The sequence below is a fragment of the Rhipicephalus sanguineus genome, unplaced genomic scaffold (assembly GCF_013339695.2).
Source record: "Rhipicephalus sanguineus isolate Rsan-2018 unplaced genomic scaffold, BIME_Rsan_1.4 Seq484, whole genome shotgun sequence".
In the NCBI taxonomy this organism is placed as follows: Eukaryota; Metazoa; Arthropoda; class Arachnida; order Ixodida; family Ixodidae; genus Rhipicephalus; species Rhipicephalus sanguineus.
In genome coordinates, this window is record NW_023615352.1 from 755499 (window position 1) to 816446 (window position 60948).

The following is a 60948-nucleotide window of genomic DNA, read 5'->3' on the forward strand; positions in this document are numbered from 1 at the left end:
CAAGTCACGTCTCTGCTATACTGGTGCGGTACTTCGGCAGCAGAGTTGCTAGTTCCGCTTACCAATAAACATATTTAGGCTTCTTTTTTTTACGGAGTGGCTTGTATCTTCCAGCAACTTGTCGGAATTTTTCAGGCTCATTCGCATTTCCCTGCAAACATAGGGAGTTTAGCGGTTGTCACATTCACTAATAGCGTGTTGGTCGATGATCTTTTGTAGCTTAACGTTGAAATCAAAATATTTTGTAGAGTAAATAACTAACGTTAATTATGCACTGTCAAACCTGCACAGTACATGTATATATCCTGGAGACCGTGTTTAAAAGAAGAAGTGATCATAGTTGCTCATATTTTCGCTGTACAAAACAAAGTTATTCTTTACTTTCTCGTTGTATTTGAGCCACTTTTTAGTATAATCAAAACATTTCCAAGAATGAGACAATTCAATAAGCTTGCGCTTCCTTGCATTACTTCTTAAAATCAGGTCACTTTTACTTATTTCTTTTGAGATGATTATTTGCTTGTTGGCTTGGCTGCATCTGGCAAGTCTGCTCAGCAGCCCTACGAAACGGTGCTAATTAGAAAATGAGCCCGTTTGTTTGCAACAGTGATCGTTTCTTACTTGGTTCGAGGCATGCCTTGCCCTTTTCTTCACGCAGCTTACTCTAGCAAAGTTCTTTAATGAATTTAACTGGGCTAGATGGATCTGATTGAACGCTTCCATAAAAGGCGAACACGCACAAAGACTACACAGAAGCACACGGGACAACAGCTGTCTATAGCGATTGTCCTGTGTTTCTGTGTAGTCATTGTGCGTGTTCGCTAGTACAATGAAATCACTCTGTAAAAGTAACCGCCACTCGCTTTTTTTGTGAGAGCAATGAAAACAAACTGAAACACACGGGACAACCGCTGTCTATAGCGATTGTCCTGTGTGTTTCTGTGTAGTCATTGTGCGTGTTCGCTAGTACAATGAAATCACTCTGTAAAAGTAACCGCCACTCGCTTTTTTTGTGAGAGCAATGAAAACAAACTGAAACACACGGGGCAACCGCTGTCTATAGCGATTGTCCTGTGTGTTTCTGTGTAGTCTTTGTGCGTGTTCGCTAGTACAATAAAATCACTCTGTAAAAGTAACCGCCACTCGCTTTTTTTGTGAGAGCAATGAAAACAAACTGATATTGCTGATTGTAGAAGCGTACCTCTGGGATGATATCATGTCACGCCCCTGGACCCTTTGTTTCGCACACATAGCGCGGAAGCAGAATAACACGCACATGTAAGCAAAGAACTAGAGGACTGATTTCCGTTCTCATGCTGATTTGGACTGCCGGTGTATCAAGAGACGTAGACGGGGCAGACTTGGATCAATGCCCAGAGTCAGTCCCGAAACAACAGCATATACCGGCACAATCACGTGAAAGGCTTTGTCTATTGTATTTCAAGTGTCGTGCTCAAAATTCTCCATTTGTGCGGTAATGCGTAGAGAACAATTCCGCACTCATGAATAATTGAAGTGAATGACGCGTATTCGAAATCGTTAAGTACTTAGCTGCCTTCTGTTGAAGAGTAATATATACCAACATCGGAGGCACTAGATCAGGTGACAGCTATTACATCAGAAAGGAACACATCAACAGTGTCGCGAGATGCCAAAGTAAGTCGTGAAGCAAAAAAGCCCGACGCCCGAAACTGACTTGGCATCACATCGGTAGATGTCACTAATCAGTTCTTGAGCAGCGGCGAGGATTAAGCTTACAGGGCGAGTTGTGAGTACAGTGAAGACATACAGCATCCGTTTTCAACATTGTGCATCGTGCCTTTGTACGACTATCAATAAGACATGCCTTCCCTCCCCTTTCTTCCCAGGCTGCGTAGTGGCACGCTGTCTGCACACGGAGAGTGTGAAGGAGCACTAGGACAGGCGAATGATGAGGACGAACATAACCTTACCTTAAAAAACTCTCAGGGCTCTTTATGCATTCACCTAAGACGAACCGCAGCTGAAAGCCATCTTTTTTCTTCTCAGTCGATGTGTTGACCCTGCCCCGCCTCCCTCTGCAAGCTTTCTGCACCTAGCGTGGTTTTGCACTGCACCCAGGATCGGAGGCACTTCGGCTGGTTTTGCACTTCCTCCGGCATCGGCCCCCCTTTGAACAAGCGAGCATGTCGTGTGATGACGTCAAAAATATTGGCGATCTGGGACGTCATGATGACGTCGCATAGTGACGGCATCACGTGATGATTTTTTGCATTACTCTTGTTGACGCAGCCGACGGGGGGCGCCGGTCAATTTTCGCGTTTGACGAGGCATCTGAGGCTTTCCCCTTAAAACATTAGGAGCCCTTCGCCTGTCGGGAAAGTGCGGGCAACCGAAGATTGGCGTGTGCATGCCTGACCTTCTATCTTTCTTTATCTATCTATCTATCTATCTATCTATCTATCATCTATCTATCTATCTATCTATCTATCTATCTATCTATCTATCTATCTATCATCTATCTATATATCTATCTATACCTACGACTTTGTGCTCTCCTGGTCGCTTGGTTCATCGAATGTGCACCAAAATTGGTACGGCGTAACATGACTGTATGACGAACATAAATGACAAGTCATAACATGAAAATCATGACACGCATGTCATGCACAGCATGATTTACTGCTACGCTGGTGCGCCGGCGGCCGTTTCGCTAGTTTGAATACACCAAATCGGTATCTTGCGACGACGTGACTGTGTGGCGAACATAAAATAACACGAGATAACATAAAAATCATGACACGCATGTCATGTACAGCATGACTTACGTGGCACGCTCATGGGGCGCTGGCGGCAGTTTCGCTAGCTTGATCTACCCCGAAATTGGTATTGCGCGAGGTGACTATGTCACGAACATAATAACACGAGTTAACATGAAAATAATGACACGAATGTCATGTACAGCAGGACTTACGTGCCAGATCATGGCGCGCTGGCGGCCGTTTCGCTAGCTTGATCTACCCCGGAATTGGTTTGCGCGAGTGACTGTGTGATGAACATAAAAAACACGAGTTAACAAATCATGACGCATGTCACGTACAGCATGATTACGTGCCACGCTCATGGAGCGCTGGCGGCAGTTTCGCTAGCTTGATATACACCAAAATTGGTATCTTGGAGACGAGTGAGTGTGAGGAACATAAAATAACACAAGCAAAACATGAAATTCATGACACGTATGTCATGTACAGCATGACTTGCGTGCCACGCTCATGGGGCGCTGGCAGCAGTTTCGCTAGTTTGCTCTACCCCTAAATTAGTATTGCGCGACGTGACTGTGTGGCGAACATAAAAACACGAGTTGACATGAAAATCATGACACGCATGTCACGTACAGCATGACTTACGTGCCACGCTCATGGAGCGCTGGCGGCCGTTTCACTAGCTTGATCTACCCCGAAATTGGTATTGCGCGACGTGACTATGTGACGAACATAATAACACGAGTTAACATGAAAATAATGACACGCATGTCATGTACAGCAGGACTTACGTGCCATGATCATGGCGCGCTGGCGGCCGTTTCGCTAGCTTGATCTACCCCGGAATTGGTTTTGCGCGACGTGACTGTGTGACGAACATAAAAACACGAGTTAACATGAAAATCATGACACGCATGTCATGTACAGCATGACTTACGTGCCACGCTCATGGGGTGCTGGCGGCCGTTTCGCTAGCTTGATATACACCAAAATTGGTATCTTGCGACGTGACCGTGTGAGGAACATAAATAACACAAGCTAACATGAAATTCATGACACGTATGTCATGTACAGCATGACTTGCGTGCCACGCTCATGGGGCGCTGGCGGCCGTTTCTCTAGCTTGATCGACCTCGAAGTTGGTATTGCGCGACGTTACTGTGTGACGAACATAAATAATAGGAGTTAACATGAAAACCATGACACGCATTTTCCTCAATGGCATACAATACGATGTATGCAGCTCTTTGCTGGCTGCTTCGCATTACATCGGTTCCCACAACGCGTGGGATCTGCCGGCTTTTTTATTGTTAGAAACGTACTTATCGATTTCGCGAAGAGAACGTTTTTTCGCAAAATACTAAAAAGTTATCATCTTCCTTTTCTTGTTTATTTTTCTTTCTTTCTGTCTTTCTTTCTTCCTTCTTTCTGTCTTTCTTTCTTTCTTCTTGCGCTCGCGGTCGGGCCCGTACTTGGCACTTGAGGAGCTCATTCGAGAACACGCATTACATCAGTTTGTTGCTTCTCCCACAAGCTTCATAAAGTTGCTTCTCCCACCTTCATAAAGTCAGTTACAACGATGACTGGGATTAGTGATCATGAGGTAGTTGTTGGTAGTTTGGTTTGCCCAAAACTAAAGTTAAAGAGAATGTCACCGCGAACAATTTATTTTTATGAAAACGGTAACTATGAAGCGATATCATCCAATCTTACTTCGTTTTTCACTGAGTTCCAAGAGTGTTCTTCGATCATGAACATCACCAGTCTTTGGGAACTCTTTAAAACCGAGCTTGATAATTTCGTTAGTACTCATGTACCTTCCAAGGTTATTTCCGGGAAACGAAGAGCTGATAAACCTTGGATTACCGCGAGCCTAAGGAAGTTAATTAATAAAAAGAATCGCACTTTCAAGCGTTTCCGTTCATCAAGAACTGCTGATGTTCAAGAAAAACTCGCCGAGTTAAGTCGAATGTTAAAGAAACAATTAAGAGAGGCAAAAGATAGCTTTTTTGTTTCCCTGGAAAGAAAGCTGGTTACTAATCCCAAAGAGGTATGGAAGTATGTGAAATCGAATACGGTGGACTCTGTTGGCATTCCGGACATAACTGATGGTGAAACAACCTTTTCGGAAGATGCAGAGAAGGCAGCCTGCTTAAATCGATATTTTCAATCTGTGTTTTCTGAACCATTTCAAGGCGAAATGCCATATACGACACCACAGGGATTGGGACCTATGGATAATATTGTTATCTCCGCTAGTGGTGTGTGCGCTCTGCTAGAACGACTTAAACCAAACTCGGCTCCGGGACCTGATGCTATTTCTAATCACGTATTGAAGAGGTGTGCAAGAGCTCTAGCGCCCTTTTTAGCTGTCTTATTTTCAAAATCGCTTGAAGATCAGAAACTGCCATCTGAATGGAAGCTAGCAAACGTTGTGCCGATACCAAAGTCTCGAAACAAAAATAATGTTGCCAACTACAGGCCAATTTCATTGACCAGCGTATGCTGTAAAACTCTTGAACACGTTATATATAGCGGTATCATAAGCACTTGGAAACGAATAATTTTTTCTGTACAGTTCAGCATGGTTTTAGGTCTGGTCTGTCATGTGTTACACAACTGTGCGAATTTTCTCATGATGTTTTCAGTTCATATGATAAAGGTCATCAAGTCGATTCGGTATTAGACTTTCAGAAAGCGTTTGACACCGTTCCGCATGCTCTTTTATTACATAAATTATCTTTTTTAGGTCTGCCTGCATCTGTTCTTGGTTGGTTGAGGGATTATTTATCTTCTAGAAAACAGTCCGTCCGAGTAAATGGTTCGTCTTCTTCATACGTCAGCATAACTTCCGGGGTGCCACAGGGTTCGGTGTTGGGCCCTTTGCTCTTTCTGGTCTATATTAATGATTTATCAGAGACGCTAACATCGAACGTGAGGTTGTACGCAGATGATTGTGTTATTTATACATCAATACACAGTATGGACGATATTTGTGCTTTACAACGTGATCTTGACACTGTGGTGAGGTGGTGTGAGAAATGGAAGATGTGTTTGAATGTAAAAAGTGTTGTTTTCTAGTTTTACCAGAAAACGCAAACCTTTTCACTCATCCTACAGCTTGTCAGGAGCACAACTGGACCGTGTTGAACATTTTAAATACCTTGGTGTATACTTTTCTGCCGATTTATCTTGGAATAAGCATATAGGTTACGTAACTGGCAAAGCCAACGGTGTGTTAAACTTTATTAAACGCAATTTCAAGTCTGCCCCCAAAAATCTGAAAGAAGCTTTGTATGTTACAAATGTCCGACCTATCCTTGAATATGCCTGTCCAGTATGGGATCCTCATGGTCAAACTCTAATCTATAAACTTGAACGCATACAAAACCGCGCTGCACGCTTTGTCAGCGACAATTATAACTTTAACTCCAGTGTTACCTGTATTAAAGGCAACTTAGGATGGAAACTTCTTGAGCAGCGCAGAAAATTCTTGCGATTGAAGTTTTTCCATTCGATCTTTTGTAATGAAATTCGCATTAACAAGAGCTTATACATGATGAAACCATACTACGTGTCACATAGAAATGATCATTCAAAAAAATCCGCGAGATCAGCTGTCGTACCGGTGTCTTCGCTAACTCTTTTTTTCCTTTCACTACTCGTGAATGGAATAAGTTGGATGCGTGTGTTGTTGATCTCCCAGCCGATGCTTTTTGTTCATCACTACAAGATGTGTGCTTTTCGTGAATACGCAGGCATTTCTGCGCAAATGTGTGCCATTTTTTACTGTAAAACTGTGTTTTTCCTTTCTAACCCCCCTACAATAATGCCCACTTGGGCGATGTAGGTTTCACTAATAAATAAATAAATAAATACATAAATAAATAAATAAATAAATAAATAAATAAATAAATAAATAAATAAATAAATAAAATAAAATCGCATTGCGCAAAGCTCTCCTAATGTTTTCTTTCCTCCATGCCGTGGCATTGGACCTACGCCCACGTACTTTGCATCGCAACACTCCTGTAGCTACGTACAACACGAAACATTGAAATGGAACATTGAGACTCAACAATGAAATTTGGCAACGTGAAATGACAGGTGACCTCGATAAAAGGTTAGATTTCCATCTCCGAAACGGCTTATGAGTTATTGAAAAACGGCGCCTATAAAAACGCTCATGACCGGCGCACCTTCGAAGGCCTATTTCTGTTACATTCGTATTTCTGTAAACTCGCCTGCGTCGATTTTTCGCAAATCATGCCTCTTCCAATGAAATCTTTAACTTATACAAGCTTCGCTTAAACGTCATACCGGCGTATTTCACTAATGTAAGCGTGTAAGAGGATGATAAGATCTTCGTTGGACGGCGACACAGTGAACAGTTGGTTCATTCTGCGCTGTCAATGGTTGCATTGCGTTCGGATACTATTTTGAAATGGGTCTGTTTTGAGTGAATTTACCAGCCCTGCAAATTGAGCCATTTGGCCTGGTTTTCTAAACAACGTGGACTACGAATATGGCGGTGGTAAGTTCATGCGCTCTGCAAGGCACAATCCTGATGTACCAGTTACCATGTTTCAATCGGTAGACTAATAACGTCCAAGAGTGCCCTATGGTGAAATACAACAGTCGTTCATTTTAAGTATGAAATGAAGTTTCTTATTTGCAACCGATAGCTGCACAGGCAACTGAGGTAGTAGGACTTTATAATACTCCGTGTTACTTTGTAGCACCGACAGGTGGCGCCACGCGTATGGTGAAACTAGAGTTACTGTATATGCTACCTTTAGGTAGCAGAGTTGCGCATCTGTCTTCCAACGCCGCTAGCAACCATGCATTGCGGAGAAGCTGCCGCTTGGGCCAATTTTTTTTATTTCTTGACGCTGCCGCTGCAGCGAACTGAATTAACACTAGCCATCGACAGCCAATCTTTATCGCCGGTCTTCGACACGCCAGACAGGTTAATCGGCGACACGGTAGGCATATCGCCTGCAAAAACGAAGTGCGACTTCACCGCATAGCTGTGGTTGCTAGCCGGACCTATGCGCAACTCTGCTACCTAAAGGTAGCATATACAGTGACTCTAGGTGAAACTAGAGTTATGTGCTATTTAGGTAGCAGAGTTACGCCTAGGTGCGCCATCTTTCTTGGCTGGCAACAGAACTTTGCGGCCAAGCCGCACTTCGTTTCGGCAGGCGACATGTCTGTTGTGTCGTATACCGGCGATCAACTTGTCATACTGATGAAACTTGACGCCATCATCATCATCATTTATTGAACCCTTAAAGGCCTTAAACAAGGCATTACATAAGGGGGGGGGGGAGCAACTAAATATCATAAGTACATGTCATGACACAAATGCAGTGCTTAAAGAATAACAGTGAAGTAAATATACATTGCACAGTATTGAACACAAAGATAAAGCAGATTGTGAAAGTGTAAAAACTTTTAACTATTACACGCGGTTGGTTGCAAGGCGCGAACACAAATTAATACTGGAAGGTTAAACAAAAATAAATTAAAAATAATGATAATAAATAATAATAAAAAAACTTTATTGAAAGCAGAAGCTTTGTTGAACAACAGGTATGTGCGAAGGTCAGCTGAAAAGAGAAGACAGCAACGCTCTGAATTTAACTGGGTCGCGCTCTTGAACAACGTATTCAGGAAGACTGCTCCAATGTTCAATGGCTGATGGCAAGAAGGATTTGTTAAATGCTTGAGTTGAGCCATTAAGACGTTGTACACTTTTAGAGTTGTACAGTCGACGGGAAGTGCGAGTTGGAGGAATGAGCAGAGTGCCATGCAGGTGAGAAAAGTTGTGATATAGTTTGTGAAACAGGCTGATCTGTGCGGTTTTTCTGCGAACAGCTAGAGGGGTTAGCTCAAGAGACGATTTGATATGAGTGACGCTTGCATGTTTACTGTACTGAGATGATATGAACCGGGCTGCACGATTTTGCACCGCCTCGAGGGAGCTGATGAGGTAGTCTTGATGAGGACTCCAAATGGCGGAAGCAAATTCTAGTTTAGATCTGACGAACGTTTCGAACGCAAGTTTCCTGACAGGGGAGGGGAGGGCCGCAGAGATCTTTTTATGAATCCAAGTGTCCTGGAGGAGTCTGCTGCGAGTTTGACAATGTGGTCTGACCAGGTCAAGGTGCTGTTTATGAGGACACCCAGGTAACGGTAGGAATCTACCTGAGATATCCCATCGGAGTTTAATGAATATTGGAAGACATGGTTGGATTTTTTGCGAGAAATGATCATGTGTTTGCACTTTGAAACATTTGGCTCCATGAGCCAGCGCGAGCACCATGCCTCGATAATGTTTAGGTCTTGCTGCAGTAATGTTTGATCCGTACTATTGGCGATTCTGCGATACACAACACAGTCGTCGGCGAAAAGACGGATGGACGATATAATTCCGGATGGCAAGTCGTTGATGAATATGAGGAACAAAAGAGGGCCAAGGACAGATCCCTGCGGAACCCCGGAAAGCACATCTGTTATAGTGGACGACTCTCCACCAATGGAAGTGAACTGTGAGCGAGCTGTCAGAAAACATATTAACCATGATAGTGCAAGTGGGTCGAGATTTAGCGTGCAAAGCTTAGTTATGAGACGACGGTGAGCTACGCGGTCGAAGGCTTTAGAAAAGTCGATGAAGATGGCGTCAGTCTGATAGCAGGAATCAAGGTTTAAGTGCAGGTCAGTAGTGAATTCAGCCAATTGCGTTTCACATGATAAGCCGGGGCGGAAACCGTGCTGCACGCGCACATGTACACACGTATCCACGCAAGAAAACTCCCGACAAACAGCGCTGTTGTATGTTCTTGCGTGTATGCTTGCGTTAAGCTGTGCGCGGATGAGGGAATGCCAAGTGGTGCCAAGTTTCATCTATATGTCGAGTTACCAAGTAGCCCAAAAGCAAGTTATAATAAACGATGTAGTTTCACGACAATAATGCGCGTAGCCACGACATCTTTTTTTTTAGGTAGTGGGGGGCGGGGGGAGGCGGCGGTTGAGAGTGCATATGCCACTCGATGGTCTTCTAGAGGCTTTCAAATCCCCCATGATTTTGACGTGGTTTGTTAATTTTGATTATCGAATGCCAGGTGTGGTTGAAAACTAGGCAAACTCGCATTTTGGTGCAGTACAAATCCGCGCACGTGCTGCACTCACAGGCAGCTTGTGCAAGGATGATGTCACAGAGCTGTATCAATTGCGACGCTATTCTTAGCAAGAGAGAGAATAAACATTTATTTCTAACAAGTTCAGTCTCTAGTGGTTGGACCTCCTAGTCCGGAGGTCCATTGGCTCTTGCCGCCTTCCGGTCTCGGTCGATCAGGGCATGTTGCTGCCCTGGGTCAGAGCTAGAAAGGGCCGCCTCCCACTCGACTAACGTAGGATTGTTTGGCCGATATAGTGGGATTGTCTTGGCACTCCAGGGGCGTAGCCAAGGGGGGGGGGTTCAAACCCCCCCCCCGAAATTTTTCAGTTTTGCTTGCGTATATATACACGCACACATACAAACGCACGCACGAACATACACAAAGTATGGTTGAACCCCCCCCCCCCGAAAAAAATTTCTGGCTACGCCCCTGTGGCACTCCCAGACCATATAGAATAAGGTGGCTCTTTTGGGACAGAATTTCCATTGCGGATTGTACGCCGAAGGATCTATCTTAGACAAGACATAAGGATTTGGAAAGGATAATGATTGTAATCGTCACCAGACGACCTACGTTGCCTTATCTAATTTAGGATCAGGTGGGGGTAGAATGGGTGTACTCAGCCTAATGTGTTGTAAGATATCGGCATAGCAAACGAAGGAGCTGGGAGTCGTCCTGGTCAGCGAGAACTTGCACTGTGGAGGAAGCAGCGGAGGTCCGGTGTAAGCTATTGCGGGCCGAGGCATGAACTATCTCATTGCCTCGAACTCCTGCGTGCCCTGGTACCCACAGCAGCCGTACCCACTGACCCTCTTGGCGAGCGGCCGCAGCCTGCTGGAGTATTGAATGCGCTAAGCGACTGACTTGACCTCATCCAAAATTACGATACGCGCCGCCTGGGAATCAGTGACGACAAAGGTGGCTTTTGTATTACGCATGGCTAAAGCTATACCGGCCTCTTCCGGTGTTTTAATGTCGATAACTTCTGCCAATTTGAGCATACCTGCATATCTATCTAATATCTACCTACCTCGCCACCTACGACTTTGTGCTTTCGTGGCCGTTTCGTTAACCCGATATGCACCAAATTTGGTATGTAAATACATGAGCGCATGACGAACATAAATGACCGGCTCCAATCTTGACATGGATATGATGTACGCCATGATTTACATGACACAATATTGGTGCTTTGGCGGCAGTCTCACTTATTTGATGCATGCCAAAACTGGTATGGCATGGGAGTATGTGAAGAACATAAATGACAGGTCGACATGCCAGAAAATCAAGACATGCGTGACATGCACACCCTTCCAATTTTTTTACTGTATCGCGGGAGTGCTGAGCGCGGGATATGGTAGCGTCTAATATTCTCGAAAGGTAGAGAGATCTGCCGACGAAGCGGAGGCGTATAGAGCACACTGAACTGCGAGCGCCGTCTGCTAAGCTCTTTACTTGAACATATCTTCAAGCAATCTTGAAGTAAACTGCGCTGTACAACGGCTCACGTCGGAGAAATGGTCAAAAGTATGCACATGCGCGCTACGGACAGTCAAGTGCAAGTGTCCTCGGCAGTGCTGTTGTGCTACACTCTAAGAAAAATAAGAGCTGAAAGAGGCTCGCGGCTCCATGACTCTCTTCGGGTATCCATTTGGCACCTTTGGGAAGGTAGAAGCAGAAAAAGAGAGTTGGCATTTTCTGAAGGAGTCACGAGACTCTCGCGAAGCGCATTTCGATTAGCTTCCGTGATGAAGGCGCCGCCGTATACGCCGTACATATCGCGCGTTTGCCATTCGGCGCCGTGGTGGCGCCACGGCTCGCCGATGGAGCCGGGCTGGCTCGGCGCCTCCGTCTCCTCTCTCAGTCTCCTCGGTTTTTGGAATGCGTTGCGTTGGCTGCACGGGTTGCGTTAGTTGCCTGTCTTGTAGCTTTGTCTTCAAGCGAACATACGGATCATCAATGGCGGTTACGTCAGGCTCCGTGCTCGAAGTGACGCTTAGAGGGCGGAATATTCATGGAGCTGCGGACACGGGCAACGTGCGCCTCTTAACGGTGAGTGCATATGTACTGCTTTCGTAGGTACTAATTATACAGCTTTAGCTGGACGTCTGCAGTAGCTCTGCGGAAGTAGGCTGCCAGCCATTTCCAACAGCAGCGCGAGTCCACAGGGCTGTTGCAGATGGCCAAATAAAACTGTCAGTTAACGAGTTGACGCCGTTATGCGCGTTGCTGTACAAGTTCCCATAAAATTAGCATGCAAACAATTATCAAAGGTCATTTTTTGCTGATCGCACCATTGTGTCTGTACTGCTGAAGTTTCAAGATGTCGTTTTAATATGCGTTTTGGTCAATTTCATAATAACATTTCCATCGACATTGAGTGTGCAGCATGCCTCCGCACGTGGGAACGTGAAAAAAAAAAAGGTCTGCCTACAGAACACTTAAACGCGCTATACATAATGGTTTTTGTTGTATTAAAGACGGTAGTTTAAGATGTAGATAGAGTGCGATGTTCCGAGCTCGTACGCGGTAGTCACTTAAGTTGGACGCGCCTGGACAGTAAGGTGAAAACCTTCAGACTATCGACGGCGCGCGTTGTTGCGGCCGCCGCCGTGAACTCTTTTCCCTCGTTTCTGTTTGCTGTTTTCGTGGTTTGCCTACACCTGCGACGACGTTTGACGTTATAACAGAATCGAGTGAGTGTACGCGACTGTGGAGCTATGCGCGGTAATTCCACCATATGACATGTCTGATCTCGAAGTAGACGGCTTCCGCGCGCGCTGGGTGTCGTTCGGGCGCTCGTACTCGCCTGTGTTTATCTGAGTATTTAAGGACGGGTTACGTTTGTAAAGCACGCGGTCATTAACATATCAGGACGTGCCCCTGACCGCCGGACGTTGCGCTTGGGTGTCGGAATATGCTGGCGAAAAGCGGGGCGTATTCTCAAAGCAAATCTTAAGCGATTTCTCAGAAAAGAAGTGCTTTCATTCGTGCAGTGCCTATTGCGAAACGAGGTTTTCCCGCCTTCTTTTACGTGAAAATAGGTTTTCCTTGCGAAATTATTTAAACCGAAACACACGTGTCAGAGAGTACAGTACGGTGTGTTGAAGATATTGTGCTTTTAAATACAAATAATGTGTATGTTTTGGTTATTCCCAGAATCCCGGATCACTTCTCCCGCCTCTTCACTCCAGTTGACAGCCACACTCGGGGAAACGAAGGTGCCGCTCTGGTCTGGCGCCTCACCGCTCGTGATGGGAAAATCAACAGCGGCGTTCGCCCCGTCAACGAGGCAGTCAGTCCTACATTTGTTTTGGTTGGACAAGACTACGCAGGAAAAGAGGTGAGTGGCACCCACGCAAAGGAGCCTAAACCAATTTCGTTTGTTCTTTAAAAGAGGCTCCCATCACCCTGTGCTGCAAGTTTGTCGCCAAATGACATGTTACAAAAGCGACTATTTGCAAGTTGTGTTTTACACGATAACGACAAAAACCTTGGCTCCTTATTATTCCTGTTTGCATTTGTTGTTTTGTTGTCAGCCTTCATTACGTCTGTGTGAACCACTTATTGTGTAGGTTTTCCAAACCTTTACTGCAGTTTCGTTTTCTCATCATAATATCACGTTCTGCTTTTCAGATACGGTTTTTCATGGTGCTCACGCTGGCCAGAAGCGACAACCTATCAAGCCACAAGTCTATTGCCTCCAGCCGTCAGCACTATTTGATTTATTTTTACTCTAAAGGAATATGTTAACATGATGCCGATTTCTGCTGTTTATTTTGCACCATATGGCACTATGCACATAAGTCACACATTTCTGTTGGCTATATTCATACAAGCATGTAAATAACGAATACCTGCACTGTTTAATTGGAAATCACAGACCATCTTTTCGCGCTTTCTAGATTATTCTGCTGGAAAAGGTGTGTTGTTTTGACGAGTTTCATTAAAATAACGCTACAATTGAACTATTCTTTTTTTGAAGTCGCTGGGCACAACGTCAAGTATTATTGGACTTGCTTAAAATGAATACCTCACTATTTCCAACAGCAGTCGCGCAAAACTAGATCATGGCTCAAATGAGAAACTTAAAATTGTTGAGGAGTCGCTTGACGCCTTGGTGTGTGTCAGGTGAGCCCCGTCTGAGTGTTACCGGCAAGAGTCGTCTGACCTCCTCATAAATGGCACTCTTATCCTTCGGATAAGAGTGCTCCCCTTCTTCCTATGGGGTCAGCAGGGGCGTAGCCAAGGGGGGGGGGGGGGTTGGGGGGTTCAAACCCCCCCGAAATTTTTCAATTTTGCTTGCGTATATATACACGCACACATACAAACGCACGAACGAGCATACATAAAGTATGGTTGAACCCCCCCGAAAAAAATTTCTGGCTACGCCCCTGAGGGTCAGGGTATTCTCCTAGAGCGCGCCGACTCTGACCCACCAAGACAGTCACCATGCCTCTTTAAAGAGAGTCGCATACGTGGCAAGTCAGAACTCTCCTAAAAGAGTCACGCATACTCGTTTTTTTAAATGCGAAGCATTTCTTAGCGGCGGCACGTCCCGCGTTCTTTCGGCGTCCGCACTCACACTGCGCACTCTCCGCACTCCGCACTCACTCTCCACTTCTCTCGTACCACCTGCTTGCGCTTCTCCTGCGTTCTCGCTTCTGCTCTCGCGGCGCATGCGCTACTCTCCTCCTCTAGTCTCCTCTCCAGCGAATGCAGAAATACATGAAACGTGCCCTCAGCAACGACACGGACACACGCGCTTCAGGCAGGGTCACTGGGGAGACAGGGGATTGGAATGCAAGGTAAACGAACTCGTCGGACGGGTTGATCGGCCGGCGGCTTGTGACATCGAATTCCTGCGCGCAGGCCTGGAAAGTTCTAGGAGGTGTTGGCTGAGCCCTGCGCTTGTTCAGTTCAGAGCTTGCTTCGGTTCACTCCGCTTGACTCCGTTGATGCTTCCGATGAAGTGTGATGGTCCGATGAAGTGTGATGGAAGCAACAGTCCCGTCATTTGGTGGGTTGGCACAAGCAAGCGTCAGCATCAGACGTACATCGACGAGTCCATGGGTGACTACCAAAAGCAATACGCAGACACACATCATTTCATGCTCATTGGCGACTTTAATGTCAACGCCATGAAGAGCGATTGGATAGTTGAGGACATGTCATCACACCACTCGCTGCAACACGTATCACACGACGACCGAAAACAACAGCCAACTACCATTCACGGCACATGCATTGATCATGTCTTCACCAATTTCAAGATCCACCCACTGCACCAAGATCCCCTCACCACGGTTTACTTCAGCGACCACAAAGCCATCCTCTTCAAAGCAAAGTGCGCACCTCAAGTACTAGACGCTGCTCAATAAAGGCCTTCGTTAACCGTTTCACCTTCGTCTACGCAATTAAATCAACGGAACACCCCCCCCCCCCCGATGCTTCGCATCACCTCAGGGTTCCCTTCGGGAAGATGTTTAATTTTTCCTAGAGTGTACGTGCATTCGATACAGGCGGTTTCTGCTGCGTAATCAGTCCTTTCGTTTTTTTTAATGAATGCCATACACATCCACCTGGAACGCGTGAGCGTCGACGAGGCCGAGATACGCCTACTGATGTCGCTCTATTTGGACATCATCGTAGCAGGTGGCGCTCGCAATTAAGTGTGGCGGCTTCGTGCGCTTGTGCACCGGCGGCACATCTCGTTACCTTTCGAGGATATTAGACGCTAACGTATCTCGCCGTCAGCGCTCACGCGATACTGTCACAAAATTGTAAGGGTGTACGTCATGATTTATATGATACGGTCTTGGTGCTCTCGTGGCTGTCCCATTTACTTGATATATACCGAGGTTGATTTGGCATGAAATGAGTGCATGACGAACGTAAGTACATCCCAGGTTGTAGCATGAAAATCGCGATATGCATGTCAAGTACGTCATGATTCACGTGACGTGGTCTTGGTGGTCTTGGCTATGACGTGGTCTTGGCTTGTGATTACCTTCGTATATATAGCGAAGCTGGTGTCGCATCAGTATGACAAACATAAATGACAGAACATGCATACTATTTGTCATATTAGTAGCATTACTATACGTGTTTGTATTACGCATTGCCTATCGAGTTATCACCGATATTATGCGACAGGAATAGAGCGTTGCCGCAAACGCACAATGTTGCGGAGTGGTGAAACTGCGAGTACTCATTCGTCCGTCTAAGAACACTTGTTTTTTTTTTTGCAGGGAGAGCCAGAATATTATTTCCAGTTGACATAGACTTTGATATGCGACGTCTATATTACCTTATTAATCGAACGACATAATGGTACATGAAGACCTCTGGCGGCAGGCCACTGTAGGACCTTTTTCAGCGATGCTGTAGGCTGTATCTTCAATCCTGTAAGCCATGACTTACAGGCAAGTACCGCCATCATCCGCCACAACGTCGCGATCAATACATTGTACAAGAACAAAAAGAATAAACTGGCTTTCGTCTTCGAGTCGGCTTAGGCGAATGCATCAGGGACACTGTGAGTTTTTATGTGCCAGCATCTAGCAACACAAGACTATGATGACACGCCAAGTACGAGCAGCGGCACCTTGTCCTGCTGTGTTCTGACTGTGCGGTCCCTGTTAAAATATAATTTGTGGACGCCAGCTACCGTCGTTTGTCTGTTTCTACAAATGTATTGCAAACACGACTGACATGTACAAAATCACACGCCTCAAGCCTGCTTCATAAACGCTTTACCCCGTCATGTGTGGCGCATGCTCTCATACCGCTGCATGTTGTGCGCGCAGATTGCCCACACGTCATTCACTGTCTATATCAAACCAAAAACAGCGAAGGTAGGCATTGAAAACGTTAATAATAATTGTTCGGTTTTAACGTCTCAAAACCACGATATGATTATGAGGAACGACTTTGTAGTGGAGGGCTCCGGAAATTTTGACCACCTGGGGTTCCTTAACGTGCACTTAAATCCAAGTATACGGGCCTCAGATATTTTGGCCTCTATGGAAAATGCGGACGCCGCGGCCGGGATTCGACAGCGCGAACTACGGGTCAGCACTCAAGCACCTCAACCACTACACCACCGTGGCGGGTCATTGAAACCTTTATAGGGCACTTTGCGTGCGTGAGTTGCCCCGCCAAGGTGGTATTGTGGTTACGGCGCTTGACTGCTGACCCGAAGGTCGCGGGATTGAATCCCGGCCGCGGCGGCTGCATTTTCGATGGAGGAGAAAATGTTTGAGGCCCATGCACTTAGATTTATGTGCACGTTAAAGAACACCAGACGGTCGAAATTTCTGGAGCCCTCCAGTACGGCGTCCTTCATAATCATATCGTGGTTTTGGGACAAAAAACCCCCACATCATCATCATCATCATCATCATTATTATTATTATTATCATTATTATTATTATTATTTTATTATTATTATTATTATTATATTATTATTATATATTATTATTATTATATTATTATATATCTTTTCCTTTTGAAATCAAGTCAAGGTTATTGCCAACGACGTCAAGTTGGAGGTCCTTATGCGAAAAGATGTCGCAGACATCTTGAGAATGCCCAAGAGCCCGTTATCTGCGACACCGGAGAGGAGAATGAGAATTTTGATCAGAAAAACGAAAGTTGAACCTGCCTAATTATATCGACAGCGTTTTATTGAAAGTTATGCCCCGGACTCACTTTTATTTGTTTCCGATATCATGTGCTAATCTCCTTGCTTTCATTTATCGGTTTTGACTTCCCTCTGGAATAGAGCAGTTGTTTTTATCATACAATATCTGTACAGTTGCGTTACAGGAGGATTTGTAGACTTCGTTGCAGCATACAGCTGACGGGCATGACTCGAAGTAGCGGTCTGTGACCCAGATCTCGCAGGCTATGAAGGTATCTGCAAAAGCGAGAACAGTGTAGATACTCTGAACTGAAACATCTTTGCTGGCTTATACATATTTTAGATGCAGGCTTGCCTAACTGAATCTCGTGAAGAATGATGAAAAAACGCCAGGCCTGCGCTGAAACCGCAGCACAGTCACAGCGAAAGCTGGAAGAGCGGCGTTCTAGAGCGCGTGAGCTCTCTTGGGGCTACCATACAAGTACACTAGAAAGGTACTCACTACGCCATAAATCACAATTTTGTGAAGTTGGGAAGCACCTACTAAGCCATTATTTGTCATTCCGCGGAGAGGTGAGGCACCCGCTTTACGTATGTAAGGCATTATGTGCACTTTTTGACGCGACGGCTGATGACGATGAAGAATTATGGCTCAGCCCTTTGTAATGGGTTGGAATCTTTAAACGGGCCACCAGTTATGTAATTTGCATTGGGTCACGCCCGCTCGCTTTCCCTCTCTCGTCATGCTGTATAACATACGTTGACGTGGGAGAGAGACGGGCGAGGGGGGGGGGGAGGGGCGAAGACCTTTATGAGACCCCGAGGAAATGGATCACGCGCTTATGGGCTTCCTTGGCAAACAATACAGGTGCACTTGCGAGGAACCCACTACGCTATAATCAGTGTAATTTTACTGAGACCCGAGGAAGTGGATCATGCGCTTATGGGCTTCCTTGGCAACCATACAAGTGCACTTGCGAGGAAGCCACTACGCTATAATCATTGTAATTTTTTAGAAGTAGGGCAGCAGGCACTGTGCCATTTTTCGTATTCTACGGAGAGCGTGGTACCTGCTATACGCATGTAAGGCATTACGCGCAGTTTGTTGATGCTGTGCCTGATGACGATGAAGAATTATGGCAGAGTCCTCTGTAAGGGTTGGAAGCATTCAACAACCTACTCGTTGCGCAATTCGCATTGTGTGACGCCTGGTTACAGAATTCCGCTTGTGTGCGACGCTTGGTGCTTATTTACTATTCTACCACGCTATATTGCATATCTAATGTGGTTCCTTCCCCATGAAGCCTTATAGGACCTTTTTGCAAAGCAGTTTCAAGCACCGGTATGGCTCAGAGGTTGAATACTGGGCTCCCACGCAGAGGGCCCAGTTCGACCTCGTTCCATTCTGGAATTTTTTTTCTTATTTCGTTTTTTTTTTCTTATTTCGAGCGATACTGGTTACGGACACCGGCGGCGGCGGCGGCGGCGGCAGCAGCGGGCGGGGCGGACAACTACGGCGCCAAAAACGGCCGGTGAAATGATCTCATAACAGCTTTCGCTGTAAAAACGATACCGAGACGCAACGATCGCAACAAAAGTTACCAGATGCAGTGAACTGCGACTTATGGCGCTCGACGGCTGACCCGGAGGTCGCGGGATCGAATCCCGGCCGCGGCGGCTGCATTTCGATGGAGAAAATGCTAGAGGCCCGCGTACTTAAAATAAGGTTCACGTTAAAAAATCCCAGGTGGTCGAAATTTTCTGATCCTTCCACTAAGGCGTCTCTCATAATTATAGCGTTATTTTGGGATGTACATCTATGGACTGTCTAAACCCATTTTTAGACAGTCTATAGACCATCCACATACAAATTCGTATGGGTAAAACCACAACAACAATTATTAAATTACCACAACGAATGTTAGGGACCCGCGAGGGTGCATTGACGGGCTCTGAAAACGCAGCCTATCGCCCTTTCAAGCAGAAGATCGTAATATGTCTTGCTCATGGTGAAAGTAGGGAATTTTATATTAACTATAACGAAGCGTTCGTCTTAGCCAGAGTTTTACGTAACGCGTTGCAAGTAATCGAGTACTTGTAATCAGTTACATTTTCTTGAAATTTTGTAATATAATTGGTTACTTTTGCGAAACTGTAATGTTCTAGGTAATTCAATTACGTTTTCTTGTAACTGATTACCGGTAATCCATTACTTTTTTTTCCAACATCAAGTTGTAGCCAGTCTCTCACGGCCGTTCCCATCCAGAAAAATATCAGGCCGCTCTGTAGACGGGGTGTCCATACAGAGCCTATTTTGTCAGCTTTTTCTTGGCCTTACTTGTAACGCCTTACCTGAGCGCCACCAAGTGCGAAGCGCAGCCCTTCGTAGAGGACATGGGTACTAGCATCAAAGCAGCGCGCAAATATACGAGCTGGTGCGCAAGGTGGTCCTACGTTATAATACCGCCATTCCCTCCAGCGCATGCATTCAGAGAGAGTTCAGTGTAGCAGCTGACCTCTTAATGAAGAAACGTGGAAGAATCAGGGACGAAAACTTTGAAAAACAACTCCTTTTTGAAAGCCAACAACCTGCAACACTACATCACAGAAGCCACAGTAAGCTTCCCAGCCTTCATGCAATCCTCCAGCCTTCTCTCTAAAATTGAAGCCATGGTAGTTCGTTGTAGCTTGTGTAAACTTGTGTCATTGTGTTCCGGCAATCAAATTTTGAAGAAAGTAACGCAAAAGTAATCAATTACTTTTCTGTAATTGCTCAGTTACTTTTCGGGGCTGTAACTGACCACTGTAAGCAATTCAATAATTTAAAGGAAGCAATCGTAATTGTAATCGGTTACTCATTTTCTCTAACCTGTACAAGTCTTGTCTCATGTGATGCACGAACTAGTGTCAAAAATGTGTTTAAATCAGCCAAGTACAAACAGAGTTACAGCTAGCTGTCACAGGCCCTGAGCAGATTCTCTCTTATTTCGTATACCTCAGCATGCCCAAAGCCACACAGAGCTCATCAAGGCAAGGCGACACTTCATAGTTAAGCTTCGCTGCATATCAGGGGCATCCGTGATTCGCGCTATAGTTACTGCGTAGACTCCTGCAAGGACCAGAGAAGCGCGATGGTACAAAAAAAATTCTTAATTTTTTTTTTGTTCATGGGTAATTGCAACATTAAACTATATATATATACAGCCGCTGTTAAAGAACGAGGCCAGGGAAAAGAGGGCTGGGCACTCTCACAGAAAAACTCAGAAAATGCAAGTAACCTTCCCCCCCTCCCCACTTTTGCTTATTATGAGGCCACGCGCTGGGATCTAGCCGAGGGGATCGAACTGCATTATTGCCTGGTAATGACAGGCTTTGTCCTGCGGAAGCTTCACCGACCGATAGCATCCATATTTCGCATTTTAAAGCGCACATTCAAGCACTAGATTCACACGAAGTGACGTCTTCCAAGGCGTCTAGCTCGCTAGACGTAAAGGACATCAAACGTGCGCTGTTGGCGAGCGAGTGTGTTGCTTCAAGGATGCTTTATTGTGCGCTGACATATTTAAACTGCACGTGAGTAGGGATGTGCGAATGTGCTATCATCGTGATTTTACTGTACTTTTGCTTGCTGCACACAAGTTCATTCAGTGAAGTGATCCCTCCGTCATCCGTGAGCCGTTCCAGTGTCCGTTTCGTCGGCAAGCAAAAGTCAGAAAGCTTACCACCCTTTACGACAGGTCAGATCACGAAAGTGTAAGCTACGAACGTACCGAAGTTTCCACTGAACTTATCTGTGATCTTTCAAATCATAGCGTTGAAACAAAAAGAGCGCTCTTCAAAAAAGAAATACAGAACCCCATAAATACGTGCATTTCCACTATCATTGTAACCTTCGTATAGTCTTCACCTTGCTTAAATAGCACCTTCAGGCGTGTTCAGAAGAGACTTTCTTGCAGGGCTAAACTATGAAGAAATGCGTGCGCATAGGATGAGCATTTTATGGTTGAAATCCAGTTTTCGCACAATTTTACTAAGCCGGTTTCTCTTTGCTATGTTACCTGGTACGATCGATAAAAAATAATCCGAAACAATTCTGTAAAGTTCTCTACCTCAACCCTAATCGACGCCTCACTCTAAAGGACAACTCTAACACTAATTTCTTACTGTGACATTGCGAAGGTATGACGTTCAACATCTTTTTTTCTCCTTAACACAGGAACCTTACGGCGACCTACGTAACTTTGAGCTCCGTGATCATCAACTCCTGGCACCGTTTACTTTTCATCCGAAATGCGTTGTCACTTGAGTAGACCCTCTAAAACTGATATGGGCCACAGGTATAGAGGTAATTATTTCAAATATCTTGAACAATACAAAACGCGCCAACAGTCTTATTCTGTCACATTTTTCCGCAGTTATTTCACCCCGATAGAGAACCGCACGACATCAGGGTTCGAGATGTTGTTCCAATGCCGAAGACGTGTCTGTCATGTTCATGTCGTTCTTATCCTCCAACATAACATATATCCGTTAGCTCCGATGTCATGGAACGTGTAAATTATTGTCACGTGGTGAAAGGTGAAAAACAAAACACGGGGGCACTACGCCGCCCAAAGCTTAAATTCAATAGAAGAAAATAGGTTTCGTAGAGGAAACGTTGTGACCCGGGGTCTTCTTTTCCCACTTTCACCATGTTTCAAACCAAGCAGACGGGCTTCCTTCAAACCTTAAACTCCATTTCCAAATTTTAACATTTCTAATATCTAGCAGCTTCAGGTGAACTCCTGTGGAGTTGAAAATAAGAGGCCATATGAATCACATTGCGTTGTTTAACAGTGAGAATGTAAAATTACATATGCTATGTGAATTCGTGCAGCTGCATTAGCTCTCACTCAACAAAATGAAATAGACTTCACTCCCGACAGCGTATGATAAAAGCATGCTTACCATTGCTTCGGTGGTCTAACTTTGCTACGAGGCAGTCCTCCTCAACAAGTAGCACAGTATAGGCCAATGTCGTATTATCTGTGGAATATGAAGCAAACCTCCATGAACACACATGTCCCTATTACTCATCTGCGAAATTAGCAACTCACTTTTGCGGTTAACTTATACCGCATACCATTTTTGTTCTAACCGACTCCAGAAGCCTTTTACAAAGTATCGTACTGTCTTGTCTCTATCCTATCGAATGGCCTTACGAGTCGTGTATATAGACAGCGTGGCATATACATGGTGAAAGCATCGCCAAGTCTACGATGCAGACTAAACTCTTGTGCAACTTGCGCGCACATTGATTGTTTTCGCAGCTATATACGAAGCAGTGTCGCTCGGATGAATGGCTTGAATGCGTTCTTTAATCCATATTATACGGATGTGAAACGAAAACAAAGAGCGCCTAATTCCATCCAAGTGTGTCGTTTGCGCGGTGCGGGAATTGCAAGCTTTCTGCAAATCACCAGGTTTTGCACTGCTTCCGGGATCGGCCCACCGTCGACGAAGCGACGATGTCGCGTGATGACGTGACAAATTTTTACCATCTGTGAATGGCGTCATATGATGGTGCCATCGCGTGATGATTTTTTGCATCACTTGCGTTGACGCCGCCGAAGCCGACGGTCAATTCTCGGGTTTGATGATGCATCTAACACCTTAATAAAGCATTCTTTCCTTTTCATGCTACAGCCACAGGCACGTCGTGTGAGGGCCGGCCGCACCTTCGCGACATGAATTCCCTGCCGCATTCAGGTTTCTCAGCGGCAAGCCGCCCGGTCGACGCTGCGGACTGTCCGTACTCTGTTCGAGGCTATTATCTCATAGGGTAAAACCGCTGTTGCAAAAAGCAGTTGTGTGTTTTGCGCTCGTTACCCTCGAAAGGGCGTAAGGGTAAGCGTATTCTTTGGGAAACTAACGGTGCGTGTTTTCCCTCAACGCCTCGAGTGCGCCTGCGTAATCCTGGTCACTGTGAACAAGTTACTTCATCGAGTATTTCGCAAGTCACATTCTTCGACGCGTGTACATATATATATATAATATTATAATATATATATATATGTATATATATATATATATATATATATAATAATATATTATATATATATATATATATATGTGTGTATATATATATATATATATATTCTAGTGGGACAAATAGACACAACGCCTGGGCGCCGCTCTGTCTTTACATTCCGCCACACTGCGAGCATGGAGTGCTCCCAAAAGATGGCCTTTCTCTGGCGGTAGTCGTTTCCCAGACATCCTCGCCCCTGAACCATTATCGATAGCACTTATGCTTCTGGCGGGCGGCGTTGGTTGCCGCGTGGAGGCCGGTAACGGCCACGCTGGGACTTGCATTGGAAGTCGGGCGATGATGCTTCTGGTGGACGCCATCGGCTATGTCGTGACGGCCGTCGCACGAGTACTATGAGATTACGTCGTCGCTGTTCCGCGCTTAACTCTAACCCATGTTTGTCCATCTCAGCAGTCTGAGTAGGCACATACCTTCCCAACGAAGCACGCCTGCGAGTTCGGTCAGACTGCGAGACCATGGTTTGGTGCAGCCGCTTCCGCACTCCCCTGTTGCGTAGTTGCAAGGATGAAAGATGCTCTCTGTGGGTTCCATACCGCGGCCATCTGACCGATCAGCGTCGGGTCCCCTGTAGACGCAGACCGCCTCGTGGTGATCCGTATGGCATTCAGGTTGCACACTGATGGTCAGAATGAACTGCCCGTCGTCATCGACAGAATCGAACGCCAGGCGGCCAGAAGGGCCGATGCTGACTCCATATTCCGGCAGCGCATAGATAACCTCGGCTATGCCGCGGCTTGCAGTTCCTGACAAAACAGGCAAATCCTCCATAAATGTGTCTTCGCAGCCACGGATTTCTTGAGCGAAGCACACGCGACACACTCGGCCAATTAGTGCCGTGAAGTCGGCAGATGTGCCTGCGGTTGGTCACTGAGGATGCTCTTGCTGCTGGACATCTGTGGCTGCGGTCTTTCAACTGGGTAATTTGGGGCCGAGAAAATTCTCGGAGTGACAACAGCCATAACCTCACCAATTCCGTCGATGCAGACCTGCACTGTAGGAAGCGGCCGCGTTCGGTATTGGGTGGCTCGATGTCGTGCCTGTGGTGGTACCACGTCGTCGAGCAGGTCACTGAAACTCGCCGGGAGGTTCTGGCTGTGAGAAAAACTGGCTGTGAGAAAAAGCCGAGTCATGTGTTCGTGCGAGGACAGGATTCCGAACTGTATGTCGATGAGCTGCATTGTTTAGCTGCAGCCTCGAGGAGGCGCCGCTCCTGAGCTACGTCCTCGGTATTCAACTGGTTGAGCACGCACGTGTCATAGCGAATCCGGCGGAAAACAGCCTGGCCTCGGGTGAGGCGCCCGATGAGCACATCACGTCCGCGGAGTATACGGCCTTAGTACTCATGGAGGCGAGATCTATGGGTCAGGATCTATGGATCTACGGCGTCCCTAGACGGCTCAGACGTTGGTATTGTCCTTGCTATGAGATCCACGCCTTTGGAAGCGTGAACTGCGTTCCCAGAGAGGAGGAGCCCGTGTCTCATCATGTCATGAGCGCGCAGCGCGGTATCCATGAAGGAAATTCGAGCCGCCGAGGACGGTGGCTCGAATTTCTACGCCATCCCCGGACGGCGTTCGCAGCGCCGGGAGGTTATGAGGTGCCGAAGAGGCATTGACGCCGTCCCCCGAACTGCAGTACTACAGGAGCCGACGTATCTACAGGAGCCGACGTGGCAGGTAGGCGGGTTCCATGGCCGAGGATGCGTGGACGGCTTTTCTTGGATGGCGGGTGCGGAACGCCTAAGAAGCCCGAGCACAAGTTGTGTCAGCCTTAACGCTTCGTTTTCGACGACTGCGCCACTGTAATGGCACAAACAGACACAACGCCTGATCGTTGGTTGGCTGTTCGTTTGTTTGTTTGTTTGTAGCCTACCAATTTTGGCACATACCCACTCTGGGGGTTGGCCAAGAAGACTTAGTAGATGTAGATGTAGATCCTGTACTGCTGGCTCAGTGTAGCTGTTCTATTATCTGTCTTCGTCTTCCTCTGCTTCCCTTGCCGAGCGTGCGCCCATGCCTGAGCGCCGCTCTGTCTTTACTATATATATATATATATAATATTGTAATCACGAATTACACACGACACCCGTTCACTGGGGGCTGGCTGCTCTATTTCCCTCTTCTTCTGTCTCGTTTTCGCAGAAGCCTAGCACGCGCCCGCGCCCCAGCGGCGCTGTCATCCTTTCGCGGCCACGATGCGACGCAGCATGACGAGCTGCCAAAATGTCTTTGGCGGGCGAAATTGCCTGCTCCTTTGCGGTCTTCGCAGATATTCGTTCAGCTGCGGCTGGGTATGTTGGACTACAGATGTTCCTGGCGGTCGGCACTGGCTATTGAGGCAAGGTCGTAGATGCCGCTGTCGCTTCTCCCGTCGCATTTCTGTGCGCCCTGTAGGAGGTTCACGATGAACAGCAGATGATCGCATTGATGCGTTGTGACCGCAGAGAGACCGTCTGTTCTATCCTTGCGCGCGTCCCCGCAACTTTGCAGCTGGCGGACCAAATCTCATCGATGCTCTCTCACTCGTGCCTGTCTGAGCGAGGAGCATGCCAGGTACGAGAATATCTTGCCCCTCCTTGTGCTCAAGCACTGACGAGCTTGGAGGTGGCATCGCCAACTGCTGTGGCTTGTGGGTGGTCTTGTCTGGTGTGGAGAGTAGCCACGTACCTTCTCCCATCTGTGGCGGTGAACACAGCTTGTGGCCGGTGGTGTCTGCCGCGGAACATTCTGCGAAGCTTTCGTTGGAGTGGCTGCTGCGGGTATCTTCAGCGTCAAATTTATGCCCCTCATGACCTTCGTCAGCGAGCACAGCGATGGATGGCTTGGGCTCTTCCGGCGCCTTCAATGTAGGTGTGGCAAACATTAGAGGAGCTGGTATCTGTATGTGCCCCAGCGAAGGCGTATTTGAGGCCGGTTCCTCCTACTGCTGTGGATGAGAGGTGATCTCGGCCTCTCTCAGTAATGTCATGGCATTGGGTACCGGCGCCGAGACTGAGACCAACAGCGGAGTGCAGCAAGTGCATCTGACGTCAGTTGTAGGGCAGCCCGAGAAGCTTTCTGTCGTGGGGCTCCGATGGACCATCGAGCTGGTGCTCCACATGAGCTCGATGTCCGAGAGAGGTAACGTTGGTAGAGGGCACTGCTGCACCGTACCCTTCATCATCTCGTTCACCGATAGGGGGAAGGGTGGTGGAGGGCCGAGATGCCACGTTGAGGTGGTGTGCCTGATCTCTCACATCCGCGGTATGAATTTAGTAGGCAGGGAGGGCATCACAGGTATGAGAAAGCGGCCGAAAAACAGTAGTCAATCTAGCACACCACTGATGCCAGGATTGTTGTTTGATGCCATCGTAGTTGGGCCATGCTTTCCCAGCATCGCGAAGGCGGTCGATGGCCAGCAGACATTTTCAATAATCCGGCGAGTCATGGCGGGTGCCGAGAGCGCTTACTGTTTGGACCAACAGGACGGCATCGTCCTGGAATCCTGGGAACTCCGGTAGTTCTGATGCAACCGCTGATGGCAAAGTGGAGTACAAAGATCCAGAATTTCTCGCGGCGAAACGGTCTAGCTACTAGGCAAGCATGGATGTCACCCGAAATGACGTCCGTGGGTTGCGCGAGCGAGGAGCCCGAGGAGCCAGGGGCGATGCCCGCGGAGAATACGGGAGTCCCGGCACTTGCGGCGGCAGTTGAGAACCCGCAGTTCGAAGGCGCTAAGCTCTTCAGTTTGAGACAAGAGCGTGGCGCGCGAATGATCTCCGTCGCATCGTCGGGTGAGCCGCCCAGAGAACCATTGGCGGTGGCCGCAGAATATGTGGTCATCGCAGCAATCAGCGCGGCGATGTCCTGAATCCCGAAAGCGTGGCCGACACCATGAATGTCATCGCCTGTACAATACCGTCGAGTCGCCGAGGAGGCTTGGACGCCTTCCCTGGATGGTGCTTGTAGCCCCGGCAGGTAAGCGGGTGCCGAGGAGGTGTGAACGCGGTCCCCGCCGAACTGCGCTTCCTGCGGCGACAGGCTTGCCGTTTCCATGCCCTAGGAAGCGTGTACGGCGTTCCTTCACTGGTGGCTCCGCAAAGTCGAAGACGGACGAGCACAGGCGGTTTCTGCCTTAAGGGTCCGTGTTCTACGACTGCGCCATCAGACACAATACCCGTTCGCTGGATTGACTTTTCTATTAAATGCGAAGCATTTCTTAGCGAACGTCTGGCAATTTGAGCGTTTCTATCTACGTGTATATCTGTCTGTCTATCTATCTATCTAGCCGCCTACGTCTCGGTTCTCTCATGATCGCCTCCTTAACCTGGTGTAGACGAAAATTGGCATGGGAGGGTAAGAGGATTTGACGAATATAACTGTCAGGTCATAACATGAACAACGTGAAAACCCTGTCGCGTTCGTCGTCAATCCCTTCCTTCCAGACTCGTGTGGCACATACCGTTTACCACGGGCCGCGGTGTACGGGTATGCGCCACAGGTGATTGACAGTTTATATCTAAGCAGGAACGGCTAGAACAAACAGTGGTAATTTAAATGCGACAGTGTTAAGAAAAAGCGACATCGGCAGCGTTGACCTCACGAATGCAGAGAATGAAAATTACGATCCCAGCAGGAATTGAACCCAAGTATTCTGCATGGCAATCAGGTATTCTACCATAGAGCCACAAAACTGGTTTGGAAAAACAGCCTATGTAGGCGTAATGTCGGTCTAATTTTACAAGAAAGCAATAAACACTACATATACCATATCCGATTACACTGATATCATACCTATTACATTGTTCTTTTCATAGCCTTATTGTAATTTGTGTGCAATGTTACATTAAATGTTTTATTGCGATAGCAATTATTTGTAATAGCCAAGTTATGTCGTCTTCGTTCTTTAATTAGGCCGCTCGTATTTTCTTGTGCCACATTTTGTTGTGTAAATGCGTTGTCGTGATTGAAAGTCTATTTTGTCCTTGCCTCTGTCTATTGTATAACGTAATGATCGCTACTTTTCCGCATATGTTACTGTAATATTTTTTTGCTGTTCTCATTTCCCTATGTATTTATACCCGTTCATTTTGTACACTGTTCAAGTGTAACATTTTTTTTGCATTACCCCCCCCCCTTACGCAATGCCTCCAGGGGCCTGTAAGGTACTTTTAAATAAATAAATAAATATGTACTTCTACGATACATGCGTCATGTCAGATTAACGTCTGTGGTTCCAGTTTTGGCTCCGCTTTTATAGCAGCCTAATAAACATTACATTTTTATTCCTATGATTCAGCAAGCTATATTGAAGAATTGCTCGACCCCGGAGAAATACATTAACGAAAGCTACGTATGAAATTCACATGATTGCACCATTAAGTGTACTTAGTTTCTCTAATAATAACGTATGTACTCTAACATGAGGGCTGATGTTGCGTCGCGCCATTAGTTACCCTTTAGACGCCTGTGTTGTCAACGTCCCTGGCAAGCGCACGATGTACACACACCTACTACAATTACAAAAACAAGTCGATCCACCTCGTAACGCTTGGCTCAAAGCCATAAAATACAGCATTAAAGTACTCACTGACTGCTTCGCATGAAACCGATTCTCACAACACGTGGGATATGCCAAATTTTTTTCTCTCTTCTTCTGTCTCGTCTTCGCAGAAGCCTAGCGCGTGCCCGCGTCCCAGCGGTGCTGTCATCCTTATATATATATATATACATAATATAATATATATATATATATATATATATATATATTATATATATATATATATATATATATATAATATATATATATATATATATCTTTTTGTCAGTTCCCCAAACAGCGGCGTAGCACGTTGTGAAGATCACGTACTACGTGACGCCGCACAGCAAAACAGGAGCGTGCTTTCGCCGCCATGTTTAAAAGTGGCGCTGGCTATCACAACTAGGATTACAAGTACAGAAAGACCCATAAAGTGGGGAGCAGGACAGCCGCCGTCGTAGATCAGTCGGTAGAGCACACGCGTAAAAGCGAAGGCTACGGTTTTTATCTCCCACGACGCCAATTTGTTTATTTGGTGGACTATAATTCATTTTCTCTTTATGTCATAGTTACTGTAATTCATTTAAAAGCTACAGGTAATGCCTCATGTGCTGTACTTGGCTTCATCAAACGCCTCATCAAACGCGAAAACTGATCGGCGTACCACGTCGGCGTCCCCCGCCCGCGGCGTCAACACAAGTGGTGCAAAAAATAATCATCACGTGATGACGTCACCATATGACATCATCATGAAGTGGCAGGTCCTCAAAATTAGTGACGTCATCATGGTATCATTGTGACATCACATAACGTGAAGTCACATGGTGACTTCATCACATGACATCCTTGCTGCTCAAAGAGCCGCTTACTGAGGTAGTGCAAAACCATGTTAGGTGCAGAAAGATTTTGGGGGGCGGCCGGGGCAGAATCAACACATCGACTGACAACAAAAAGAAGATGGCTTTCGCCTTCGAGTCGTCTTAGGTGAATGCATAAGGAACCCTGTGAGCTTTTAGATGGTGTGCTACATAAGGCCAGGCCATTCCTAATCCTTAATAGAAGGCGTTCTAGTGTAGAAAAAAAAGAGACATTTTAAAGGAGTGTTGGTACAGTCGGATCGTTGTCTTAAACAGCAAAATATTATTAAGCTATCGACAGTATCGAGAGGGAACCTCTCCCTTCATCAGGGTGAATGTTACAGTGATTCCATTGAGTTGGCGTTTTCGCAATAACGCCGCCGATCGCCCTCGAACACATCTGAGAAAAAATCAGCTCGTTGGACGCCGCAACTACACGTGGTTCCATTATTCTTTTCTCGATGACCTGCATGCAAGAACCATCGACGCGGCAGGTCCCCTATCGAAAATGTAGGCAATTAATTCCTATATAACATATGCATACCTCCATTAGGTGATGTGAAGTAATTTATTTCGCCATCTTGATGCAAAGTGGTGGCATTGAATTTCTTCGGGAATGTTATCCTGGGCAGAAAGAACATGTCGGTACATTAAACGAAATATTTAGCTGATTTTCTTTCCTCATTAATACTCGACACACGGAATGCATCCTTAGCTAAACGAATATTTTACCCTCCTGGCTTCGCTCTAACTCTCAGTCTAATATTTCTAAGTGTACTGAATTTCACTTTTATGTTAGATTAACGTTATCTCCTCAGTCAAGATATAGATTAGTTCTTGCCTGAGAAGACAGGCCGAAGGCCGCAACCACCTTGAGGCGTATCTGCACCCTCACGTTTTCAACGGCTGCAATAGAAAGCGCAAATGCAATAGTAAGGGCCGAATAATGTACAGTATATGACGTTATTTTATATAAACAGTGATTTTAAATTCGAAGCTATTCTTAGCGAACCTAAAGCATTTTTGAGCGTTTCTATCTACGTATCGATCAAGCCACCTACGTCTGAATGCTCTCGTGATCGCCTCCTTAACTTGGTGTAGAAAAAAAATTGGCATGGGAGGGTAAGAGGATCTCAAGAATATGACTGTCTGGTCATGACATGAATAACGTGAAAATCCTGCCGCGTACGTCGCCAAACCCTTTCCTCCAGGCACATGTGGAGCATACCCATACAAAAGAGGGTCATGACACCGTGACTCTCTTCGGGTGTCCATTTGACCCCTTTTGGCAGGTAGAGGCAGAGAACGAGTTAGCATTTCGGCAGGAGTCACTGGACTCTCCTTCGATTGGCTTCCGTGATGAAGGCGCCGCCGTATGCGCCATTCATATAGCGCGTTTGCCATTTGGTGCTGTTGTGGCGCGTTGGCTCGCCTCGCTCGCCGACGGAGCCAGGGTGGCGCGCCGCTTCCGCCTCCTCTCTCAACCTCCTCGTCTATTGGAATCCGTTGCGTGGTTGCATTGGTTGCGGGCGTTGCGTTGGTTGCGTGTCTTGAAGTTTGGTGTTCGAGCAAACATGCGCATCTTCGGTGGTGTTGACCCCAGGCTCCGTGCACGAAGTGACGCTTGTAGGGCGGAATATTCATAGAGCTGCGGACACGGACAACGTGCGCCTGTTAACGGTGAGTGTACTGCTTGCGTAGGTACCAATTATACAGCTTTAGCTGGGCGTCTGCAGCAGCTCTGCGGAAGTTATCTGCCAGGAATTTCCAACAGCAGCCTGTGTCCGCGGGGCTATTGCGGATGCCCAACTAAACCTGTCAGTTAACGAGCTGCCACCGTTAAGCGCGTTGCTATACAAGCTCCCATAAAGCGAGCGATGCAAACAGCTATCAAGGGTCATTTCTTGCTGATCACACGTTGTATCTGCACTGCTGAAAGATGCAAGATGTCGTTTTGAGATGCGCTTTAGTCTACTTCATAATAACATTTCCATCGACCTTGAGTGTGCAGCGTGCTTCCGCGCCTGGGGACGTGAAAAAAGGTCTGTGTACAGAACGCTCAGACGCACTATATATAACGGTTTTTGTTGTCTTAAAGACGGTAGTTTAAGATGTAGATATACTACGATGTTTCCAGCGCGTCCGTGGTACTCACTTAAGTTGGACACGCTCGCCGGTAAGGTGAAAAGCTCGAGACTTTTGACGGTGCGCGTTGCTGCGGCCGCCGCCAAACACCCTTCCCTCGTTTCTGTTTGCTGTTTTCGTGGTTTGCATACCCTGCGATGACGTTCGGCGTTATAACAGAATCAAGTGAGTGTACGTGATTGTGGGAGCTATGTACGGTAATCCTAGCATATGACATGTCTGATCTCGACGTAGACGGCGTCCGCACGCGCTGGGTGTCGTTCGGGCCCTCGTATCCGCACGTGTTTATCTGCATATTTAAGGATGGTTTACGTTTGTAAAACATGCGATTCAGTAACCGCTCACGGCGTGCCCCTGACTGCCGGAGGATGTGCCTGGGTGTCGGGACCTGCCGGCGCAAAGCCATGTTTATTCTGAAACCAAATTTTGAAGCGATTTCTCAGAAAAGAAGTGCTTTCATTCGTGTATAGCCAGTGCCTATTGCGAGACGAGGTTCCCGCTGCCTTTTAGGTGAAAGTTTGTTTTCGTTGCTGCGAAATTATGTTGAACGAAACACTCGTGGCAGACGTGTGTACAGTAACGATGTGTTGAACAAAGGGTGGTTTTAAATACAAATAATCAATGTGCATGGTTTCGTTATTCCCAGAATCCTGGATCGCTTCTCCCGCCTTTTCACTCCAGTTGACAGCCACACTCGGGGAAACGAAGGTGCCGCTCTGGTCTGGCGCCTCACCGCTCGTAATGGGAAAATCAACAGCGGCGTTCGCCCTGTCAACGAGGCGGTCGGCCCTACATTTCCTTTGGTTGGACAAGACGACGTAGGAAAAGAGGTGAGTGGAGCCAGTGCAAAGGAGCCTAAATCAATTTCGTTTGTTGTTTAAAAGACGCTCACATCATCTTGTGCTGCAAGTTTGTCGGCAAGTGACGTGTTACAAAAGGTACTATTTGCAAGCTGTCTTTTACACGATAACGACAAGAACTTGGTTCCTTAATATTCCTGTTTGCATTTGTTGTTTTGTTGTCAGCCTTCATTACGTCTGTGTGAACCACTTATTGTGTAGGTTTTCCAAACCTTACTGCAATTTCGTTTTCTCATCATAATATCACGTTCTGTTTTTCAGATACGGTTTTTCATGGTGCTCACGCTGGCCAGAAGCGACAACTTAGCAAGTGACAAGTTCAATGCCTCCAGCTGTCACCGCTTTTTGATTTAATCTGAATCATAAGGAATAAATATGGAAACATGATGCCGAATTCTGCAGTATATTTTGCACCTTATGACACTATCCACATCACAGTCACACATTTAGTTGGCTATACTCAAACAAGCATGTCAATGAGGAATGCCTTGTCTTCTTAATTGGAAATTGCAGACCATCTTTTCGCGCTTTCTATATTACTTTGCTGGAAAATGTGTGTTGTTCCGACGAGTTTTATTAAAATAATGCTAAAATTGTACTATTCTTTTTTTGCAGTCGCTGGGCAGAACGGCAAGTAATATTGGACATGCTTAAAATTTGACGCTACCAAATCATGCATATAAACGTTCCTGTTATCAGCTCCGGCTCCTGATCTCGACTTCTCCCTGAGGCTTGGCTGCTCCCCGGTCCTATGGGCAGACCCCCAAATCACATCAGAGTGTATACAATGGGCCACAGTTAAGGCTCGTTCACACTGGGAAGTCCGCCGTACACAGCGACCGGAATGCTCCTGTCGCCGAAACACAGGGTCATTCACACTGCACGCGCACCACGCCGCCGGATAGCCATTTTGCGCCATCTTTCGAGTAAACCATCAACCATGGGTGAGCGCGGGATGGATTCGCAGTTGCCCGATGTTGTCGCGGCTCGCAACTACACCATGCAATTTTGCGGGTCTTCAGCGCTGCTATAGACCAGAACACAGCGAGTTCCATGCGCATCGCCATATGGATGGATGGATGGATGCTATGAGCGTCCCCTTATAACGGGCGGTGACATGTCTGCCACCATGCTCGAAGAAAAGGAAACTTCCTTGTTTCATGCTGGCCTAATACCTTGTCTACATTGATTAAATCTATCTTATTATACCAAATATTTATAAATTCACGGTCTATCTCTCTGCCTCTTAAGGCAGAATGACCTTATTCCCCCCCCCCCCCATTATTTATTTTGTACTTATCTCTACTCTTCTGCCACCAATACTCTAACCGTCCTCTTACTATTTCTATCGCGAGCGTGTACGCTTCCATTGTTGTCCCTAAAACCCAAGGCTTCCTGTAGACTCGTGCCCACGCTATACCTGGTGAATATCGCCACATCAATCAGTACAGGTTCCATCGTTTCCCTAGTTCCCCCAGCATACAGTGTTCGGCTTCGTTACTGAATCTCGCTTTATAGCTTCGCGTTCTAAGGCAGCCCGACTTGCTTCAAACAGTAAAGCGCTTCCCCTTGAATTTTCATAAAACCTTCCCTCCTTATTTCGTTTTTCCCTTTCGGTAGTTACTCAGAGCCGGCTTCTTTCCCATCGCTGTCATCCAATAAGTCTCTCCGCCTCCTGACCTTCCGCTTAATCTCCCTGTTGCCATATCGCCGCACTGCTAGCCGTAATTTACTGGTGAGCCTCCTAGTTCTCTTTCTCCACTGCGTGTCAACGCTTTTTCTATACAAATACCTGAAAACCTTGTCTGCCCATCTACTCTTCTTCATTTCCTCAGCCTCTCTTCGAATCTCATTGCGCTGAGCTTCCCTCACTTCAAAGCCTGTCCATCCCATATCACCCTTTACAGCCTCAATTGTCGTCTTCCCGGAGCGCCCAACGCGAGGCGGCCACCGTCCTTGATTTACATCCAATCCTGATTGTACCTCTGACTTCATGCAAACCACTGAGTTCCCAAATGTAAGCCCCGGGACCATCACACCCTTCCCCAGCCCTCGAAGCACCTCGTACCTATTGTATCCCCATAAGCTCTGTGCTTCATAATTGCAGCATTCCTCTTTCCCTTTGCTACCACTGCTTTCTCTTGTACCTCCATATATCTATCCCCCTCATTTACCATACTCCGAGGTACTTGTACTCGCTTACCCTCGGTATTTTTTGGCCCTGTATGAAGACCGCATGGTCTTCGTGATCATTGAATACCATCATCCACATTTGGTTGCACTAAATCCTAGTCCTAGAGCCTCACATTCCCTTCCGCATATCTGCCAGTCGCGTATATCATCTTGACTGTCCGCAAATAGACAATATCATCAGCATAAATAGACCTGGAAGCTTCTGCTCAACCATCGTGCCGACCTGTTTGTGTGACAATTAAATCCAATGTTGCTACCTTCTAGCGCTTTTCCATCCTCACCATGTACAGCATGATAACACGGGGACAAAGGACATCCCTGTCTCAGCCCCTTGCTATTTCAACGCTGTCCTTGCTACTATTCCTTCCCATTCTATACAAACTGTATTTCTCGGTACATTTCCCTCAAAAGCTGTATACAGTCGTCCCTATGCCCACTTCTTTCAATATATCCCACAAATTTCCTGATTAACGTTGTCATACGCTCCGGTGATATCTAGATAAGCTATGATAAGGGCCTCTTTTCTATTTTCGATATTTCTATACACTGGGTAAGAACAACAGATTATCGTCTAACCGCCTGTCGATTCGAAATCCATTCTGAAGTTCTCCCAAATATCATTTTGTTTACCCACTTCTATTTTAATTTTACTGCCTGCATCGCCAACCTGTATAGCACCGATGTAATGGTTAGCGGTCTATACGAGCGAATGTTATCCTTTTCTCCCCTGCCTTTATAGATTAAGTCATTCTACTTTTCGCCAACTGTCTGGTATTTCCCGCTCCTGTAAGCACTTTTCTAGGCTTCAGCAGTGCTTCTTTTTGTGTTATGTCCGGTTCGTTAATGAGGCTGACGGGAACCCCATCTAAGCCCGGAGTAGTGCGCTTAGGAATTTTTCCTTCGGCCTTCTTCCAATTAAATTCTCTAGTACTACACCTTCGTCAGTTGCACTCCTTTGCGTACTATTACCTACCGGGGGAATCCCCTGGGGACCTTTTAAAACGAATCGGCTGTTATCTTTCGGATGTACCTAGCGCTTATGCCCTTCCAGTTGATTTCCCCTCATCTACCAAACGTTGTTGCATTGTGACAGACTTCCTACCTAGCGCTTTTAGGTGGCTCCAAAATAGCCTAGGCGCGGCCTTCTTCTTTCGCGAATCTCTGTCATCCAGCGTTCACTTTCACCTTTAATTTTTGCTTCGACTAATTGCCTCACGATGGATTTTTGCTCTAAATATATTTCCCATATTTGGTTGACTTCGTCCTGTGGCCGCTTCTCTTTTTTGCCGTCTGTGCTCCCGCGATGCCTCACGTCGCTTCTCGATCGCCTCCCGGATTTCTTTGCATCGCGCGTCGCGCCATCTATCGCACACGCGACGAAACAACGCGCGCGGGCTGCCACGCCAGCAGACGCTACACAGAGCAAACGTGAAAAGCCCGTCGGAGAGCGTGTTTCGCGTCTTTTCTAGCCTGGACATTTTCGCTGATTTTATTGGAACATCAAGAACATCCTCCTCATGCAAGTCCACAATGTATACAGTACGTGCTGAGTGGGCTGCGGAAGCAACCTCGTCAGATACGTACGCTGTTACATTTGTAAAAAAAAACGTTCTCGCTGTAGTACGCGTGAATCGTAATTGCGTGCAGCTCGCGAAAGAGTGAAATGATTTTTGTTGCCCCATATTACAAGTTGTGCACAAAGTTTTGTGAAAGCTCATCATTTCAGCAGCATCGCGTAATAATTAGAGTACGCTTACGGGTAGTTTCGCGGAACGTAATTTTTGTTCACGGGCGCTCTTCAATAACGTCTTGGTCATAAAGCGTGCTATCAGAGAGTAAACCTGAAGTATCGTTCAGCGATCCCTTTTGGAAGCTACCTGCGCTATTTTATTCTTGTAACGATGGTGCTTTACAAGCGAAACTGTGCTCTTAGTTAAGCCGGTTAGCTACCCTGCGACGTAAAGTACACTGGCGCGAGTACTGTTTACTTACGTGCCAATATAGTATTATGTGCAGCTGGATGCCTCGTGTCCAAAAAATTGGGCATCAACACTGAATGAAAGCACGAATACTGGCCAGCTTAACTTTGGAAACAGCACTAAAAGACGGGACAAAGAAAGGACACAAACCACGGCGCTGACTAACAACCAAATGTGCTTTATTCTTCCAGTCTGCCAGTCTACCACAATCTCAAGGAAACAAAAGCACAGAAACAAAGAAGAATTGATTAGCCTGCGCAGAGGCTAAAAAATCCTCAATCGGACAGAAACGTCAACTCCTTCGGAAGGAGCGAGATCGAGGGAGGCTGACACATGCTCTCCGCCATTATGATATGATACGCTTCAGAAATGACACCGCCCGTTCATCATGGCACTTCGACAGGAAATGGAATCTTTAAAAGATGGCTGGCAACCACATTCATTACAGTGAAGCGACAATTGACTATCTCTGGCTTGTTTACGGACGTTGTTCGCATGCTCGCGCATGCGGTCATTAGCGCACCGCCCCTTTGTCCACATAGTAACGGCCGCAAGAAAGAGGTATCTTATACACAACACTATCACAACATTCCACGTACTTCTGGCGATGCTCTTGCTACATCTTTTCGTCTTGGTCTCTCGATTTACTTGCTGACACAGGCTACAAGCTTATTTTTGGCAGAAAACACAGTCTAACGCCTGCCCTGCTGACCACTTTCTTGAGATTGTGTGCCACCTTGTGCACATAAGGAATGACCACTACTTTATTCCTGCGGTGTGTCACTGATGAACAGTAGGTGAGCACTTGCTTTTAAAACCGAACACGAGGCTTTCTGCGATACTGGTCAAAAGCGTTCCTGGAAAACCTGCAAGCTTCAGGCGTGCTACTTGAGAACTAAAGCTCGCTTCGACTTGGTGATCACAGGACCTCTCAAGCGCCGCCTTCATGCAAGCCCTTGCAATACCGCGCTTGACAATTTTTGAATGCGCAGAGGAAAAAGGGAGAAGGCTCTTTTGAGACCTGGCGCTAACACCAACATACATGGCTGTTGAGAACGAAAGTTCCAAGTCCAAGAAGCGTAGCCTATTGTCGAAGAATGCTCAGTGGTCAATTCAAATGGACTTAATTCCGCGAGGAACACGTCCAAAATTTCCGCAGCAGGCTGCAGGTCATGAGAGTTAGTGCTATAAAAAATTAAAAAGTCGTCCACGTATCGCATCACCTTTACCGTGCTAGTCTGTCTGAGCTGGCTCTCGAGATTACGGTCATAGCTGGCTGGTAGAATGTCACTGAGAATAGGGCGATGCATGAGCCTATGCAGACTCCTTTCCGTTGAAAAAAGCTTATCGTCGAAACTGATGAAGGTGGATGCTTGTAAAACTTTAAAAACTCTAAAAACTTGTCTACAGTGATTCCACATGCGTTCGAAACTTAACAACACCGTATCTGTCAATGCAATTACCAACTTCGGCACACACATCATCCTGAGGTAACGAATAATACAAGTCTTTGACATCGACCGAAAAAGCACAAGCACCTACTGGACAGTCTTCCCGGAGAAAGGCAGAAACGGTACCTGGGGTCCTTATGAGGAAAGGGTCATCGATTCAATGAGGCACAAAAACCTTGCAGGAACACACCAACTTCTCGTTGCCAGGTTCCGCGCTCAGAAACGATCGCCCGGAACGGGCAAAGGTCCTTGTGAGTCTTGGCGCTGAAGATGGCGTGCAAAGGAACCAGCTTTTCAGCCTTCTTCAGCGATTGTGGCGGAGTATATATAGGCAGACTGGAAGAATAAAACACATTTGGTTGTTAGTCAGCGCCGTTGTTTGTGTCCTTTCTTTGTCCCGTCTTTTAGCGCTGTTTCTAAAGTTAATCATGAACCAACCAGCCCAATCCGTACCTTATTGCACTGGCCAGCTGTTGAGGAGCACACCGTGCATTTATTACCTTTTGAAGACGAAATATCGAAGGCGTGGATGCCATCAAAAGCACTAAAGCTTAATACTACGTTGAAACTGGCAAAGCATGCTGATTGCTCGTGCTTGAAAGCACTACCTTGCACTAGATTTTCGTCAAAGGAGAGAGAGAGAGAGAAGCAACTTTATTAAGTGAAAATATTTTCACAGAGGGATGGCGGTCAGGCCGTGCCTGGCGGCCACCTCCTCGGCTCGTTGTATGGCCCGGAGCTGTACTTCGAGGCTCGTACTGCGGAGTACACTTTCCCACGCCTCGGGCGAGGGAGTGGTCAGGAGATCAGGCGGGGGTGGATCCTCGCTGCAGTCCCATAATATGTGAGAGAGGAGGCGACGGAGCCACACTGCGAGCAGTGTGGACTGAACAGATCGGGGTAAATGTGTGTGTACACCTGTGGGCACGGGAAGGAGTTCGTTTGGAGGCGACGCCACGCGATCTCTTGTGGTTTCGTGAGTTTGGGATGCGGCGGTGGTTCGTTCGACGCCCGGGATAGTGCTGGGCTATTTCTGATAGGAGGTCAGGGGCTCGCCGAGGCCCTCGGGTTCGTGGCGCGGCCCACCACTCGGTTGACGAATTCTCGAGCTTGTCGGTGGGCGGCCTCGTTCCCCGGTTTCCCGCGTGCGCAGGGACACAGATGAGAGATATGGGAGGTGGATCCTCGTCTTCGAAGTGGGCGAGGGACTGAAGGAGCCTTAAGGTACCGGGAGCAACGGTACCGCGAGCGAAATGGGAATCGCGTTTTCGAGTCACTGAGAATCGTGGTCAACCCGGAGGTCACCGCGAGAGCTATGGCCGCTTCCTCGGCTTCGGCAGGGTGGAGGGCACGGACGGAGCCGGCTACTCGTAAGACTGCGTGGGTGTCGAGGGGGGTGCGAGTGGCCATTACGCTGAGTGCGTACGCGCTTGGTTGAGAGGGGTAGCGTGCCGCGTCCACGTAGGCCGCATCGGGCCGCGAGGCGTAGGCTCGTTTAAGGCTTGGGCTCGTGCTCGCCGTCTACCGTCGTGATGTCCAGCAAGCATATTTTTCGGCAGTGGCTTGATGAAAAAACGTCGACGTAAAGGCGGCGGTATTGAGGCCGGGTCAGCGCCCGATGGCGAGGCGGTGAGGCCGATCGTCAAAGGAAACGCTCAAAGGTATGAAGTGCACCCCCACACAAAGCTCACGCCTGCCTTCAAACCCAGCTGCGTGTCACGCAAATTAGGTTCGCAAAATGAAATAGGTGGGCATCACACTGCAGAATACAGCTGTTAGTGTACTTACTCGCGCATTTTCACTCGGCTCCTAGTTTTTTTGCTTGAATCACAGTTATCCACTCGCGCCGAAGCTGAAAACACCGCACCGGCACTATTTCCGTGGCGCGTCGTAATCGTCGCAGACGACGCTAATATCCTCTTGTTGCGCAGCTTGTTTTGGCATCCAAAGTGCCCAGACGAGCTCTTATACGCAGAAGCGGCGTGAACGGGTACTTTTTCGCACTTTAAAGCCTCAGAAGTGCAGCTTGCCCTGTTTACTTGGTGCAGCCGCGCGCGCCTTGGCAGCCCCTCAGCCCGTCGTCTGGGTGCGAGAGTATCCGCTCGGCTCGCCAGCAGCCTGGGTGCGAGACAGGCGTGCTCTGGTGTATAAACGACCATGCTCGTTTCAACGCTCTTTGTGACTAGGGCGTGCAAGGTAGCTATATCGCAATGCTCAAACTGGTGCTCGCTACATCAGAAGCAAAGCAACATAGACAGCAGTACTCGTACATACCAGTCAATCCAAGCTTGTTTCCAATTTTATTCCACAAATCGTCCTTCAGCAAACTGTCCTTGTGCTTCGGGTGGCGTTTGTCGTAAAGGACGAGGTAGTTCCGCACCATTTCGATTAGCAATTCCGCTATGTGGATGCTTTTCGACTGCGACGTGACGAGCGCGTCGGACTTGGCCGCCATTTTTTCAAGTTCCGCGGCGAGCGGATCCGGCGGCGGTTGCCGCAAAAATCGGTCCGGGAGCGATCGGCGCGAAGAGGGCCGATTCGGCGAATCTCGCCGCCGCCGAACCGGATTCTGCGGCTCTCCGGTTGCCCGAATGCTCAGTGTGAACGAGCCATTAAGCGGGTATGCGCCACAGGTGATTGACGGTTTATATCTTCCCAGGAACAGCGAGAACAGAAAGTGGTAATTTAAATGCGAGAGCGTAAAGAAAAACCGACATCGGCAGCGTTGACCCGACGAATGCAAACTATAAAAAAATCACGATCCCAGCAGGAATTGAACCCAAGTACTTTGCGCGGCAGTCATATATTCTGCCACAGAGCCACGCCACGTATTGCAAATGCTCCGGAAAAGACCTTATGCAGGTGTGATGTCGGTGCAGCGTCAATTGTGGTTGCAGTGCTGGCTATCTGCTTTTATAACAAAGTAATAAACTTTACATATGTAATCTAATGACACAGGCGTCATGCCACGTTAACGTCAATTGTGGTTACAGTGCTGGCTCCGCTTTCACATAATTGAATTTTTAATATTTTTACGTACCAAAACCATGATATAATTATGAGCGACGCCGCAGTGGAGGGCTCCGGAAATTTATACCGTCAGGTGTTGTTTAACATGCACTGACATCGCACTGTACACCGGCATCTACCATTTCGCCTCCACCGAAATGCAACCGCTGCCGCCGGGATTGAACCCGCGAGCTTCGGGTCAGCAGCCGAGCGCCATAAACACAGATCCACTGTGGCGGACGCTTTCACAGAAGCCTAATAGCCATTACATTTGTATTCCTATGATTCAGCAAGCTATATCCAAGCGTTGCCCGACCCCGGAGGAATGCGCTAACGAAAGTTACGTATGATATTCACATCATCGCGCCATAAAGTGCACTTAGTTTCGATAATACTCACGTGTTCTCAGTGCTGACGTTACGCCAGACCATAAGTCACCCTTTAAACGCCAGTGTAGTCGACGAAACTGGTAAGGCCACACTGTACACACAACTACTACGCTTACAAAAACACGTCGATCCACATCGTAACGTTTGCCTCAAGGTAAAAAAGTGCAGCATGGACAACCGCACGCTGATTGCTTCGCATGAAACCGATTGCCGCAAGATGGGGATCTGCCGATTATTTACAGCACAGCTGTTAGAACCTGGCTATATTTCTAATGTCGTCGTGCAGTTTTGGACGAGCTTAAAATAGCATCGTGTAGCGTAGCTAGGTGGAGAGGAGGATAGCGGCGCGGCGAGGGCTTAGCACAGGAAGGGGAGCGGGCGGCGGCACCCACACCATATACTCCGTCTTACCACTACCGTTCAGCACTGCCAAAGCTACGATGTGTAAGCAAGCCAGATGCTTGCGCAGCGAAACATAGTTCCAGCAAATACTGCCTTACATTTCGTAGGGTTGAGACGTTTCGCACTTGCTTAGCACGTGTTACTTCGCATCAACACGTGCTACGTCTATTAAATGCGTAGCATTTCTTAGCGAACCATTGGCACTTTGAGCGTTTCTATCTACGTATCTATCTCTCTACCTAGCCACATACGTCTGGGTGCTCTCGTGATCGCCTCCTTAACTTGGTGTAGACCAAAATTGGCATGGGAGGGCAAGAGGATTTGACGAATATGACGTCGGGTCATCACATGAATAATGTGAAAATCCTGCAGCGTACGTTGTCAAACCCTTTCCTCCAGACGTCTGGGGCACATACCCGTTTACCACGGGCCGCGTTGTACGGATATGTGCCAAGGTGATTGACAGTTTATGTCTACACAGTAACGGCGAGAACAGACGATGGTAATTTAAATGCGAGAGCGTTAACGAAAACCGACATCGGCAGCGTTGACCCGACGAATGCAAAGAATAAACGTTAGGATCCCAGTAGGAATTGAACCCAAGCATTCTGCGTGGCAATCAGTTATTCTACCACAGAGCCACGCGAGGTCTATAAACTGGTTTGGAAAAACAGCCTAAGAAGGCGTAATGTTGGTGCAACGTCAATTGTGGCTGTGGTGCTGGCTGTCTAATTTTACAAGAAAACAATAAACACTACATATGTACTCCTACAATACAGGCGTCACATCAGATTAACGTCTATGGTTCCAGTGTTGAATCCGCTTTTATAGCAGTCTAATAAACATTACATTTGAATTCCTATGATTTAGCAAGCTCTATTGAAGCATTGCTCGGCCCCGGAGGAATATTTTGAAGAAAGTTACGATGATATTCACACGATTGCGCCATAAAGTGCACTTTGTTTCGATAATACTGACGTATGTACTCTAACGTGAGGGCTGGCGTTACGTCGCACCGTAAGTTACACTTTAAACCCCAGTGTTTTCGACGTGCCTGAGAAGCCCACGATGGGCACACAGCTGCTAATTTTAAAAAAACACGTCGATCCACCTCGTATCGCTTGGCTCAAAGCCATCAAATACAGTATAGAAGTACTCGCTGACTGATTCGCATGAAACCAATTCCCAGAAAGCGTGGGATCTGCCGGATTTTCTCTGTCGCATTTACGCCGTATTTCTTTAATTGCTGTGCCTGTAACCACCAGTAACTGTGGTTCAGGGGCGCAGCCCCTGAACCACAGTTGCTTGCGTATATATACGCAATGTTGCTTGCGTATATATACACGCACTCATACAAACGCACGCACGAACATACATAAAGTATGGTTAAACACTCCCCCCCCCCCGAAAAAAATTTCTGGCTACGCCCCTGCCGTGGTTACAAATGGACATGCATGGCAGCGTCCATGCCCACGCAACCGCCCGCTTCGATTCGAACTTGTGCTTGTTACTTGCACACAGCGCTGACAGCAACAAATAAATGGTGAAATGAGCCATCGCTTTCTTCCATTTCATGATGGGGACAAAGTATCATCTCCGTATTGTCGTTATTGGCAAGATGAGCTATTTGTTTAGCGACGCCTGCTAAGCCTAACGCGCCGAGAATTTGATAGGGGTTCATGAAAATAGCGCAATATAATCGCGAATACGTTGCTGTCGAAGCGTCAGGACATGAATCTAAAGCAAATACAAGCGTCCGTTTGGAACTTGCCGGCCACGCAGCGCACGACGACGGGATAAATTCGAGGCGGACGGCACCTATGTCGATGGGTGCAGCCATCCATTATTTTTTTCCGGCGCCGCCGTCTGCTCACGTTACTCGCGCAACACGTGTACGAAAATGCATGTATTAAAATTAAATTATGTGGTAGCGTAGCCAACACTGGAACTACAATTGATGTTAACCCGGCATGACGCCAATATCATTGGAATACATATGTAATGTTTATTGCTTTGCAATAAACTTATATAGCCAGCACTGCAACCGCAATTGAAACTGCACCGAGATTACGCCTGCATAGGGTCCTTTTTCAAAGAAGTTTCAAGACGTGGCGTGGCTCTGTGGTAGAGTATCTGACTCCCACACGAAATGCTTGGGTGCGATTCCTGCTGGGATCCTGATTTTTCTTAACACGAAAGTGTTTTATGCCGGGGTCCACCAAGACTTTCATGACGCATTTCCGTCACGGAAATACGTCAGCAAAATGAACGCTATCAGATGGCAAAGGAAAATTTATAAGAAAAAGTTCTGTTGGCAAGAGTCGAACCCACGACCTCTCTGTCCACGACGATGGCTGGCGGGCTTTAGCCCACTGAGCTTCCGCAAAACACACTGCGGAGGCTACCTGAACGCGCCTTTTATCTTTCACACTTTTCTTTCACGCAGCTCTTGAATAGACTGATGTTATGAGCGTCCCATTTATAATGGGGCGGTGACATGTGTGCCACCAGGCTCGAGAAAAAAAAAACGCGCCGTTGCTACAACTGTCTCATTCGGCGCGTTTTCAATAGAAGTGAAATTTCGTCAGCGCTTTAATACCGCGAGGAGGCGGCTTGAGCCCAAACCTCGCTCATACCATCCATCCATATCAAAAAAGCTCTCCGACGCTTGCCTGGCTGTCACACCGCGTTACCTCCTCGCCATGTGAGAATTACAGGCCAGGCTAGATGGAAGACACGACGCGCGTAGCGTTTCTGTTCGCGTTTCACGAAGCATTGGAGGAGTGCATATCGAGTAACAGTGTTTATTATGTGCTCGTTGCCATCTTTGCGTGGGATTCACCATACGCGGTGTCCGCGTGCATGTTCAGAACTTCACCTACCGCAAGAGTTAAATCTTGATCATGGGCGTTAGTCGTCGGTACAGAAATGTACCACTAGGCGTCAACGTGGGTGCGTCCACATGAAGCGGTGCTATATCTGTCAAACAGCAGTAGACGTTGTACAAGCTCTCATATACCAATGCACTATAAACTGTCAACTACTTCTGTGACGAAACGTTTCACTTTCGTATTATATCGATTGCTATGACAGAAGGATCAGCCATGTTTTCTTTACATTTGCCGGGTCAACGCTGCCGATGTCGATGTCGATAGATAGATAGATAGATAGATAGATAGATAGATAGATAGATAGATAGATAGATAGATGAATAGATAGATAGATAGATAGATAGATAGATAGATAGATATATAGATAGATAGATAGATAGATATATAGTAGTATAGATAGATAGATAGATAGATAGATAGATAGATAGAGAAGCCTTGGGACATGGTATGGTTACCCTCTCCAGCGCCTTCTAGTGGGTCATCCTCTTTGGTTGCTTGAAGAAAGAACGCCGCTCGCGCAGGGAGTTCGTGCCTTGCCGTGACTGTCGCCATTACTCATTGTCGTTGAGTGCTGTCTATTAAACACCTTAACAATTTGGTGGAGAGTGCTCTGCTCCCATTCAATGCCCCTGGAGCTCCGATCCCGTACCTTGCCATCTACCATGCCTCAAGACGCCGCCCAGCAAACGCCTCCTCTCGCAACGAGCACATGTCCCGGTGTCCCCCGTATACGCGACCCACCTATCTTCACTGGCGCCGATAGCACCGACGTGGAGGACTGGCTCGCAATTTACGAGCGCGTCAGCATCCCCAACAAATGGGACGAAGAAGGCAAGTTAAGCAACTTGGTGTTCTACCTCGCGGGCGTAGCAAGCTTGTGGTACAACAACCACGCGTCCGATTTTGCGACTTGGGCCGATTTCAAGACCGCCGTCATCAGCGTTTTTGGCCGCCCAGCAGTTCGTAAGCTGCAAGCCGAACAGCGCTTACGTGAGCGATCTCAGCAGGCCGGTGAATCGTTCACAAGTTATATCGAAGACGTCCTCGACTTGTGTAAGAAGGCCAACGGAACCATGTCTGAGTCTGACAAGATCCGGAACGTAATGAAAGGCATTGACGACGATGCCTTCACCATGCTGCTCGCCAAAAACCCTGGCACAGTGGCCGAGGTCATAACGCTGTGCCAGAGCTACGAGGAGCTCCGCCGGCAGCGTTCGATGACCCGTCGCTCCCCATCACGCGACGCAGAGCTTGCTGGCTTGGCGGCAATATCTGACCAGGCCGCGTTGCTGGCAGAAGTCAAGTCATTCGTGCGCGAGGAAATTGCACGCCAGATCTCCCTCCTCGCCTTTGCCCACCCGCCGCACGTTCAACAGTCGTCGACCACCCTTCTTCCTCCTCTCCGCCGAGCGATTGAGCAGGAAATTGCGGAGGTCATGCCTGAGTACCACCCGCAACCTCCGGCTCCTGCGCCTCAGAGTTACGCTCAAGTTGTCGCCAGGACGCCCCAAGTAATTCCTGCGGCTGCCCCAATGAGTTACGCCGAAGCCGCCGCTAGACCTCCGTTCTTTGAGGCGGGTGTGCCGGCTACATATGCTGACGCCATCCCTCGGCCCCGACTGCAGCCCACTATGCAGTCATTTCAGCAGCCGACTCGTCAATCACGTACTGCGACATGGGCGGGACCTACCCCGGCGAACCGATGGCGCACCCCCGACAACCGGCCCATCTGCTTTGCTTGCGGTTACGCCGGTCACGTGGCACGTTATTGTCAACGCGTGCAGCCGCCTCGAGTCGCGTCACCTGTCACCAGCCAGTCAAGCCGTGCATTCTACGACCCACCTCCACCTATGTCGCCGACGTCACGCCCACCTCCAGCTACTCGCCGCTCTCCGTCTCCCCGACGTCGGTCACTGTCACCCATGCGGCCTCGTTCGGTCGCACGAGAGCAGGAAAACTAGTCGTCGCAGTCCAGGAGGCAAGGGCTGCGACGCTATCGAACTGTGAAAGCCCTCAGCGAAGTCCATCGAATGTAATCGACGTGCTTGTGGACGGTGTTCGCGCATCGGCCCTTATCGATACTGGAGCCGCTGTATCCGTTATGGACGCAAAACTTTGCCGCTTACTTCGAAAAGTGATGACGCCACTTTCTGGGATGTCCCTTCGTACCGCGAGCTCCCAGAGTATTCATCCCACAGCAGTATGCACTGCTCGCGTCGTCATTCAGGACGTTCTGTACGACGTCGAGTTCATCATAATTGCGGCATGCTCTCACGACGTCATCTTGGGATGGGATTTCCTCTCCCGCCACGACGCCGTAATTCGTTGCGCACCAGCCGAAATCGAACTCTCACCGTTCTCACATTTGACGCCGACAGACAGTCCATCGGCAATGAGCAAGATCCTCGTCCAAGACGATACGAAAGTGCCTCCAAACTCGTCAACGGCTGTGTCGGTCTACTGCGCCGGTCTCTCCGACACCACTGCACTCCTTTCGCCATCTGCCCGCGTCTGCACTAGGAAAGGGTTGCTGGTACCTTTTGCGACCGTGCGAGTCACTCAGGGCAGCACCACTATTTTTGTTACCAACCCATCCCCGTGCATTGTTACGTTGGTTCGAGGGGAATGTCTCGGCAAAGTGGAACCCGTTGAAGACGCACAAGTTCTGGACGCACCCGATGACTCGCACTGTACCAGTTCCCGCACCATCAGTGCTGTTTCCACGTCTGATTCGTCACCTACTGATGTATTTGGTCCCTCCATTGCTGACAACCTTACGTCGGTCCAGCGTTCGCAGCTTCTGTGCTTGTTGGATGAATTTCGTCATTCTTTCGATGTCGGGCAAACTTCCCTCGGCCGCACGTCCGCTGTTACGCATCGCATCGACACTGGCGCCCAACCACCACTGCGGCAACGTCCATATCGCGTGTCTCCCACAGAACGCCGGGTAATTAACGAGCAAGTGGACGATATGCTTCGACGCGATGTAATTCGGCCCTCCGACAGCCCATGGGCGTCTCCTGTTGTTCTCGTTACGAAGAAGGACGGTTCTGTGCGGTTCTGTGTGGACTACCGACGGCTCAACAAGGTCACCCGCAAGGATGTTTATCCACTGCCGCGAATCGACGACGCGATTGACAGCCTCCAAGGAGCAGAATTCTTTTCATCTCTCGATTTGCGCTCGGGGTACTGGCAAGTACCCATGGCTGATGACGCTCGACCAAAGACAGCCTTTGTCACGCCCGACGGCTTGTACGAGTTCAACGTCATGCCGTTCGGTCTGTGTAATGCGCCCGCGACCTTCGAGCGCATGATGGACACCGTTCTGCGTAACTTGAAATGGCACACGTGCCTGTGTTACCTGGACGACGTCGTCGTCTTCGCTCCGGACTTCTCCACGCATCTCCAACGTCTGCGGCATGTTTTGACACGTTTGAGCAACGCCGGCCTCCAACTGAATCTGAAGAAGTGCCGATTTGCGGCACGGCAGCTGACAATCCTCGGCTACGTCGTGTCCAAAGACGGAATCCTTCCCGATCCGGCCAAGCTTCGGGCCGTGGCCGAATTTCCCAAACCTACGTCCGTCAAAGAACTGCGCAGTTTCGTCGGACTGTGTTCATACTTTCGACGCTTCATACGAAACTTTGCCACCATCATATCGCCGCTGACGAAGCTCCTTGGAAGTAACGGACCCCTAAATTCGTGGTCGTCCGAGTGTGACGACGCGTTCGCAAAGCTCCGTCGTTTGTTGACGTCTCCTCCCATACTACGTCACTACGACCCTACGGCCCCTACGGAGGTACACACGGACGCCAGCGGTGTAGGCCTCGGCGCTGTCCTTGCGCAACGCAAACCAGGGTTCCCCGAATATGTCGTGGCATACGCAAGCCGTACGCTTACCAGAGCCGAGACCAATTACTCAGTCACGGAAAAAGAGTGCCTGGCGATCATATGGGCCCTTACAAAGTTTCGACCTTATTTGTATGGTCGCCCATTTGATGTCGTCACCGACCATCATGCACTATGCTGGCTGTCGTCATTGAAGGATCCCTCAGGCCGTCTCGCCCGCTGGGCACTTCGCCTGCAGGACTACGACATCCGCGTGCTGTACCGCAACGGACGCCAGCATGCTGACGCCGACGCCCTCTCGCGCTCTCCCTTGCCTGACGACAATGCCCCCTGCTCAGTATCTCACATAGCTGTTGCTTCAATCAGCGTTCACACCATCGCTACCGAACAGCGCAAGGATAAATGGATCACCTCGCTGATCGACTTGCTCACTGATCCGACGGCAACACCATCCACTCGCGCGTTACGTCGTCAAGCCCACCATTTCGCCGTTCGTGACGACCTCCTGCACCGACGCAATTACAACGCCGACGGCCGCCAGTGGCTACTAGTGATACCCGCAGTCTGCGTTCTGATATATGCGAGGCCTTCCACTCCGACCCGCAATGCGCGCACTCTGGGGTATCCAAAACTTACCACCGCATTCGACAACGATACTTCTGGCGTGGGATGTACCGCTACGTGCAGAAGTTCGTTCGCTCCTGCCTCGATTGCCAACGCCGAAAACCTGCAACGCACGTGTCGCCAGCAGGTCTACAACCATTACCTTGCCCTAACCGTCCGTTCGGGCGCGTGGGCATCGATTTGTATGGACCACTTCCTCTGAGTTCGGCTGGTAACCGCTGGGCCATCGTCGCTGTTGACCATCTAACGCGATACGCCGAAACCGCCGCCCTCCCAGCGGCTACAGCGCGCGATGTTGCCTCCTTCCTACTACACCGATTCATACTGCGTCACGGTCCACCCCAAGAGCTTCTCAGCGACCGAGGCCGTGTCTTCTTATCGGAAGTCGTGGAAGCCATTCTGAAAGAGTGCCATGCTGTTCACCGCAAAACTACTGCTTACCACCCGCAGACGAATGGCCTAACCGAACGCTTTAACCGCACGCTCGGCGACATGCTGTCAATGTACGTCGCCGCCGACACACCAATTGGGATGCCATTCTGCCCTTCGTCACCTACGCCTATAACACCGCCCCTCAGAGCACTACTGGTTTTTCACCGTTCTCTTACTGTACGGAAGGCACCCGTCGCACACCATCGACACGATACTTCCATACAAGCCGGATTCATCTGAGTGTGCGCCTATTTCTGACACAGCCAGGCTCGCTGAAGAGTGTCGCGAGCTTGCCAAGACATTTACGACGCAGGAACAAGAGCTGCAGAAGAGCATTCGCGATGGCACACCACTTCTGAACCCACGTTCCTTCCTGGAGCGCTCGTATGGCTCTCGGTCCCTACCACTGCAAGTGGCCTTTCTTCAAAACTGCTGCCGAAATACGAAGGCCCATACCGGGTCGTCGAGCGCACATCCCCGGTCAACTACTTGATCGAACCCATCGAACCAGCTTCGGACATGCGCCGTCGAGGGCGCGACATTGTCAACGTGGAGCGCCTCAAGGCCTACTATGACCCACTCATAGTGACGAGCTGTTAGGTCGCCGGACGGCTCCCTTTTCGTACCCGGGGTAATTGTAGAGAAGCCTTGGGACATGGTAATGGGTTACCCTCTCCAGCGCCTTCTAGTGGGTCATCCTCTTTGGTTGCTTGAAGAAAGAACGCCGCTCGCGCAGGGAGTTCGTGCCTTGCCGTGACTGTCGCCATTACTCATTGTCGTTGAGTGCTGTCTATTAAACACCTTAACAAGATAGATAGATAGATAGATGATAGATAGATAGATAGATAGATAGATAGATAGATAGATAGATAGATAGATAGATAGATAGATAGATAGATAGATAGATAGAAGATAGATAGATAGATAGATAGATAGATAGATAGATAGAAACGCTCAGAGTGCCTTCGGTTCGTTAAGAAATGCTTCATATTTATTATAAACAAGTACAAATAAGTCATGCGAAAGGCAATAACAATTATACAAGAAGCTAAAAGCTGTTCACGATTATAGGGTTCCAAAAGAAAATGGCGATACTTGCATTAAGTCGCGCAAAGCTTGAAATAGCGAAGCTGGACGATTCTGAAGTGTAATCTGGGGGTCTTCTAGGTTGTTGCTAGACTTTAGCTAGGTGACGCTAGGTTGTTTCTAGGTTGCCTTTAGGTTGCTGCTAGGCAACCTAAAGATAGATAGATAGCTAGGTGATGCTAAGTTGTTTCTAGGTTGCCTTTAGGTTGCTGCTAGGCTTTAGCTAGGTGATGCTAGGTTGTTTCTAGGTTGCCTTTAGGTTGCTGCTAGGCTTTAGCTAGGTGATGCTAGGTTGTTTCTAGGTTGCCTTTAGGTTGCTGCTAGGCTTCAACTAGGTGATGCTAGGTTGTTTCTAGGTTGCCTTTAGGTTGCTGCTAGGCTTTAGCTAGGTGATGCTAGGTTGTTTCTAGGTTGCCTTTAGGTTGCTGCTAGGCTTTAGCTAGGTGATGCTAGGTTGTTTCTAGGTTGCCTTTAGGTTGCTGCTAGGCTTAGCTAGGTGATGCTAGGTTGTTTCTAGGTTGCCTTTAGGTTGCTGCTAGGCTTCATCTAGGTGATGCTAGGTTGTTTCTAGGTTGCCTTTAGGTTGCTGCTAGGCAACCTAAAGATAGATAGATAGCTAGGTGATGCTAAGTTGTTTCTAGGTTGCCTTTAGGTTGCTGCTAGGCTTTAGCTAGGTGATGCTAGGTTGTTTCTAGGTTGCCTTTAGGTTGCTGCTAGGCTCTAGCTAGGTGATTCTAGGTTGTTTCTAGGTTGCCTTTAGGTTGCTGCTAGGCTTTCGCTAGGTGATGCTAGGTTGTTTCTAGGTTGCCTTTAGGTTGCTGCTAGGCTTCAACTAGGTGATGCTAGGTTTCTAGGTTGCCTTTAGGTTGCTGCTAGGCTTCAACTAGGTGATGCTAGGTTGTTTCTAGGTTGCCTTTAGGTTGCTGCTAGGCTTCAACTAGGTGATGCTAGGTCGTTTCTAGGTTGCCTTTAGGTTGCTGCTAGGCTTTAGCTAGGTGATGCTAGGTTGTTTCTAGGTTGCCTTTAGGTTGCTGCTAGGCTTTAGCTAGGTGATGCTAGGTTGTTTCTAGGTTGCCTTTAGGTTGCTGCTAGGCTTCAACTAGGTGATGCTAGGTTGTTTCTAGGTTGCCTTTAGGTTGCTGCTAGGCAACCTAAAGATAGATAGATAGCTAGGTGATGCTAAGTTGTTTCTAGGTTGCCTTTAGGTTGCTGCTAGCTTTAGCTAGGTGATGCTAGGTTGTTTCTAGGTTGCCCTTAGGTTGCTGCTAGGCTTCAACTAGGTGATGCTAGGTTGTTTCTAGGTTGCCTTTAGGTTGCTGCTAGGCTTTAGCTAGGTGATGCTAGGTTGTTTCTAGGTTGCCTTTAGGTTGCTGCTAGGCTTTAGCTAGGTGATGCTAGGTTGTTTCTAGGTTGCCTTTAGGTTGCTGCTAGGCTTCAACTAGGTGATGCTAGGTTTTCTAGGTTGCCTTTAGGTTGCTGCTAGGCAACCTAAAGATAGATAGATAGCTAGGTGATGCTAAGTTGTTTCTAGGTTGCCTTTAGGTTGCTGCTAGGCTTTAGCTAGGTGATGCTAGGTTTTTCTAGGTTGCCTTTAGGTTGCTGCTAGGCTTTAGCTAGGTGATGCTAGGTTGTTTCTAGGTTGCCTTTAGGTTGCTGCTAGCTTTAGCTAGGTGATGCTAGGTTGTTTCTAGGTTGCCTTTAGGTTGCTGCTAGGCTTTAGCTAGGTGATGCTAGGTTGTTTCTAGGTTGCCTTTAGGTTGCTGCTAGGCTTTAGCTAGGTGATACTAGGTTGTTTCTAGGTTGCATTTAGGTTGCTGCTAGGCTTCAACTAGGTGATGCTAGGTTGTTTCTAGGTTGCCTTTAGGTTGCTGCTAGGCTTCAACTAGGTGATGCTAGGTTGTTTCGGTTGCCTTTAGGTTGCTGCTAGGCTTCAACTAGGTGATGCTAGGTTGTTTCTAGGTTGCCTTTAGGTTGCTGCTAGGCTTTAGCTAGGTGATGCTAGGTTGTTTCTAGGTTGCCTTTAGGTTGCTGCTAGGCTTTAGCTAGGTGATGCTAGGTTGTTTCTAGGTTGCCTTTAGGTTGCTGCTAGGCTTCAACTAGGTGATGCTAGGTTGTTTCTAGGTTGCCTTTAGGTTGCTGCTAGGCAACCTAAAGATAGATAGATAGCTAGGTGATGCTAAGTTGTTTCTAGGTTGCCTTTAGGTTGCTGCTAGGCTTCAACTAGGTGATGCTAGGTTGTTTCTAGGTTGCCTTTAGGTTGCTGCTAGGCTTTAGCTAGGTGATGCTAGGTTGTTTCTAGGTTGCCTTTAGGTTGCTGCTAGGCTCTGGCTAGGTGATGCTAGGTTGTTTCTAGGTTGCCTTTAGGTTGCTGCTAGGCTTTAGCTAGGTGATGCTAGGTTGTTTCTAGGTTGCTTTTAGGTTGCTGCTAGGCTTCATCTAGGTGATGCTAGGTTGTTTCTAGGTTGCCTTTAGGTTGCTGCTAGGCAACCTAAGATAGATAGATAGCTAGGTGATGCTAAGTTGTTTCTAGGTTGCCTTTAGGTTGCTGCTAGGCTTTAGCTAGGTGATGCTAGGTGTTTCTATGTTGCCTTTAGGTTGCTGCTAGGCTTTAGCTAGGTGATGCTAGGTTGTTTCTAGGTTGCCTTTAGGTTGCTGCTAGGCTTTAGCTAAGTGATGCTAGGTTGTTTCTAGGTTGCATTTAGGTTGCTGCTAGGCTTCAACTAGGTGATGCTAGTTGTCTAGGTTCCTTAGGTTGCTGCTAGGCTTCAACTAGGTGATCTAGGTTGTTTCTAGGTTGCCTTTAGTTGCTGCTAGGCTTCAACTAGTGATGCTAGGTTGTTTTCTAGGTTGCCTTTAGGTTGCTGCTAGGCTTTAGCTAGGTGATGCTAGGTTTTTCTAGGTTCCTTTAGGTTGCTGCTAGGCTTTAGCTAGGTGATGCTAGGTTGTTTCTAGGTTGCCTTTAGGTTGCTGCTAGGCTTCAACTAGTGATGCTAGGTTGTTTCTAGGTTGCCTTTAGGTTGCTGCTAGGCAACCTAAAGATAGATAGATAGCTAGGTGATGCTAAGTTGTTTCTAGGTTGCCTTTAGGTTGCTGCTAGGCTTTAGCTAGGTGATGCTAGGTGTTTCTAGGTTGCCTTTAGGTTGCTGCTAGGCTTCAACTAGGTGATGCTAGGTTGTTTCTAGTTGCCTTTAGGTTGCTGCTAGCTTTAGCTAGTGATGCTAGGTTGTTTCTAGGTTGCCTTTAGGTTGCTGCTAGGCTTCAACTCGGATGCTAGGTTGTTTCTAGGTTGCCTTTAGGTTGCTGCTAGGCAACCTAAAGATAGATAGCTAGGTGATGCTAATTGTTTCTAGGTTGCCTTTAGTTGCTGCTAGGCTTTAGCTAGGTGATGCTAGGTTGTTTCTAGGTTGCCTTTAGGTTTGCTGCTAGGCTTTGCTAGGTGATGCTAGGTTGTTCTGGTTGCCTTTAGGTTGCTGCTAGGCTTTAGCTAGGTGATGCTAGGTTGTTTCTAGGTTGCCTTTAGGTTGCTGCTAGGCTTTAGCTAGGTGATGCTAGGTTGTTTCTAGGTTGCCTTTAGGTTGCTGCTAGGCTTCAACTAGGTGATGCTAGGTTGTTTCTAGGTTGCTTCTGAGCGCACGAAGGTTCGAGTTAACCCACGACAGTCATAGCCACGACAGGTATGTCCCAATTCCAGAGACAGAAACTCGCGCTGCAACCGAGCGTTCGCACCTTCCATAAAACCACGCGCACGTCGTCGTTCGCGTAGGGCTTCCATCGCTTCGGGGTCTTCTCGCAGCCGTCATTGCCTTTCCCGTTCCCTAGTATTATCTCGTTGTACATACCGCTAAAGCACTCCGTACAGATGCTTAGCGAAGCTAAAACGTGCGGCCACGGTGTTTGTCACTCGATTAATTCCGACGGTTTATTAACTCTTTCGTTACCGTGCTTATAGAACGTCGGTCACCGGTGACCCGAAGGCGCCGAGCGAGAATTTAAAAATACGGGCGCTCCTGTCAACTAGTTGCACCATCTAGCACATTCTGTAAGCACCAATGTTTCGTTTCCTGCGTAGTAAGCTTTTCTTTTTTTTTTCCTGCGTAGTAAGCACTTGTACACACCAAAGATTTTACGGCCGGTTTAACAGCCTCGCTGGTAAAATTCTGACACACAGCAACGCTGATCAGTGGTGCAATATATTATACAATAAAGAGCGTATAAAAGAATATTAACACAATCGCAATCGATCCCGGTAGGTTGGCCCTCTTTTCCAATAACCGAAATTCTTTTTGTGTAAGAATTTGATTGCAAATTGCCATCTGTGTTCTGCCACATTTTCTTTTTAATTCAAATGAATTTCTGTGACCGTTTAGGTATAGGTGAAACTTTGTACGAGAATGTTTTTACGTATTTCTTGTATAATTACATTGCGGAAAACACAACCAGAATTCGCATTCTCTGTTTTGGCAACTGACTTCCTTATTTGAATTAGAACGTCATTTTACTACTCTCGTAATGAGTGCCTCAGGCAGTTGTTTTAAATGCAAGTGAGCAGAAAGTTCGCCAAGTTCCCAGAAATCAGAGGGAAAACACGATTGCAGTTACGTGCAGCATCTTTATATTGACTTACCACTTTTCAGACGAGATATTAAAGTAGGTTATGTTTTGTGTAAAAGTATGCGTTGTTTCATTCGTACTTAGTGTTTTTGCATAGACGCAATTCGTAATGTTGCGACCTTGAGGATCGGTGTTGAAGTTTCTTTCAGTCAGGTACATTGGTGAACTTTCGGTCATAAACTGCAAATAGGGAGAACACTATTGCAATAAATCGACGCAGAAGACCAGTAAACCGCGTCATAAAGCTTTGGCGTTTATAAATGTGGAACGTAGGTTGTTTGTGTAAACAGCAATTGGACAACATTATGCACATGTATCTACATTGTAACTGGACCTATTTGTTGATAATCATAAATCATCTGTTGTAAGTAGCTTTCTATCCCAAAACAATGTTTGTCTCGTAACCACAGAATAGAAATAATCCAGTCATTACCAGTTATGGCATTCTACTGCTTTCGTTGGGAGTATACGTAATAAAATATTGAAACGGGGTGTTGAGAGTGCAGATCCCCGCGATATAAATAAATCTCCATACAACAACATAATACGGGGATAGTTGGTAATTATTCATCATAAAACTAATACGGCTGTGCAAACACGGACACAAGAATAGAAGACAAGATGTTCGGTCCGCGTCTGCGTTGTCATGTTCGCCTCCCTTGTGTCCATGTTTGCATGCCCGCCTTCTTTTATGATCATCTTCCATTTATGAAGTCGCGGCGTAACTTCCCACCAGTAGATTTGTGCTACTGTTGAAATTTCGAAGGAGCGTTCGACCTACAGGTAGAAGCACGCCATCCAATAACAAATTGAGCAGGTTTAATTGCTGAGATACTCTACCCGACCCTTCTATATGCGCAACCACTGTAATTGAAAATGGCCCTCTGTACCCTCGTGTTTCGGTCAAATTAGGTCTGGTTATATAACGTCTTGTCGCTGGCTACATCACGCCATTTCTGAGAGACATGTCATTTCTCTTGTAGCCCCACACTGTTTCCACTTCACATGTGTTATCCCTGTTTCATTAGTCCAAGGTTTTCCTTTCCTAATGGTACTATAATGCCAATCTCGGCACCTGATACTTGTTTCGTTTCCGCTTGTGCGTGGATGTAAGTGTAATAAACATTCATCGTAACTGAAGCACCTTATGACTTGGCTACATCTTATTTCTAGAAAAGCGTCATAATTGTCTTTCTTATTTCTGTATCGTTATTTAGTGACGCCATCCACATCCGAGCAAACCGTGCCTTAGCTTGCCCCTTCATTTAAGAAAAGCTTTATATGTGGTGTTTTCAAAGGATTCATTTCCCTTGCTTATGAAGCGTTTATTATTCCGTTAAGCCTGTCTCGTGTTCTTTGCGAAACTTTCCGAAGTGACAAGCAATAGTCCCGCGCTGCTGTTTTGTTCCGCCCGGTAATTTATCATTGAAGTTGTGTAAGTGGCGCGCACAACACTGCAAGCATCCTAGGGTCTTACACTATGACTAAGACGCTTCGAAGGTGAAAGCATTAGTGGCGATGTATTAAAGAGTGAAACGTCACGTCTAAAACTGACCGGCTGTTTGGCTCTTCATGCCTCATTTAATGCTTGTCAAGCATCCTCTACCATCGCATACGTTTTCAGGACACACGCACACTAGGCCCTGGGTGAGCGTATTCCATCCACTGACCTCAAGATGGCTGGACGGCGCATCGCCGCTTCCCGAGGCGCGAGCATGTGAAGCCACCGGAAGTTCCCCCGCTTATTCCGCTACACTCTAAACGTGGTAAGCGATAAACGTGATTTTATGCACCTATAAAATAAGGGTTACATTAGCTTTGAGTGCATAAATTGTAAACTTGGTAACCCTCACTATATTAGCGGTAGAAAACAGCGCTAAAAGACGGGACGAAGCAAGCATGCAGAGCACGGCGCTGTGCTTGCTTCGTCCCGTCTTTTAGCGCTGTTTTGTACTGTTAATCATGAACCAACCAGCCCAGATGCGTACTCTACTGCACCTCACTATATATGGCAGCACAATATCGCATTTATCGGTTACCATGTTAAACGTGCAGTTGCCTTCTGCTTCGCTTCTCCATGCGCGCTAGACTGTTTTGTGAGCGCATTCTAATAGCGAAGCTGTTATAGATATACAGATCAATCTCCATGGTCACCAGAAAACTATCATCATCAACGGGTATGTGCAACGGAAATCGGGTAAAACCCACTACTCACCACTGGTCCACTAAAAGTGAAGAAGGCAACAGTTAGCCCAACAAATGGATGCGAAGCGACGGCGGCGAGACAAAAAGATAAAAAGACAGAAAAACATAGACAGAGGGAGAAAGAAATAGAAAGAGAAAAATAGGGAGAAATAAAGAGATTAAAGACATAAAAAGATAAAAGAGACAAAAACGTGGACAGAGAGTGAGAAAAGGCGATAGAATGAGATATAAACAAACAGGCACGAAAGGGAGATAGAAAAAAAAAAACAGAGAGAAAGACAGAAAGAAAAGAAAGAGAGAAATAAAGAGAAACAAATAAAGAAAGAAAATGAAACAGAGAGAGAGAGAAAGGGAGGAAAACAAAGATAGAAAGAGCGAGCGAGAGAAGCAGATAGAGACAGACAAAGAAAGAAATAGAAAGAAACAGATACAAAAATAGATAAAAGAAACAGAGAGAAAGCGAAACAAAAGATGAACGATAGAAATAAATGAAGAGGAACGAGGAAGGCCACTCAGCTGCGCTCTTCTTTCAGGCTTGGCACAACTAGTACGAACCTGCCCATATTGTTTTTTTTTATTTTTTTTAAATATCACTTTCTTGAGGTCGCTAGAGCAAAGCAAGACAGCCTTCGACAGTAACAGAGGAAGATAAATTTCGGCTAAATGCACTCTTTAAGACGAAAAGATGTGCACATCAGTTTGGTGTCTTTCCAGAAATACGCCTTTCTGCCAGACCCATTTACGCCTGATGCCGCGGCTTTGCGCTGTGATTATGTTCCTTCCCTTGCAATATGCGGAGTCGTCGCATGTTTACGACGTCTACATTCACCTATTCTTTGTATTTCGCTTTCAGGTCACTGCGTACCGTTCCATTTTGGCTACGGCGTAAACGTTTCAGAAATGTTGCCCTCTCTATCCTCAAGAGCACACGCCTGTGTAAATGCACATATCGGAGAGTTGCGATTGACCAAGAAAAGCTTCTACGAAATCACCGCTCAGGTCTTGTGTACACGTGAAATGTCGTGCACAAATGCTCAACAAATGCATTACCATTAAAGCACACATAAACAGGTGGACCCGCCACCGTCCTACAGCTGTATTTCTATATTACTGGCACTATGCTACAGTGTAGCAGCCGACGGAACGGGGTCGGCACGTTCCACTACTTGCGGCAACCTTACAATAACATATGCTCGCAATGCCCTCAATACCAGCGCTGGCATACGAACACTGCGGACTGCACATCATCGCTCGTTAACCATTTGTGTGGAGTGCTTCGCGGTGATTTGATTGTTCTTCCTTTATACCGCTTCGGCGACGACCACTCGAAGTGCTTTCGGGGTGTTTTAGTATTAGAGGTTCGAACTGCGAAGCATTCCTTAGCGAACCTTAAGCACTTTGAGCGTTTCTATCTATCTATCTATCTATCTATCTATCTATCTATCTATCTATCTATCTATCTATCTATCTAGCCGCCTACGTCTGGGTGCTCTCGTGATCGCCTCATTAACTTGGTGTAGACCAACTTTGGCATGGGAGGGTAAGAGGATTTGAGGAATATGACTGTCGGGTCATGACATGAATCACGTGAAAATCCTGTCGCGTACGTCGTCAAACCCTTTCCTCCAGACACGTGTTCCACATAACCGTTTACCACGAACCGCTGTGTGCGGGTACGCGCCACAGGTGATTAACAGTTTATATCTACCCAGGAACGGCGAGAACAGACATTGTTAATTTAAATGCGAGAGCGTTAAGAAAAACCGACTTCGGCAACGTTGACTCCGAGGTATGCGAAGAATAAAAATTAGGATCCCAGCAGGAGTCGAACCTAAGCATTCTGCGTGGCAGTCAACTATACTACCACAGAGCCATGCCATCTCTAGAAACTGCTTTGGAAAATGCAAAGCTTATGCAGCCTATGCAGGCGCAATGTCGGCGCAACGTCAATTATGTTTGTGGTGCTGGCTATCTAATTTTATAAGAAAACAATAAACACTACATATGTGCTCCTACGATACAGACGTCATGTCAGGTTAACGTCTCTGGTTCTATAGTATTGGCTACGTCTAATAAACATTGCGTTTGTATTCACGTGATTCAGCAAGCTATATTGAAGCGTTGCTCGACCCCGGAGGAATACATTACGAAAGTTACGCATGCTATTCGCAACATTGCACCGCAAAGTGCACTTCATTTCGATAATGCTGATGTGTATGCTCTAACGTGAGCGCTGACGTTACGTCACACCATAAGAGACCTTTAAAACATCAGTGTTGTTGACGTGCCTGGTGAGCTCAAGATGTGCACACAACTACTACACTTACAAAAACACGTCGATCCACCTCGTAACGCTTGGCTCAAAGCCATAAAATACAGCATAGAAGTGCTTGCTAACTTCTTTGCATGAAACCGATTCCCAGAAGGCGTGGCATCTGCCGAATGTTTAGCGTGTACTTTAACGCTATCTTGTTACTGGAATACCGCATTACGTTTACCGTGTTACCGGAACGCATGTTTTAGCTTTCCATACGTAAACGTATAAGTTTGCATTTTCGCGAACCACTAAATGATGATGATAAGAGCATTTAACTCTATTTAGTTTATATTAGATTCAAAAACCACTGCAGCAAAATCGTGATAGAGGCTTTTTTTACGTGCAGGGCACTCCGGTATACGTAGGCGTGCGCAGGGTTCCCCATTAGGTGGGTGGCGGGAGGGGGCAAAGATTCATTGCTGCCCCTCCCGCCCTCCCCCGTTGGTAGACTCCAAAGAAACAATGTTTCC

The 60948-nt window shown here is 47.3% G+C and overlaps 1 protein-coding gene across 1 annotated transcript; it reads right to left on the bottom strand.

The window, feature by feature from the left end:
• Positions 1-17606: 17606 nt before the first annotated feature.
• LOC119377511 (uncharacterized) lies at positions 17607-56132 on the bottom strand. Its single transcript, XM_037646939.2, has 4 exons — positions 55970-56132; positions 30580-30659; positions 22518-22595; positions 17607-17846 (listed from the first exon to the last, which is right to left on the bottom strand). The coding sequence occupies exons 1-4, from the start codon at positions 56113-56115 to the stop codon at positions 17683-17685; spliced, it is 468 nt and encodes a 155-aa protein (XP_037502867.1). The 5' UTR covers positions 56116-56132; the 3' UTR covers positions 17607-17682.
• Between the last annotated feature and the right edge of the window lie 4816 nt (positions 56133-60948).

Excerpts from the sequence above, each read along its gene's own strand:
- LOC119377511 (XM_037646939.2), bottom strand. The coding sequence starts at position 56,115 with ATGTACCTGACTGAAAGAAACTTCAACACCGATCCTCAAGGTCGCAAC. Across the intron at positions 30,660-55,969 it reads AATATCTCGTCTGAAAAGTG|GATAACATTCCCGAAGAAAT; the intron begins GTAAGTCAATAT and ends CTTTCTGCCCAG. Across the intron at positions 17,847-22,517 it reads GTTAGACCACCGAAGCAATG|ATACCTTCATAGCCTGCGAG; the intron begins GTAAGCATGCTT and ends TCGCTTTTGCAG.